Raw genomic sequence first — 60,948 nt, 5'->3', positions numbered from 1 at the left:
CAAAAAATCAACTGATTTCAGCGCCAACTCAGGCCTTTTGTTGAAATTCTCTCACACAGTTTCCAAAATTTCTGGTAATTTCAGGCTTGAGACCTTACAAGCCTAATGCACTAGCATCAGTACAACTGGAGGAGACAGGGTGGGAGAGCAAAGTGGTCATTATATCTTGTATGTTGATTCTTTTAAGGCTCTGCAGTAAATTGTCTTCATTGAGATAGGGTAAAATTTTTCTCCAAAAGAGGTTAGATTAGTTGAGTTCCTGGAAGTTCAACATTAACATTCTTTAATTTTTACTTCTGTAGCCCAAAGGCAAATTAAGGAGAAGAGGTAATAAGTAATACAGTTGGCATTTGGCACTTGACTTATGAATTTTGATTGAAGGTGTAGATGATCAATCCTCCTACTTTGTTTCTCCCCTTATTTCCTATCTGTTATCCCTTAAGGTTTATATAGCAGACAGATACTTGATAGTTTAATGGTTGGAAAGAAAACAACCGTTACATAAACTTTGTCAAAAGAGAATGAAATCAACTTAATAAGAATAACATTTAAAGGCATGAAAGGACACAGCAACCCTTGAAAGACCCAAAGAAAATTCTCTGATGGCAAGGAAAATAAAGTAAATGATAAGAAATGAGATTTCTTGGACAAAAAGCCAAGGTGAAGTTATTACACAAATGTCAGTTATTTTTATCCCTCCAGTGTTGGGTATAATGAGAAGAAAATGAGTAAGTAGTCTATAAAGTAATGAATTTAAAGTCAGAAAACATTGCTTCTAAGCCTGGCCCTAACACTCAACAATTGATTAATATTGGTGAAATGACTTCACCTCATTAGTCCTCAGTTTGCTTATCTGTGAAATGATGGTAACACCTACCTGACCACCTCCCACGATAGTTGTGTTTGTAAAGAACAACAAAAACACAAACAAAAAGTAATGAGTGTCCTTGGAACACTGTAAAATGCTATGCAGCTGTTAGCTGTTTACTATAATTATTCTCTAAACTGCCTGCAAGAATTTATTAACCTCAATAACCAGTGGGATTTCCAATGGTATTAGGAAGAGCTGTCAAGCAAAACGTTTTTGACTCTTGTGTGAAACAAAACAGTGATGCCATTTTTATAAACCAGGTTATAAAAATAACTATGCTGAAATGTAAATAAACTTCTACAAATAAACACTAACGGAAATGGACTCAGACTCCAGAGGAGGTTATCATCAAGTGGAAAGATTTATCTGTCTTCTACCGTTGGAAGAGCAAGGTGATCAGTGTAGAAAGAAAGAATTTGGGAACAAAATAAATTAGGGGTTAGTGCTAGCTCCTTAACTAATTGTATGATTCTGGGAAACTTAGTAACTCCTCTGACCTTTCAGTGTTCTCACCTGTAAAATGGGTAAAATAATGAGTATTATATTACCTAACTTGTAGGTTCAGATTAAATTAAATTAGATAATATAAAGTGCCTAGTACAGAGCCTGGCACATGGCAGGCACTCAGTGAATGTGAGTTATCATCATTATCTCACTTTTCCTAGTTCCTTTAACAGTCTACACCCTTATTTACCTGTAATTCCCCAAGTCTATTTCTTTCTTGGATACTCTATGTTGTAGCCTTCCCGTATTTACCAGAGCAACCTGCACATAGAACTCTTTTAAAATGTTTATTTATACTGTCTTTCCTCCATTATGACTATCTGATAATAAAATCACTCATTCTTTATCTTGTGTTAAAATCATTTTATTTATCCTATAAAGGTATTCCATAAAATGTATTATGTTAAGTACTTAGGATGACTAACACAACTTCTGACCCTAAAAGTAATCATATTATGGAGGAACACTGAACCAAGGGGAAATTAAAAAAAAAGAAAGAAAATAGAAAGTTAAAGGGAACTTTAGAAATTAACCATCATAAGACAATGATATACAGTATAATATTTAAAATTTTTGTATATAAATAATTTTCAGGATAGAAATTCATTTCTCATAACTAAATAAATGTTATCATTCATAATCTATTGAGGAAATCAGAGAGTTTTTCTAATTTTCTTACTCCATTTCTTTAGAGTACTACCAAAACAAAATATTCAATAAAAACATTACTTTTTATTTTCCTGGATGGAAAAGGATTAACCCTAAACAATTGTGTCTGAAGGTTATCTGAAATTTATCAGTATGTTGTGTGTATATATGTGTTATGGTATGAATGTTACTCAACTTCTCCTTCTTTAGTAATCCCAGCCTTTATTCCCCCTTCTTCTTAAAAGGATGGTTGCCTTTCTTGGCCTAATGAAATCCTATTTATCCAGTTAAACGTAACTTCTTCTGGGAATTCTCACATTACCCATGAACCCTCCCTATCCACCCTAATACAAGTTGAAATCGTTTATCTTTCTCCTGCACAACATAACATTTTGTCTATATCATTATGTGTACCTTAGCAATTCTTTTTCCTAAGACATAGCAATGTCTGCAGTATAGTTGGCACTTGGTGTATAAATTTTGATGAAGGTGTAGATGATTAATTCTCTCTTTCCTTATTTCCTACTGATCCTTTCTTAAGTTTGCAATGTGTTACAATGTGGTACTACTTTAAGAATTGGGGAAGTTGGTGAGATTTGGGGAAGGTGTTGGAGGAAAGACAACCATTTTGCTTCCCCTTTCCATATTCCATAATTTGCATTATATGTTTTTAATTATATTACATCCAATCTCAAGGACAATATTCTGTCAGCGTTATGTTAGAAAAAAATGAATTTGAAACAATTCTTAAACAATACACAGAACACTGTGCAACATCCTGTGGCAACTACCTCCAGCAAAATCTTGAGGCATTTCTTTAGCATTGTCTTTATCTTCCCATGGTGACTCATGAGGCATGCTTAAGAAAATTTTATATGAAAGGTCAGAGACTCCAAAAGATCCAGCCAAAATTTTGGGAAGTTTATAGTGTGATTAATTCCTGGAGTCTTTCATTTTCCAGCCCTTTAATTTGTGCAATCACATTGAGTGTTCAAAGTATACACTGCTTTTCAAAATCTTTCAAATACTCTGGGCACAGCCACAACTAGGAATTCATAAAAGGAACTGATTAACATTCCCCACCGAAAGGATCCTTGAAGGAAACTAAAAACAAAAAACATATTCTTGCTGAATCCAATTTGCTTACATTTCAACACACATAACTCCACTTAACTGGCCATCACAGCAAAAGCCACAACACACACCCACAGCAGCAGCAGCATGGAGCTGACCACACAACTCAACAGACAATGCAGACAAACTTGAGTATAAACCAAGATTTTTCTACCTCTTTTCATAACTGGTTAGTGCTGGCCCTCAGTGTTGGTGTACAGTTTTTATGGCATGGGAAAATAGGGATGTTTCTGCCCTATAAAAATAAATGTGTTGAAGGCTTTAGTTTAAGCTTACACAATGTTAGAAAGTTCCAAAGGCACTGGCACAATATCAAAAAAAGAAAAAAAAAAAGAATCCCACAAACAAATATATCACTTATGCACATGGAAAGATGCTAAGAAAACACTGGTAAGGAAACTACTGGTTTCCTGGATGATTTATGCAATCGTTTTCAATAACTTCCTGCAAAATAAAGAATAAGAAAAGCATGCTAGTGGGTCTTTGGTGGGGCATATATTGTCGCCGACACCCATTCATACTGAGTCTGGCTTTAAACTATTCAATAAGTCATTTTCTCCCTGCAAAAGTAGAAAGAACAAAACCCTCATTGTTCTTAATCTTTTAAGCCTTAGGAAGAGCTAAGGGAAAGAGTATAGAAATGCATGCACTATCTTTAATAAAGAAAGAGATACTAGAATAAAAATTAAAATATAAAGAACAGTTTCTTCATTTTATGTATCATAATTCACATTTCTTTCCAAGCCTTAGTTTGATACATATAGATTTTTCACGTGTGATACCTATCTACTCCAGAAAGTGCTGGGACAGAAAGATAAGTAGGAAGCAGGAAATTCTGAGTTTGAATAAAGGCAATAAATACCTTTGCTGTTACATCAAAGGATGCAAGGTGGAAGATGGGGCTTGAAACTGGGAATATTTCCCAGTTGGACTTATTGATTTGTAATTCCTTAAAAATTAAAATTTACCACATTCTGTGCAAAGTTTTCAAAAGATGTTCTGCGATCCATTGAGTATTCCGACTTACATGTGTGGGGTTGGGTGGGGCAAAGGAACAAAGAGAGAGAAGAAAGAAAGACGAAAGAAAGGAAGGAAGGAAGGAAGAGAGAGAGAAAGAAGGAAAGGAAGGAAGGAAGAAAAAGAAAGAATGAAAGAAATAAAGAGAGGAAGGAAGGAAGAAAGAAAGAAAAAAGAAAGAAAGAAAGGAAAAGTCAGAAAGAAAAACAGCAGAAAAAGACAGGATGGTGAAATGATGCAACACCAAATTCATGTTCTAAATCATAGGGATCAGGAAGACAGGAGAATTGCCACAGAAGGCCTCTTGTCACAGGACATGGGCTCTGTTTGCATTAGTGCTTTTACTTTTAACACCAAAACTTCTTGTGCAAACAAAGTAGTGTGATTTCAAGCAAAATCAAATGACACTAAAATGAAGTAGATATGTTAAGATTTTATGCCAACATTTTCAAAGCCTAAATGTTTGAAAATCTATTGGCTTAACTTCAGAATTTCCTCATAATTTTCTACTGGTACTAAATTTCTGTTGATAACATCAATTCTGTAGAGCATTGCTATCCAGTAGAACTTTCTGAAAGCATGGAAATTTCATTCTATACTAAATGATATTTCAGAAGTCTTTAGCTGTGGCCATTGAGTACTAGAAATTTGAGTAGAATTTTATGTAACCTTAACTAATTTAAATTTAAACAACTCCATGTGGCTAGTGGTTGCTGTACTGGACAGTGCAACTACAGAGTATCTATTTCCCATTGCAAAGTCAATGGACTTTGAAAAATACCTTTAGCTTAAATGATGATCATGAATTACACAAAATTATAATTTCATCTCAGGATTTCAAGAAGCTATGGACTATTTTAACATTACAAAATAATGAATGATGTTGATGTTTACATCCAGATTTTCCATTCCCTGTTATACGGGTTATATAAGGTGTTATTTACAGTGAGACTTTGATTATAAACATTTATTGAACAATGTAGCCTATTGCAGCTCTTTGAAAATGTGCTTGGCTATCATCTTAGGTATGAAACCTCATCGTAGGGATGCTAAGTGACTCAGAATAAATGCCAAATGAAAATATGTGGAAGCAAACATTACTGCTATCATTACAACTATCATTGAAAACAATGAGTTATGGAGTGTATGGCCTAAAACATACATTCTAGCTTACTGGACAAGGAAAACGCTCTTTAAGTTTTTGATCTGATGACATTGTTCTTTTCCTCTCTTTATTGTAATTTTTTATTTCCTTAAACTGGCATACAGAAGACTAACATGAAACATGAAAACGGTGTCTAAACAACTTTGTAAAGCATGAACATCTGCAGAAACAAACAAACAAAGAAGAAAATAAGCATTCAACAAACAGAAACCTATACAACTTAAGTGGCCCTTATAAAATGCAAAGGTTTGGAGGCGGGTCTTGGAGTATATTCACTTACCATTTGTCCAATACTGTGGGCCCAGCAGAGGTAACTACTCCAAATAACTGCAACTGAGAAGTAGGTCAAAAAAATTCGCAAAGAACCAATACATTTTTCTTTGCCTGTAGAAGCTCTTGATAGGCACTGGATCTTATAAAACGTGGGTATGAATCACTTTTCATCAGTTTGTAAATGTGCTCCTAAAAAGAAATAATGGTTGAGGTGTTTCCTTATTATTTTCAGGAAAAATCAAGTACTGTGATAAGAATACATTTGGTTCAAAAACAAATCTGGAAGCAGCTAAAAATAATAATGATAATGCTGATGAGAATACCTTAAATGCTTCTAGAACATTTAGACTTTCAAATTTATTATTTTATTCAAGGATCAATGTTTAAACTGGTTTGGGAGCTAAGGAGGAGGTAAACCACAACCAGTCCTTTAAAAAAAAGTGGAATTTAGTTAGCAGATTGTCATGAAGTAATTTCAAATCAAGTTGTTGATTTACATAGATCATTTAAGAATATAAATAAATCTGCTGTCTCTTGAGATTACTCCAGGCCAAAAGACAATGATGTGAAGTCAAGATTCAATAATCATTCTAGAAGCCTTTGGCATTTATATGTAGTTGGAGGGTGCAGACTTCCCAAATGAATCATTTGTTTGGTGAAAACTGTCATCTACATCCACTTTAGGCCAGAGCACAAGTCCAAAAATAAATTTTGTGATATTTAATTGTTAAAACTCCCAATTTGTGTGCATGTTTTGACTTATTCATAGATAGATTAGGTAAATATTTGATAATCCTAATCAGTCTGCAATGTCTGTTTTGATGATTAATATTGGTAAACAAAGAAGAAAAAATGTATCCATCCAATTCAGTGTTGGCCCAATTTAGTGGCTTATTGCACTCTAGGGGAGCATAAATGCTCCTTGTTCATTCCAGTCTGTTAGACATGGAGTTTTGAACCACTTTAGAGTATACGGAATGTCCCATTCTCTTGTTGTTTGGAGAAAATATATATTTTCAGAAATGACTCAGTTTCCCTGGTCTTAAACACACCAGTGATAATTTGTAGTTACTACGAACCTACTTAAAGACGTTCTGGATTAAGTCTCAATATCTAGTCTAAGGTTCATCTCCAAAAATATGGTACATTTGGAACTGCAACAGAATTTGTTGTTGGAAAAGTGAGGCAATGTCTTATTTAGAAGTCAATCATTTTGGGATTCAGATGTTATGTTGCTCGAGAGCTACCACTTACAAAATGTAAATTTTGACCACTTTATTCATTTCTCTGAGTCTAAATTTTCTAATCTATAAAATAAAGTTATTGTCAAGATTAAAGGAATGACATATGTTTAGCAAAGTATAAGGGTATGCATAGTAAGTGCTCAAATATGCTTGAGTATATGCCAGGTAGTCTAAGTGCTTGCTTATATTAGTTAATTATATCCTCACAAAACCTCAACAAGGTTGGTAACCATTTTTATATCTATTTTAAATATGAAGAAACTGAAGCATGAAGAAGTGAAGTACTTGCAATAGGTCACAGAGCAAAGCTCAGACTTAAAACCCAGGCAATTTGGCTCCAGAATCTGCTTTCTTATTACATTACATCTCTTCTTAAACAGCAACAGAAAATTCTATTATATTTTTGAATATATGGTTTAAAAGCTTACAAAAAGCTGGAATTAAATGTCTGAGGTTGATTGAAAAAAGAAGTCTACAGTCAGGTAGTAGTGTTTTCTATAGAAAATCATGCCTTTTCCTTTTATAGAAGACCCAATAAGCAAGAATATTCTTCAATGACAAAGATAACAAAGAAATGTTCTTTTTAATATTAAGATTCGGGGAGAGTAATTTCAAATATTTTACATGCTGTTGACTCCAGAAAAATGCTTGAAAGTTTATCTTGAACTGCAAGAAAGAAAAACCAGCAGAGAAATAAGCAACAGAGCCAGAATTTTCATCCTGCTCTCTCTCTCATGTGTCTCCATATAACGTAATTATTTCCACATAGCAGATCCAGGGCGAATGAATGGGTTTTTTGTTGGCTGTTTCAACTTGTGTTAGTTTTCTGCACAGTGTTTCACTTCTTTTTAAACCAAAGCAAAGGGTAGATATATTTTCTACCGAGAGTAAAAATAAGAAAGGAAATTTGTGTACCTTATTCTTCAACTTCTATATTTTGTTTTAGTAATGTAGCTATTTAAAAAACAAGATACTTTCTAGAGCTAACATTCTTCTCTAAAAGAGGTTTTAAGAAATTTTGAAGCATGCATGTTCTGCTTTAAAAGCCAATTTCAACACTTCATTAGGAAATAATATCCTCTCATTTCATGTTTATTTTTCCTATTGAGCGCAACATTTTTTTACAAAAAGTAGAAATTCAAATTGCTGCTAAGGAGGCAATTACACCCAGTTTGAGAAAAAAAGAAAAAACATAAAAATTTATCTTAGGATGTTAATATCAATTTCCTTTTCTCTTCTTTTTGCTGACTAAAAAATTAACTAGGAAAAATAACAAATGCCTAAATTTACTATTTCATTTTATCATCAGAGACAAAAGTGGTTTGAGTTTTACTTAACTTCAAGCTAATTTAGTTTAGTTCTGACTATAATAATAAATTATTTAGGAATGTCAGAATCTTAGAATCTCCTCATTGGACGACAAGTTAAAGAGTTCAAATACATGTTACTGAGGTGAAAACGTAGAAAATAAAGTAAAAGGTTTTCAAATATTTAACATAATTCCCTTCAAGAAATTTTCATGTAAAAACATTCAAATTTACAAAAATTCCCAGGCTTTAAAAACTTATTTTAAAGCATCTCTGTTCTCTTATATATCAATTAGTTATTTTACATAGTTACCTAAATTGAAAATACTAGATATAGCTCCCAATTACAATGAAAAAAAACAAAAGTATTCCAATTTTCAACTCAGGAGAACATTTGTGACGCAATGTGAGGCCCATCCATGTACCAACCTGAGCATCTTCGAATGTGTATCGCCCAGGCTCCTTAACATTCTGTGTGGTTTTGTCATAGCTCTTAGAATCCAAGTTAATAGCACTGGGGGCTCCTGGAGCCAGAAATTCTTGCCCTATTTCCTGAACTCGAGAGGGGACTTCGCTAATAGGTCTTTTCTTCAAGTCCTCCACTGCTAGCCAGAATCTATGCAAAATGTGACACCAAGCATTTACTCATAATCCGAAAATTCTTAAATTATTGACCTATCATTCAATTCACAATGAAGTATAATAATGTATTCATTTTCTCTGAGGGCTTCCAGAAACATGCCTTTACCGATTTTTAAAATTAGTTGCATTCAAAGATATAACATTTGGGGAAAGGAAATCTTGAAAACTATCTCTTTTAGATGTTCTCTGTTAAAAACAGATCTGCCAGGGTCCTGATTCTGTACAACCTTAAGTTTTACTGAAACAAAGGAACACTGCTAAAGAACCATTTATTAGAAAGGAAGAGGAGTTTGAAGAGCATTAAGGTGAGTGACGTGGATCATCTGATTGGGGGGGATAAAGTATGCCACATAGTCATCTTTTGGATCTTTTGTCCATTTGAGCAATGAGGGTTAGTATGGAGAGGATTTTCTGCTTTACCAGGTAAAGGAATTACAGTGAAGCTTTACTGGAATTAAAAGAGGCCTGGACACAGATTAGAAAATGCCCTAAGTGGAGAAATCAGGGCAAGTAACTAATTTTAGGCGATTTAATTCAGAGAGTTATGAAATGACAGAAGCAGCAAGCTTTAATTGTTCAAAAGGCTTAAATTTGCAGAGGCATTATAATTCAGAAGGTTTGGAAAAAATAATACTGACTCACTGCTAAATATAAAAATATATTTGATATGCTTCTGTATAGAATATAGTATATTCTGAAAGGAAAGAACACCAGAACATGTTTTGCTTGATAAAAGCAAATAGCAAAGTCTAATAAGAAGTCACATTCTATTAATGGGTTTCATTTTTTTAAATTTTGCTCTATATTATGTCTTTTTGGTTAAACCTAGAAATAATGACAAAATGAATATGTATATAACATATCATATAGTGTTTTAAAATTTAAAAAGATACTTGAAAAAGGAAGTACTAGGTCTATGTTATCCTCAACAGAGGCCAGATGTGATCATGAAATGGAAAAGATGACGACAGAGGTGAAGGTCACTACAGGCTAGAGTCTTAAGGTAGAAGGGGATAAGCAGTACCTTCATAACTATTACGTTTTAACTTGCGGATTAATGAAAGTTCAAAAATAAGTAATAAAGTATTTGAGCTACAATTAGAATATCAAATATTAGTCAACCTAGTAAGTTTCCAGTTTCTAGATACCATTTTCCTGTAGATAGATGACAGTAGATAATCCAACATGAATAATGCTTTAAACATAAAACTACCATGGGTTGCTTTCAGAAGGGAAAGGTCAAGACCATTTCCTTTTAAACTACAGATTCTGACACTGTGCAATCTAATAGGAATGCTAGGTGCAAACTGAGGGAACATGTGTTATAATTCATGCTCATTCAGGTTCATTTCAGCACTCTTTGAACACATAGATAAAAATAATGTCTTTGTCCTTGAACTAGCAAAGATACACAATTCAAATGGCCATAATACAAGGAAGCACATGAGAGATTCTCAAGGAATAGCACAAACCGGATAGTCTGGGAATGCAGAGCAGGAAGGAGCCCCTCTGCTGGGGCAAGTACTGGGTTGGAAAAGGGAGTTCTAGGAAGGCTGTACAGATGCAGTGACATCTTAAATAGACTTGAAATTACGGGTGAAATATCAAAGGGTTGATGAGGTAATACTAACAGCATCTACACTGACAAGTAAGTGCAGGCACTATTCTAAGTGATTTAGCTATATTAATTCATGCAATCCCTACAACTTCATAGAGTATGTGTTAATATTTCCCCCACTTTAGAGAAAACTGAAGATATGAAGGATAAATCACTTATTTAAGTTACCCTCTGTGAGTGCCACAGCTATGGTTTGCCCCCAGATCTACAGCAGATGGCATGCTCAAAACCACTCTCTTGAATGCCTCTTTAAAAGTATCACTGCCTTTCTTATCCTCAGCATAGTCATTGTAATAATTTAGTAGAATGTAAAGGGCACTGGCTATTTATTATAGCCCTTTATTATATGGTAGCTGGAGTATGAGGAATTAGCTTAATGTCTTTGAGCCTTGATTTTGTCATCAGTAAAATGGAATGCTAATGCCTATCTCACTGGGTTTCCATTAGATTAAATGAGATAAATTATGTAAAGGGCACTTTTGAAGTGCTTGACATATTTTTAGGCACTCATATAACATTCATATTATTACATTTACATAGTACTTACTCTGCTTTACCTGAAAAAGGAATGAGCAAAAATACACCAAGGGAGAGCAGAAGTTATATTTGAGGAATAAGTACTTATCAATAAGCAGTTTTTCTTGACTATTGTTTCTGTCTCAATACTAGAAGAAAATGCTCATATAAGTGTCACACTTCCCTAAATAGCAGATGCTAAATAAGATGCATTGAGACTTAGCCCTGCTGGCTAACTTGACTGTTTTGTCTCCCTCGGTCTGTGACAACAGATACCTAGGCAGAAGCAGGGGGTTTAGGTTGGGGGAGCAGTGGACAGTAGCTTGGTATTGGATTATAGAAAGCCTAGGATGCCAATTATTAGTAACCTGAACCTGAAAGATGCTTAACTTCTTCCAGTCATATTTTGCTTGCCTGTAAAATGGGGCAAGAATATTTACATTTCATTTCTGAAGTTATGATTAGATGAATGATAATCAGAAATAATAAATACAAAATACAGCATGGCATACTTATAAAAGTAGTAAATATGAAACATATTATAGCATATAGAAGGTATTCAAGAATTATATCTATATTTATCAATCAGTATGGAAACATATAACACTTATGGTATATACTCAAGAAATATATATGTAACTATATATGAAATATATAATATTTTAATTTTACTTTGTTTTTATTTCAACATAACATGCAGTAAAAAAAATTAACAGGATTTATTAGCATTTTCAATGCTTACAAAGAAAAAGGACTCTAAAAGCAATTTAGTTCAGATTTAAGAAATTGCTCTAATTAAACACTTATAATAAGTCTTTCCAAATGATCAGTTTAGCCCAAAATTTACGATAGCATTTGGTAGATATTTATGTCTGCTATGTGCAATATTTTTATATAACCTCTGATTCTTGGGATATCCAGCCCCTGTTTTCCTAACACAGCAGGAAAAATATACATGTGGCCCTTTAAATTAAAGGAAGAAATGGAGTAAGGGAGATCCTAGACTGCAAAAATATATGCAAGCATTTACCTTTTCCAGAACTAAATGCTTCTTCCATAAAAATATTAAATATCTAAGCCCTGTAGAACTAGGGCCGGGACTACTTCAAATTATTATGTATTTTTTAAATTTAGGACAGAAAGCCTTTTGGATGATATTTATACATTTTTCTCATAATGAAATATGTACTATTTCTTATATGTAATTACTTAATCAGGCAATCTAGTGTGGCATAGAATTACTGAGATAAGAAATAGTTAAGGCACGGATTAAGAAAACAGCAGTGATTCAATTTCATTCATGAAACAAAGTTTGCACATGCTATTCCTTTTGCCCCAAACTTCTTCCTTCTTCCTTTTTAGCCTGGTTATCTCCCTGACATCCAAGCCTAGAAGCTGTTTCCCTTAGGATGCCTTTACTGCTCTCCACCTCTGGGTTTGCCATTCCTCTGTATTTCTCTGATCTAATACCCATGATTTTGTGTTGTGATGTTTTCTTCTCTGTATTCACCACTAGGCTGTACTTAAGAGCAGGAAGATGTTTATTCGATGAAGTGATACTGGTGGGGCACTGCTTATTTATTTCTTCATCATGAAACCCATGATGTCAGCATTTTTTCAAATACTTAGAGAATTAGAGGAAACTCCACCTCCCCATCCACTAAAAGCCTAAAAATAGACTTTATCCCTGCTTTATTTTTATTCGTTCTTGTACTCAATAATTGATAAGTGACCTCAGGATAGAAAATATTATTTAGTAGGTCCAATAAAAATCCTTAGCAACTGCAGACCTTGTGAAAGTCTTGTCAAACAAGTGTTCTCATAAACTTGAAAGAGAATAGGAAGCTGCATCCCAACAATCCATGACAGGCATGCACATATAATTAAATTCCTCCAGACTCTGTCTGTGGACAACTTGCTTAATCCATGGGACATCTGTCAAAATTTTATGTATTTCTGAATGGTTTGGTGTTGGTCTGTTAACGCTCCTGAAAAGAATGTGACTTTATGCAGCTGCTTATTTCCAGTGAAAACAAACGAATGCTGATGCCTTTCTGTAAATGAATTTCATAGGACTGCATAAGTAATGGGAAAATAAATTAGGGTGTTAAGTTGCAAAAGAATAATGAATGAAAGAGCTTGTAGAAAAACCATTTTATGTAGTGGAAAGTTATCACTCATTTCAGTGATCTTAGAGACATTTAAATCTATTCCAATGTCTCACATTTAAAAATTCAGTTTCCAGGGGCCTCAAGTCAGAAAAGTTTCAAAAATATGTAAGGATGCTGTTTACAACAGATGGGAAGGAGGTGCACCCCTCCAGCAGGGCTCAGTGAGGTGCTGCTCTCAACTGCACTGAGGCTGTATTTAAGTGTACAAAGTAAATGTACTCCATAGTCTTGTTTCAAGTTTTAAGAAGCACTCAATCTCTTTTTCTACATCTTACTTGAGATGCAATATACAAAGAAGACCAATATTGATAAATAGGTGATATTTTAATTAAACTGCATAAATATTATCAATGATTCCACACTTTGCCAAATACTAGTCTGTTACACTTCTTTATGCAGGCCATTTCAAATGCATCAGATTTACATAGTTAAAAGATCAGGAGACAGTGTAAAATAAACCTTTATGAAGGAAGTGATAATGTTGGACAAAGTGCTTTGCTTTCATTACCTTCTCTTCTTCCAACAGGAGGCAGAAATTCAATGGACCCGTATCATCATGATGTTGGTGGGATAGTAACTGGTCTATCAAGTGCGAAAATAACCAGACTCATCACAGGTAGGTCTCTCTTTCATATAGTATAAGATTCAAACAACATGGTTTACCTTAAGTTTTCTGAGCTGAATTCTGACTCTAGAAATTTAAGGAACTGTTCTTTCCCAACTGGATCTTTCAATGCTTCATCCATGCCAAAACCCTCTGCTGGCTTGGTTCTTTGCTATAGAAGATAAAACAAAGCCAAATATATTCCTTTCATTACAAATTCTATCTTCTGCTATTATATTTCCCCTCACAATCATATATGATTTTAATTTCCCATCTTTAGCATATTTTTCAGAAAAAAAATCTGATTGATGGATCTGCATGAAATCATGAGATGAAAGTTAGGCATTAATAATAAAAATTTGTTTAATAAGCATTAGATATATCTCTCTTTTAGATTTTTTCAGCAACTTTATGAGACAGATCCTATTATAATTCTTATTTTAGAAATGAAGAAATCGAGGCAGAAAGAGGGTTATAACTTGCCAATGTTGAACAGCTAATATTCCAGACATTCCTACCCCAGAGCTCAATTTCTTAACCACTACACAATGAAGTCTCATGGTGGCAGGTTGTATTGGAGAAAAATGCATTGAGACTCAAAAGACTTAAATCCTGGTTTATGACTCTGCTGTTGATTAAATGTGTGACCTAGTCCTGGTTGAGTCACAACATTTTGGAGTTCCAACTTTCCATCTTTATGGAAAGAGTTTTATTTTATAGAAAGAGTTCCATCTTTCTATAAAATCTAGAATTTAACGGATGAAGAGATTTGTACTTGTCAAGCATTTAAGAACCACTGGATGGAAGAGAAGGTCCATAAATGCATTCTAGAGGAGTGCTGCAGAATACTAAATCCTCACTCTGTAAAGGGGTATGCAATGATCGTTTTATGACTCCATCAAGATTGATGATATAATTCTTCCCTTATATAGCTGATGAAAGAAACCAGGGAGTCTTAAACTGTGCTTTGGTTTTCTTAAGAAGTCAGTTTCTCTTAGAGTGTTTATGGTAAAATCATTTTGTTTTAAAATTGAATTTATAAAGGCATACTTGTATTGGGCGTAAGTAACTATGGATGTAGCATTCATTTTACTTGAGTAGATGGGCTTTTGTGGCTATGCAGATTTTCAAGGAAGCTAAAAACAATGAGCTAAATTTTAAGAACCAAAAACCCAATTCTGACTAGTCTTCCTTGAAACGCTTGCACCTATAATTTTTTGTGCCATTCTTTCTGGAAATGCAAATCTAACGTTCAAAAACCATTACTTTGAACAAGATCTTTATATCATGGCTAATGTAGACACAGTAAAATTACTTTTACAATTAGCCATAAGACTCTTCCTATTTCAATCAAACTCTGAAATAAATGAAATATTTGGAAGGAAGAGAAAATGTCATTTACCTTGCTTCAAGTTCCCAGAAGCAGACAACCATGGTTAGAAGGGTCAGGTGGCACAAGAAAAGGGTCATATTCTACATACTGTTCCGTGTAACTTAGCAGACTCGAGAGAAACATTTTCATTTTCCTTAGTTTTCTGTCTGAGGTTTTATCTGATCTTTGTAAGGGACACTATAAAAACATCTGGCCGGGCTTCCCTGGTGGCGCAGTGGTTGAGAGTCCGCCTGCCGATGCGGGGGACGCGGGTTCGTACCCCAGTCCGGGAAGATCCCACGAGTCATGGCCTCTGAGCCTGCGCGTGTTCGGAGCCCGTGCTCTACAGTGGGGGAGGCCACAACAGTGAGAGGCCCGCATACCACAAACAAACAAACAAAACATCTGGCCAAGGAATCCTTGCTTGCTTATAGAATGAAATCCAATAGCAGTTTTCATGTTTCAATAACTTTAATGCATCAACTTATTGTGCTTCTTGGAAGACAAATATGGCTAAGGATTCTCTCTCTCCCCATGCCTAAGCAATATGAATTAATATCCCTCCATTAAAATGAGGCAAAATGGAAAAGGTCACTGTGTAAAAGGAAGTGCTAAAGGTCAGTTCCAATCCTTGGTCAACTAGCCCACCCACAGCACAACAGAGAAGTTTAGCTCAACTTGAAGAAGGGGTTAAATGGAAATTTTTTGTCAAAAGTATTTACAGGAATTAGATAAAGGGGAATCAGTGACAAGTATTTGGGAAAAAAAATCTAAAAAAACCTAAAGGGAAAAAGGAGAGGAAAAAAGTTGGAGAGGTAGGATCTGGCAATGCCCCAAAGTGAAGAACATGAATGCATTAAAAACAGAGTTAAATGAAAAATAGGAAAATATATAAAATCTGAGTTTAATTCAAATTCTGAAGTCATAAAATAACTGAGTAGTGTGAATGTTAAGATGAATTTACAAAGAGCTTCTAAGTTGCCAAAAGGTAACTTAATAAATTGAAAGTTTCATTTCTCCTAGCAGGAGTGAAAAGATTCAACTCCTTGGAATTATCTTCTGTATTTGATTCTGGTTGCACAAAGATTGGACCTCTAGAGACCTAAGATAATAATGATTATTCTGTCATTCGAAGTACAACAAAAGAGCTCTTTGAAAGTTTTCCATGTTCAAAAAGGAAAAGGAAAATAATATTTCTTACAGGGCTCCAATTATTTATAACAATTTTCCTCCCACTAGTTCTCTTACCATATTGAGCACATTTAATTGTCATATGAAAAATTTTTAATTTATATGGGTGTCTTGCAATACTTACCTATCAGCAACTTTTGACATTTTTAACTGGTGTCTATCTAACTGTATTTGCCAATACTTTATCTGAAAAAAGAGATAAGTAGTTACATTCTCATAATTTTCAACTCTAAATTCTGATAGACTGAGCAATTCTAAACAAGAATATGTTCTCAACCAGTAAAATTTCAAAGCCTGTAGAAAAAAAATCAGACATGGGGGCTTTAAAAGAGTTAACAAAAAATTAAACTGTTTGAATGTAAACATATCCCGTATTGCAGAACAGCAGTGAATTTGAACATTCTGCCTGCTTTAACAAAATGTAACTTTATTTTAAAAGTGCTGTAGAAATTTTAGCATTTATCCAAATCAGAATCAGTTCTCCCTCAAACATTAAATTCGGAAAATAAATGTTCGTTATTCGTTACTATAATTTCAAAATAAACCCTACTTCCTAATACTAACCCAACAAAAGCATCAGTGATATTTGTTTTAAGAATAATTGTATCAACATTTCAGGACAAATTCTCGGACATAATAACACGTGGAAAATTTAAAACTCTCTGAATTACTTTTCCTTCATGGTGGCTATAAATATAGTAGAAAAAATATGTATTACACAATTGATAAACCATGTTACAATAAAATATTAGGGGAAAATAAGCAAAAGGAGAAAAATCCCATGACTTAACTAACCAAGAGATTTAACTATGATTTGATATAAGACCCTTGGTGTTCGCTTTGAAATATTACTTGAAGCCAACGCTATTGATCAATGTATGAAACAAGAAACAATACATACCATGACTGTTCTTCAGTGCTAATGAGGGAAAACTTCAAGAGGCTTATAGATATCAGTACTGCAGAAACAAGATTAAGCACTCTTTTGTGAAGATCATGCCACATGACTGGAGGTGGAAAACACATGACCTAATGTCACCAACCTCTTGTCTTCTCATTCTTTAAGACAGAGTTCTGGAGTATAAAGTAACCCTTAATAATGGAGGCACCAATAAATCAGTGTGTGTAATTTTAAAAAATTGGTTAGAGGAAAAAGGATTTGGGGAATTAAAGAGTGAAGAATTTTGAAAGCTATCTCCATATACTGATACATTTTCAAGTGACTACATATCTTAAAATCACCTTTTCACTACAAATCTATATGAAACAGTCAATCCTAAAAATCAGTTTTTAAAATACCTACTATTAACATCAACATCTGGTCTTCATACCTACTACTCTGTATTTAACCCATGTACCCTGTAAACCGTTATTATAGGTTGACTCACCTGTTGTTGTAACTCATCTTTGGAGGTTTAGTTTCTGGTGTGGGTGTGTGGGTAGGACTGTGACTTCTAATATCATTTTGAAGACCATAGACAGACTATATCAAAATAAAAACAAAATATGTTAGGACAAAATACCATTTATAGTCACAGACTTTCTAAAAGGTAGTTTCGTGTTATATATCCAGTAAGGTAACTCAAAGCTTTGCTGCATACTGGATCAAAGTTCAAAAGGCACTGTTATCGTAAATGCTATCACAAATATGGATGTAAAATAGAAGCACAGCTTTTTGGAAAAAATACGTGGTTAGATTAACTGACAGAATAATTGATTATATGAAAAAAAAACTAGCTTAGTGTGATAAAGTGTGGGGGTGGGCTGAGAGTACTAAGTTGGGGAATGACAACACAACACAACATCTAATACATATTGATTTCAGAATAAAATAGAGGTGGATATAGAATAGAATAGAAATGTAATAAGCCAGCCTAAAAATAATCTGAGTTGTTTTACATAGGAAAGGAATGGAGTACTAAGCAGAGAAACTAAGTTAAGAATTCCATTGCTGATTTGGTCTCTGATGGTATGATAAAGACACTCCAGGGTGCTCCTACTTTCCCATCTCAAAATTGGGTTATTTACCTTACAATACTGGCCTTGTCATTTGGTTCCATTGGGTGCCACTTGCAAACATCAGTGACCCCTAAGGTTTGCACATCTTTGAAATTCTTAATGTTCCAGTGCTTCTTTACTATTTTGTCAAAAGGTCAAACCCGCTATTTAGGAACGCTCTATTTTGAGAAAGACCCATAGTATATTTAAATAAAGATCTGGGGACTTAAAGGGACAAAAATTCATTCCCAACTGAAGGTGAGACATCTCATATGTCAACTCAAGGAAGCGGCCAAATTAATTTTTGTTTAAATTCAAAGTATTATTACTTTAAAATAAAGAACTTAGTGTAGCTACTGAGCACTTTTTCTTTGGACATGAGAATGAAGGATGAGGACATGATAAAGTTTCATGAGCCCTGCAGAATTAAAGTTACCAAATAGTGGAAAGAAACTATTAAAATCAGCAGAGGATAGATGCTTAACCAAGCCAATTTTCAGGCCCATCACCAACCTTACCAGTAACTCTAAATTCAAATGTGTTGTTAACTGACCTGTTTTCACTTGGACTCCACCTCTTCTTAATGTTAAGCTTTTGGTTCTATACCTGGGCCCTTTTTCCTTATGACTCCCTGTTATTTTGATCTTAGCCCATCTTTAACATATTTGACTTGGTTTTCAGACTATCTTTGGTAGGTCCTTCAATCTTCCCTCCTTTGCCATAGCCCCAGTATCTTAAAACTCAATTCTTGTTACTGGGCATACATTGCAACCCAAGGAGTAGCACATATGCTGTGAATTAATTAGTAACAGGACTGAACTAAATAGATTGGACTGTTTCTTTTTCTTTCCTTTTGGCATTTATTCAACTTTTATTGAACACCTGCTATATGCTGGATATAATGCTAAGCATTAGGGATATAGAAATAAACAAAAATAGGTATGCTTCTTCTTTCATTGGAACTCACAACCTAAAGGTTACACAAGAATCACACAAATAAACATGATTAAAACTGTGATAAGTATCATGAAAGAAAAGAATGACAAAAGCATAGTGCCTAGAACAAAAGGAGACTTAATTTCCACTGAAGAAACAGAAAAGCCCTACATGAACTACTACTACTTGCTTTTGAGGCCGATTAAATACCATAACCATCTGAACTCTGAAATAACAGCTGAGGTGGCTATTTAAAAATTAGGCAAGTGGGGCTTCCCTGGTGGCGCAGTGGTTGAGAGTCTGCCTGTCAAGGCAGGGGACACGGGTTTGTGTCCCGGTCCGGAGGATCCCACATGCCGTAGAGCGGCTGGGCCTGTGAGCCATGGCCGCTGAGCCTGCGCGTCCGGAGCCTGCGCTCCGCAACAGGAGAGGTCAAGCTTTATAGAAAAATTCTAGAAAATTTCTAGAAAAAAACACAATTTATGGTGTCATAGAAGTAAAATGGTCCATAAATTATCTTCTAGCTCTACATTTCTATTATTATTTCAATATGCATGCATTTCATATCGTCTTCATGAAGTTCTATATAAGACCCAAGCCGTTGGGCAGTGTTGTTTCAAGTAGTCTTCCAGCAGCCTGGCCACTGGCTCTGAGGTTACTGAGAAGTTTCCTTTTTAACGTTACATGTAAGTAAACATCATGAATTCTCCATTTCATGATTCAGGGACCAGTGATAGCTGGACCCAGATAGCTTCATTTTCTGGGGACCAGTGATAGCTTTTAACTTTGATTCTTGGCTAGAGTGAAAATAGCCACGAATAATGTAATTTTATTTTCAGGGCTTAATTTACGTGTAAAGGAGGTAAGAAAATTGATCCTATTTTAACTGACAAGTTATGAGGATCATTTGCAATGTAAAAGGATTTGCATATTTTAGAAAAATTAAATGTATTAGAAATCTTGACACAGGGTGGGTAAGGCTAGAGAGAAAGATAAAATTTTCTCAGTGTCTTAATATTTGCAGATAGAGGAAAATCAAATTAACTAATTGGGATCCATTTTGCATTTTAATAGCAAAGATAATTACTAAACCAAGATACTTTTACTTGATTAACACAGCTTTTATTCCCCAGGGTGCTTGGATGAGCACTTTTCATATGTAGTATCGTCTAAATGAATATTGAATAGGTTATTCATTAAATGAAACAGATTTGACTTTCTACTTAAATCTGTTCATATGTGATTTCACTTTACACTTCAGAAGAGATCTAAGAAAATTCTCTCCTACTTTTTTTTTTTTTTGGTCAAGGGGAGGGGACTTTAAAATAAGAACTAAAGAGTGCAGGAAGCTTTTATGACTTTTTAAAATTTTTTTAAATTTTTTTTTTAATTTTTTAAAATTTTTAAATTTCCACATTTTGCATATGGAAATAAAGAAATACCAATGTTTTCATGTATAAACAGCGATAAACACTGCAAACTAATTCTTCCCAAATTTTCAAAAAAATGATGCAATATGATGCACTGGTAAGACATCTTCACTAAGTGCTAAAGGGAGAGTGTAAACAATTACTTTATTATTCTTTAAGTTCTATCTCATCAATCCATATACTTTTCCTTATGAATCAGAGCATAGCTCACTTGGTGTCTGTTGGGGGAAACGACACAAAGTAATGTATTCTGAATTCAAAAGTCAGAAAGTGGAGAGAAGTGGCTTAATGTACTTTGGGAGAACTGATAGATTTTTGAATTTCGTTTCACAAAGCTCGTCCCGGTACACTCAGGCCATGCTGTGAGCAGAGGGTGAGAGGAACGGAGTAGGGCTGATCATAAGAGAGAGGGGCTAATAGGCTTGCTTTGGTCTGGCTTTGCCTCTTTTTCTCAGTGATATGCTAGGGGCAAAAGCTTTTGAGCACCTCATCTGAATGGATTTTATGGCACTTTTCCTGTAGCTTCTTTATCCTAACATCAAGATAAACTGTCTTACAAGAAAGAAAAAGTACTTGGACTGTTTTGGGGCCTTTGAACATAATGCTATGTTTCTAGGGATGGAAGAAGAAGACAAGAAATAAGACTACAAAAAAATGTTTAGTACTTGCTGGGGCACATATCCTGGAAAATGCTGCATAAGAAAAAAGCTACGGAAGCGAAGGTCTTGAAGTTTGTGGGATGCTTTGATCTAGTGGCACTGACCTTCGGCTGTGTCCTCAGAGTGATTGCTATAGGCCAGACATTCTTACGTGCATCAACCATTTTTTATAGAATAAATAAAAATGTCTTCTACATGTATGTGTTACTTTAAAAAATGTAGATACTTCTGATATGTGTTTTCAAGCAATTATATTAAATGTCATTGAATTCAGAAGAGCACTTTGTTTTTGTTACATACTTCCTCACATAAGAGCTCTTGAACCTATAACCACTATTCTATAGTTGTGTTACTATAAATTAAATTCTGATGTTAAGACATGGTCCTCATACGATATCTATAATTAAACATCTTTATGATGGTGTCTTTTTTTTCTTCATAGTTTTCTCTAACAAGGCTCTTCTCTCATGAGTACCACTTTTTCTCAGATAATCTCTACCTACTTTTCCTCATTTCCTGGGCACTGAAAGAGATACATTTTTCTGTTAATGGCTCTTCTCTCAGCATCCTTTTCCTTTCACAGCCATCCCCCCCCACACACACACACTCACACTTTGGGACCTTGTCACACTTGAGAATCAGGATGGGGGCTATTTCCTGGGGACAGAGGAACTGACAGAAGTCCAGGGCTTGAACTTCCAGATTTTCTTCCAGCCAAGCAACAAGGAAGAGCAGGGAAGATACTACAAGGTACTCATGAAATGGAATAAAAGGTTTTTTTGTGTGTTTGACATCCTCTAAACAGTCCAACACATTACCAAGATCAGCCTAACAAACGTCAATTTTACCTTTCGTGTTTTGTGTGGATTTCTCATTCTGGATGACTTCTTAATGTCCACTTCAGTGGTATTTACGCATCCAGGCTAGAAATGGAAAACAGAAAGACAAAGGAACCTTTGGGTGTAAAGTTTTTGATCAGTGCACTCACTCTCCAGAACCTGAGCAAATGCTTTGATGACACAAGTCCCTGGCCGTCCTTTTCAAATGGCCACAGATACTTCTCTCAGCAGTAGCCAGTGATGAAATGCTTTGCACTCTTTTACTCCTCAACTTTAAAAGCCTTCAGATACCATTCTAGACTAACTCCCAGAGAAACAGGAAAAAGAAATACAAGAGATTTGCATGTGAAAGTGGGTGTTAGTATTATTAGTAGCTGCTAACCCAACAGATTTAGAGCAAGGGTGTCCAGAGACTAAATGGGGTGATACCCCCAGCTGATACCTGCATTCCACTTCACTCAGAGTGTACCCTCTCTGATGACAAAGACACTGATAGTTGCTTTCTTCTCCTAAGTTAGAAATCCAATGACATTCAGTTGAACCATCTCATATCCCAGAGTAATTTTTCTACAATGATTCATGAAATCCAGTGACTTGGAATATTTGTTTTCTATAGACAGAATGTGCAATGGAGTAATGGTTAAAATGAGGCAGATGAAGAAAGCAACTGGGAATGAATATACCATGCTTCTTCTCAGGAATTCCTGACTTTCTTTTTTGTTTCCCACAGGCAGGTGAACCCCTTTAAAACAGGGTGGATTGGAGGAAAAGGGTGGACAGCCTGCTCCTTGTTTTTTGACAACAACAGAAGTGTCATTTTGCCAGATTTATCATTCTGTTGCAAAGAAACAAAGAGCTGTAAAGCTTCTTTTTTATTTGGAGAAGAAGAGAGGAAGAGGGAGAGAGGAAGAAAAGAGAGAGAGAAAAAGGAAGAGGGAGGAGAAGAAAGGGAAGAGGAATATAAAGAGAGAGGAGGTAGGGGAGAGAAAATATGAATCAGGAAACAGAAGAAAGGAGACTTAAAAATACTTGGGATCTTAAATCTAGAAAGGTCCTCAGACATCACTTATCCTTTAGAAGTGATTGAAAGTTGTCAGTTACATGGTTGTGTTTCCTTTACTTTCAAGTTTTGATACAGGATGTAGGGATCTCCGTTACTAGTAAAACATTACATTGCACATCTCTGCTCAATTTCTCTATTTCCCCCCCACAGATTGAAAGATCATTAGAACATCAGTTATCCTTGAAAGTGACTCCAGAGAAAATATGAACGTGGAAACAATCCTTTTGAGGAGTTGGGATAGGGTGGCGGGAAAGGCAAAAGGCAGCACTGATGTGATTAGGGAAAGAAGTTCTCCACAAGCGCTGGTAAGCAATAGGGATTAGCTTTTTGTATAATGAGGACATAGGACATTTTCCTTAAAGAACCCTCCCCTGATAGTACAACTATTGTGACAAAACTCCACCATAATGTTGTAAATGATAAAGAAGTAAATCATTTTTTTCTTTGTAGGTTTTATGTGAAATATACATATACTGTAATACACTGTCCTATAAACATTAAGTAAACTATAAATTTGGTTTGCATATCTAAGACTAGAAATACCTGGTTTAGCACCGTGGTCTGCTTGGAAGTGTAGGAGGAAGGAAGAGCATCCTCCTGGGTGAGACTTATTACTGACACTGAGCAATTCACTTAAACTTTATCAGCATGAGGCTGATCAATATATGATATTCTGATTTAATTTTCTGTGGCTGGTCTAAGCATAAGTATGTTTTAGCCTCCCCACCAACTGCTCCCCACCTGGTGATTTCACCAGGAGTCATAACCATTGATCTAGAAGTAACAATGATAATGTTTTAAAACATGAACAATGTGTGCTCATTTCCTATTCAATTTCCATTTCCTTGCAGCCTTCCACCCCTAAGCTCATTAGGGAAGTGTAGGCAGTGAAATTCTTTAAGCTCTCATCGATATAGCAAGAGCCAAGCATGGCAAGATAGATCATAGGAGATTTTCTTCTATACGTTAAGGAGTGGGATAAATGAGGATCTGATATATAGGAAAAGGAAGGCATGTCCCTCTGTGACCAGGGGAAAAAGTAAAATAAAGGTAAGAGGCAGCATTCAACAGATGTCCTCGTTTTCCTCCTCTAAAGAAGAAACCCAGGGGGAAAGAAAATGTGATAGAAATGGTCAGACAATTATGAGGGAGTCTGAAATGTATGGGTGGTTTAGCTAGTCCCATTTATATACCTAGAAGAATCGCCACATGCCATCACAGCCAACATGAATCTTTACAATTGGAGTTGGCAAGAGAGATGAACCTGAAATAGTGTTTCCCGAGGCTTGTATACAGCAAGCAAGAGACCCAGTTTGTTGCATGCCTTAGTAGTAAAGGAGGCAGAAGTTCTGACAAGATTAACAGATGGCTGGGAGCCTAAGGTTGAGACCAAGGCCGAGGTGTGCAGGGGTTTTACACTGGGAGCAAATGTCTGGAACACAAACTCCCAACAGTGAGTGCCCAGACATGAGATGGTACCCTCATGATAGTAGTCCTAGGAATAGACTCCACTGGCCTAGCTAAAGCAGAAATCAGAAAGAAGCCAGAAGATCATATAAAAATAAAACATTTGTACCCCGAACTGCTATCAAAAACAACCTTGCATAGCAGCAGGGAGAGGTGGAAAATAAATTGAAAGTGTGATCACTTATCCAAAAGATTCCTAGCAGATGATTTAAATGATTGTGTCATGCAGCGCATGACGTTGAAAACTATCTTTCAAATGGGTTTCTGAGAAAAATTGGGCAATTATAAAAAAAAAAGAAAATATATTTTCTTTATGCACATGAGAAGTCTGAACTAATAGAACTTGAAAACTTCTGTTATAAGCTAGAATTCTAAATCAATCATACTTCATACCAAGTCATACCACGTGGGTATTGACAAATGGCCCCAGAAATTGTGTCAACCACTGAAGGCATGAAGAGGAAAGATTTTTTTCCCCTGCATAAGACTGTATCTGACTGCAGTCTCAAAAAGAATTAGAATTTTCATTTTCAGAGTTAAAAGAGTATGGCTTTTCAAATTTAGTTAATGAGCCATTAGAAGACATCTAAAATTCTATTTGAACCAATTCTTAACACCATTAATCAGCAAATTAATAAGAAGGCATTGATCCTAGAAGTATTAGAAGACTGAACCCTGAGGTAATGTCCCATAACTCTGCTCCCATTCCAGGCTAATGAAATATGCCAGTTCAAAATTTTTTGCTAATGGCAAAATGGTTAAAATAATTAACTGGACCTGGGGTGCATGTCTCAGTGACCTTCCAGCTTCCTTTCATTTCTAAAGAGCCTCTTAGGACAGCTAATGCTTAGATCTCTGGTACCTAAGTTAAATAGGGGATTCTTGAATATTAAAAAAGCTTAGATGCCCAAAGTCATCTGGTATATTTCTGAATAATTAAGGTCATGACCTAGTGTTGATACTTGCAAAATAACTGGTTTCAGACATCAGGCACTGTGGCGAATGAAATACAACAATATATTTTGAGGGGGAATTTTAAAATAATTTTAAGAAAATTTATTTCTGTATCTAATTGTCAGATCTAGTGATAAATGGTAAGATATAAAAATGAAGGTATGAGGCTTCCCTGGTGGCGCAGTGGTTGGGAGTCCGCCTGCCGATGCAGGGGACCCGGGTTCGTGCCCCGGTCTGGGAAGATCCCACATGCCATGGAGCGGCTGGGCCCGTGAGCCATGGCCACTGAGCCTGCGCGTACGGAACCTGTGCTCCACAATGCGAGAGGCCACAACAGTAAGAGGCCCGCGTACAGCAAAAAAAAAATTAAAAATTAAAAAAAAGGAAGGTATGACCATACCTCAATATTCTGTTAATATAATAAGGATACCAGACAGATGAATCATTGCAATGTAGGAGCATAAGGACTGGACAGAAGTTGTCAGAGGGCATTACACAACAACAGAACATTTCAGACATCCATTCTTATGTACATTCTGTTTGACCTCACCAATATGGCAAATAAATATTTTTTAAAATTTTGCTTATAAGCAATTTTAATCCCAGTAAGACCTTGTTGGCCTTGGTATTTTAAAAAGGCAGTTATCTTTTTGAAGCATATATAATATATACCACTAGCTGCCAGCAGATCTGCTTGAAATGTAATGCACAGTTTTTCTGAACTACAAAACATATCTTCCCAATAAGATATAAATAACGTTACCATTATCAAGTAGGCACTCAGTAAAAATGTTCAAATAGATACTATTTTACATATATAATATTAAGTACACAGTATTATTGGATTTAAGGAATAATAAAGTTGTATTTACGTTGGCCTAGAAAAGAAGCATACATTATTTCTAGTAATTCAAGGATGAATTTATTTTAAACAGACGTAAGCTGTGCTGTAACATTACTATAATACTATTTATTAAAAGTAGAGTTTAATGTCTTGGAATCCATTCCTGAAGGGGCAAAATGATCGTAATATTGAGAAATATTACTGCCATAGCATTCATTTAAGTGTCTTAATGAGTTGCAAAACAGAAGCTGGGATTCTTGCTTTCATTATTTATTATTTATTTTTTACATCTTTATTGGAGTATAATTGCTTTACAATGGTGTGTTAGTTTCTGCTTCATAACAAAGTGAATCAGTTATACATATACTTATGTCCCCATATCTCTTCCCTCTTGCATCTCCCTCCCTCCCACCCTCCCTTGCTTTCATTATTGATATTTTATTTAAAAGCATCTAAAAATCATTTATTTCCTCTCATGACATAATGCATTTTTATTAGTTGTAGTGGAAAGCACACTTGTTTTCAGGATAACTTAGGATATCTTAAGGATCCTTGGTGAGGAGCAGCACTATTAATGGTAATGGAAAACAACTCTTTAAATTCAATCAACTGTAGCTGATGTGTAACTCGGCAAAACAATGTCTTAAATGACAAATAAGTGGAGATTTAAGAATGAGGTGGCATATAGAGCTTACAGTAAGGAATACACATATTCCTGGAAATTTAAAAATCAGACATGACTCTGGGAAAATTAAAATTTTGAATATATTTATTGGTTCAAACACATTTAAATTATTGAAAATGATTTGTCCTTCTGTAACACTGTACCAGTTTTAAAAACTCAATTTGCAGTATATTGTACCTCAATTAAAATGATCCCTTTCTCTTATACAAACTAATTCTAGATTTTTGAAGTGTTCAACCTCAGGATATTTTTTTTTAAGAGCCAATTCAAGCTTTTCTTTCTGTTTTGGGCACTTGCCAATTGATTTAGCTTCTGATTCTTTCAGCCTTGCTGACCCACCCATTTATTAAACGCTAAACACAGACTGAAAGAAGTTGTTTGTGGCAATTACCCTGGAATTCCTTCCATTCACATTCCTCTATAATACTCATTTGATTCCTGCTCAATCTTATTTGTTGGCTATAGATTCTTAATTAAGTAATCCTACTTCAATGTATTTTATGAATGAATTCCACATGTCAAGAGGCACGAGGAAGTCTGCTGTAGCAGAGGGGAGGGAAATGTACCATGACACTTTGGAGTTGTGGAAAGTGGTTAAGTTAGGTAGAAATTATAGACCATGGTAAAATCTTTGGTTCAGTTCTAAACACAAGTGGAAGTCATTGGAGGGTTTTAAACATGAAAGTGACTTGGTATGCTTTAAATTTTTGAAAGCTCACTCAAGCTTTTTGTCTGTCACAAAAATGGATGTAAATGTAAAATGCTAAACTATAAAACTCCTAGAAGATAACATAGAAGAAAATGTAGGTGACGTTGGATTTGGTGATGACTTTATAAATACAACAGCAAAGGCACAATCCATGAAAGAAATAATTGATCAATTGAACTTCAATAAAACTAAAATTTTCTGGGTGTGCAGTTAAGATGGCAGAGTAGGAGTATGAGGAGTTTGCATCTCCTCACCACTAGGGCACATACCAGGCACTGGTTGGGGACCTCAGACACCTAAGAGAACACGAGGAACCCCCAAGTGACCAGGTAGGACATGGGGGAGAGCAAGGGGGAAGGAGAAGTGGAGGAGGAATGGGACCACTACCCTGAGGGGTGGCTGGGGAAGGGGAGGGGTTTTTACACTCGGAGGGGCCCATTCACCATGAGGGAATCAACAAGGATGGGGAGAAAACCTTGGGGGGGTCAGAGGATTGGAAGGGAATGTGGCCACTGTTTCCCCTGCCCAATTGGGCCCTATGGAGCCTGCTTGGGTACTGGTCCTGATCCTCGCACTCTGAGGCCCCTCTGGCAAGCAGAGCCTAAAATCTACCACCCAACACCCCCAGGGCATTTTTGGGGTCCTGAGCCTAGGCCTGCCGCCCCCCCAGACTAAGCCCCTCCCTGCCCCAGTGCCACCCCCAGGGCATTTTCCAACTGTGAGTGTCCTGAGTCTAGGCCCCTCCCCTGCCTAAGCCCCACCCCCACAGCCAAGACGTTTTCTGGCTTCTTTTTTTCTATTGTGGTTCTGTTTTACCTTGCTGTTGTTTCATTTATATATATTTTTCTAATATATTTTTTACTTATTATTTTTTATTCTTTGTTATGTTATGCTTCTTTTTTTTTTTTGCCTGTGCCATATGGCTTGTGAGATAGTGGTTCAGAAACTGGGGGGGTCAAGCCTGAGATCCTGTGGTGGGAGCACCAAGTCCAAACCACTGGACTAACAAAGAACCTCAGACCCCAGGGAATATTAATCAAGTGAGGTCTCTTGGAAGTCACCATCTCAGCACCAAGACCTGGTTCTACCCAACTGCCGGTAAACTCCAGTGCTGGAAGCCTCAGGCCAAACAACCAGTAAGACAGGAACACAGCCCCACCCATCAAAGAAAATGAGATGACAAAAACATATGTTACAGATGAAGGAGCAAGGTAAAAACCGAAAAGACCAAATAAATGAAGAGGAAATAGACAAGCTAACTGAAAAAGAATTCAGAGTAATGATAGTAAAGATGATCCAAAATCTTGGAAATAGAATGCAGGCACGGATTGACAAAATATAAGAAATGTTGACAAAGATCTAGAGGAACTAAATAACAAAAAAACAGAGATGAACAACACAATCACTGAAATGAAAAGTACACTAGAAGGAATCAATAGTAGAAAAACAGAGGCAGAACGAATAAGTGAGCCAGAAGATACATTGGCGAAATAACTGCTGAAGAACAGAATAAAGAGAAAAGAATGAAAAGAATTGAGGACAGCCTCAGAGACATGTGGGACAACATAAAACATCAACATTCAAATTATAGGGGTCCCAGAAGAAGAGAAAGAGAAAGGGCATGAAAAAATATTTGAAGAAGTCATAGTTGAAAAATTCCCTAACCTGGGAAAGGAAATAGCCACCCAAGTCCAAGAAGAGCAGAGAGTCCCATACAGGATAAACCCAAGGAGAACCACACCAAGACATATAGTAATCAAACTAACAAAAATTAAATTCAAAGAAAAAATATTAAAAGCAGCAAGGGAAAAGCAAAAAAATAACAAACAAGGGATATCCCCATAAGGTTATCAGCTGATCTTTCAGCAGAAACTCTGAAAGCCAGAAGGAGTGGCAGGGTATATTTAAAGTGTTGAAAGGGAAAAACCTACAACAAAGATTACCCCAGCAAGGGTCTCATTCATATACAACAGAAAGATCAAAAGCTTCACAGAGAAGCAAAAGCTAAGAGACTTCAGCACCAACAAACCAGCTTTACAAAAAATGCTAAAGGAACTTCTCTAAGTGGGAAACACAGCAGAAGGAAAAGACCTACAAAAACAAACCCAAAACAAGAAAATGGTAATAGGAACATACATATTGATAATTACCCTGAATGTAAATAGATTAAATGCTCCAACCAAAAGACACAGACTAGCTGAATGGATACAAGAACAAGGCCCATATATATGCTGTCTACAAGAGACCCACTTCAGACCTAGGGACACATAAGACTGAAAGTAAAGGGATGTAAAAAGATATTTCATGAAAATGGAAATCAAAAGAAAGCTGGAGTAACAATACTCATATCAGATAAAGTACACTTTAAAATAAAATCTGTTACAAGAAATAAGGAAGGACACTATGTAATGATCAAGGCATCAGTCTCAGAAGAAGATATAACAGTTATAAATGTATATGCACCGAAAATAGGAACACCTCAATACATAAGGCAAATGCTAACAACCATAAAAGGGGAAATCAACACTAACGCAATAATAGTGGGGGACTTTAACACCCCAGTTACACCAATGGACATATCATCTAGATGGTAAATAAATAAGGAAACACAAGCTTTAAATGACACAATAGAGACTTCCTTCGTGGCACAGTGGTTAAGAATCCACAGGTTTGAGCCCTGGTCTGGGAAGATCCCATGTGCCACGGAGCAACTAAGCTTGTGCGCCACAACTACTGAGCCTCCACTCTAGAGCCCACGAGACACAACTACTGAGACTATGTGCCACAACTACTGAAGTATGTGTGCCTAGAGCCTGTGCACTGCAACAAGAGAAGTCACCTAGAGCCTATGTACCGCAATGAAGAGTAGCCCCAACTTGCCACAACTAGAGAAAGCCCACACGCAGCAATGCAGCCAAAAAATAAATAAATAAATAAATTTATTAAAACAAATAAATGATGAAATAAACCAGACAGATTTAATTGATAGTCATAGGACATAGCACCGGGAAGCGGAAGAATACACTTTCCTCTCAAATGCATACAGAACATTCTCCAGGGCAGATCACATCTTGGGTCACAAATCAAGCCTCAGAAAATATAAGAAATTTGAAATCATATCAAGCATCTTTGCAGACCACATGCTATGGAATTAGAAATCAATTACAGGGAAAAAAAACTATAAAAAACACAAACAAATGGAGGTTAAACAGTGCACTGCTAAATAACCAAGAGATCACTGAAGAAATCAAAGAGGAAATTTAAAAATACATAGAAACAAATAATAATAAAAATATTGTGACCCAAAACCTATGGGATGCAGCAAGAGCCGTTCTAAGAGGGAAGCAATACAGCAATACAATAGCACCTCAAGAAAAATCTCAAAAACCATACACCATGTCTAACAATACACATAAAGCAACTAGAGAAAGAAGAAAGAAAACACAAATTTAGTAAAGGGAAAGAAACAATAAAGATCAGAGCAGAAATAAATGAGATAGAAGCGAAGAAAACAATAGCAAAGATCAATAAAACTGAAAGTTGGTTCTTTGAGAAGAAAAACAAAATTGATAAACCTTTAGCCAGACTCATCAAGAAAGAAAACGGAGAGGACTCAAATCGATAAAATTAGAAATGAAAAAGGAGAAATTACAACTGACTTCACAGAAATACAAAGGATCAAAAGAAACTACTACAAGCAACTATATGCCAATAAAATGCACAACCTGGTAGAAATGGACAAATTCTTGGAAAGGTACAACATTCCAAGACTGAACAAAGAAGATTTAGAAATATAAACAGACCAATCATAAGTAATGAAATTGAAACTGTAATTAAAAATCTTCCAACAAACAAAAGTCCAGGACCAGAAGGTTTCACAGGTGAATTCTAGCAAACATTTAGAGAAGAGCTAATACCTATCCTTCTCAAATTCTTCCAAAAACTTGCAGATGGAGGAATACTCCCAAACTCGTTCTACAAGGCCACCATCACCCTGTTACGAAAAGCAAATATATCACACACAAAAATTACAGACCAAAATCCCTGATGAACATAGAAGCAAATATCCTCAACAAAATACTAGCAAACTGAATCCAACAACACATTAAAAGGATCATACAACATCATCAAGTGGGATTTGTCCCAGGAATGCAAGGATTCTTCAACATATGCAAATCAATCAGTGTGATACACCATATTAACAAATTAAAGAATAAGAACCATATGATCATCTAAATAGATGCAGAAAAAGCTATTGACAAAATTCAACACCCATTTATGATAATAACTCTCCAGAAAGTGGGCATAGAGGGAACCTACATCTACATAATAAAGTCTGTAAATGACAAACCCACAGCAAACATCATTCTCAATGGTGAAAAACTGAAAGCATTTCCTCTAAGATCAGGAACAAGACAAGGATGTCCACTCTCACCACTGTTATGCAACACAGTTTTGGACGTCCTAGTCATGGCAATCAGAGAAGAAACAGAAATAAAAGGAATCCAAATTGGAAAAGAAGTAAAACTGTCACTATTTGCAAATGACATGATACTATACATAGAAAATCCTAAAGATGCCACCAGAAAAATACTAGAGCTAATCAATGAATTTGGAAAGTTGCAGGATACAAAATTAATGCAGCGAAATCTCTTGCATTCCATTCACTAACAACAAAAGATCAGAAACAGAAATTAAGGAAACAGTCCCATTTCCTATTGCAACAGTAATAACAAAAAGACGTAGGAATAAACCTACCTAATGGAGAAAAGACAGCTTCTTCAATAAGTGGTGCTGGAAGATCTTGACAGCTACATGTAAAAGAATGAAATTAGAACACTTCCTAACACCATACACAAGAATAAACTCAAAATGGATTAAAGACCTAAATGTAAGACCAGACTTTATAAAAATCTTAGGGGAAAACAGGCAGAATGATCTTTGCCGTAAACTACAGCATAAGATCTTTCTTGACCCACTTCATAGAGTAATGAGAATAAAACCAAAAATATACAAATGGGACCTAATTAAACTTAAAAGCTTTTGCACAGCAAAGGAAACCATAAACAAGATGAAAAGACAGCCCTCCGAATGGGAGAAAATATATGCAAATGAATCAACGAAGAAAGGATTAATCTCCAAAATATACAAACAGCTCATGCAGCTCATATCAAAAAAAAAAAAAAACCAACCCAATCAAAAAAGTGGACAGAAGACTTAAATGGACATTTCTCCAAAGAAGACATACAGATGGCCCAAAAGCACATGAAAAGCTGCTCAACATCACTAATTATTAGAGAAATACAAATCAAAACTACAGTGAGGTATCACCTTAGGTCAGAATGGCCATCATCACAAAATCTACAAATAATAAATGCTGGAGGGGGTGTGGAGAAAAGGGAACCCTCTTGCACTGTTGGTGGGAATTTAGATTAATACAGCCACTATGGAGAACAGTATGGAGGTTCCTTAAAAAACTAAAAGTAGAACTACCATATGACCCAACAATCCCACTACCTAGAGAAAACCATAATTCAAAAATACACATGCACCCCAGTGTTCATTGCAGCAATATTTATAATAGCCAGAACACGGAAACAACCTAAATGTCCATCAACAGAGCAATGGATAAAGAAGATGTGGTAAATATGTACAATGGAATATTAGTCAGCCCTAAAAGAGAATGAAATTGGGTAATTTATAGAGACGTGGATGGACCTAGAGACTGTCATACAGAATGAAGTAAGTCAGAAAGAGAAAAACAATATCGTATATTAACGTATATATGTGGAATCTGAAAAAAATTGGTATAGACGATCTTAGTTACAAAGCACAAATAGAGACAGACGTAGAGAACAAATATTTGGATACCAAGGAGGGGGGTGGCATGAATTTGGAGATTGGGAGTGATATATATACACTATTGATACTATGTATAAACTAGATAACTAATGAGAACCTACTCTATAGCACAGGGAACTCTACTCAGTACTCTGTGGTGACCTAAGTGGGAAGGAAATCCAAAAAAAGAGGGGATATATGTATATGTATATCTGATTCACTTTGCTGTATAGTAGAAACTAACACAATATTCTAAAGCAACTATATTCCAATAAAAATTTTAAAAGCAGGATGTCCTTCAGTAGCTGAATGTGGTACAGGTACGCAATGGAATATTTTTTAGCACTTAAAAGAAATGAGCTGTTGAACATAAAAAGCCATGAAGAAACTGATATGCATCTTAGTGAATGAAGCCAATCTGAAAAGTCTACATATTGTACGATTTCAACTATATGACATTCTGGAAAAAGCATAACTAAGGAGAGAGTAAAAAAAATCAGTGGTTGCCAGGGGTTGGGGAGAGGGAGTAAAGAATTGGTGGAGCACAGAGGATTTGGGAGAGCAGTGAAACTACTCTGTATCATACTATAATGGTGGATACATGTTATTATACATTTATTCAAACACATAAAATGTACAATACCAAGAGTGAACCCTAGTGTGATCTATGGATTCTGGGTGACAATGATATTTCAATGTAAGTTCATCAATTATAACAAATGTACCACTCTGGTGATGTTGATAATGGGGGTGGTTGTGTGTGGGGGGAGCAGGGGGGATATGGGAACTATCTATACTTTCTGCTCAGTTTTGTTGTGGACCTAGAACTGCTCTAAGAAATAAAGCTTATTTTAAAAAAAAAACTCAGGAGTTGTGATTACTTTGGGGATGGTTTATTGGGATGAGGTCAGGGCAAAAGTGGAAGCAAGGACAACAGTTACAGGGTTATTGCAATAATATAGGCAAGAGCTCATGGTGATGGCATCTGCACATCTGTGTTAAAACTTGCTGATGGGTTGGGTCAGGAATCTAAGGGGAAGAGAAGAGTCAGTGATGACTCCTAGGTTTTGGCAACTGGGAAGAGAAAGCCTGGGAGAGGTGAAGAATCCTGGGAGAGAAATAAATGTAAGTGAAAACAGGAATCAAGGATGACTCCGGGATTGTATTTACAGACAATTTTAATATTTACTGAATTCTCCAATTGGAATGCAGCTCTTTGTGCAGTCCCAATCAAGATTCATGACTTAGATCATTTTCAGCATAAATGTACAATAATCTGTCTTTGGCCCACCCTTTTGGGTCTTTGCCTTTCTGCATCATCATTGGCAATATGAGCACATCATTGACTGTGCAAGATTATTATCTACTGGTCAATTACCAAGAGGGTGGTAGAGCAGCCTCTTATTACTCAGAGCCTCTGCTGTACTTCCCTAAATTATTCTTCACATTCTCCTAATCTGCTTTGGTTGAAATCAGACCACTTTCATTTAACATCTGTGACCTTTCTGTTCATCCTTCAGTGATATTCCTTTTTTTATAAACTACTTGTTGTGGTGTAGGCACAGACGACTGTCACAGTTCTCAGTAAGTTACCAATAGGAGTCTAACAAGTAAGTTTGCTTTTGTGATCACTGGCATGACTCATGTTTCAGGTTCAGCTTTAAAATACTGAAAATATTCCCAGCAAGAATCATTTAGGAATAAAAAAAATATTACTGAGTAGAGGCTGATTTGTTTTACTTACCTTGAATAAAATATGAGCTCCTTGAAGAGACAAAGGCCTGAGGCAGACGTGCATGGATCCTTCTGTTCTGTTGCACTTAGCCTGCCATGTACACAAGTGACAGATACCCAGCACTTTCTATGATTTTTTTTCCTTACAAAACTCTACTTGCAATTTGGGGATATGCAAAGATTTTCAAATGGGAGACGAAAAAGCCCCTCTTGGATTTAACACACAAGCTCCAACTTGCCATAAACTGAGGAGTTCTGGATTGACTTCTAGGGCACTTCTGTAACCATCAGTGAAGTGGCATTTTGTTTCACATTGTGTTTCTCTGGGATCTCATTCAAGGAGCAACACAAAATTTTGGAATCCCTGGTCCTCAGGCCATATCATCATTATCATTAAATGAGTTAAAAAGTTTGACTTTAATTCTTAAGGTGCTTATTCAATGTAAGAATGAAGGAATGAAACATAAGCCAGCTTTCTGATGACAACAACAAATTTCTACACCATAAAAATGAAGAGCCCCAAAGGAGGGATATGAATCAGTTACTGAATTGGTGAAAACAATTTTTAATTTTGTAAATATTACTATTGCTAGTACTGGTGATTTAATGGTGTAATGTAAGGGGTGAAGAAGAACCAAATAAAATTTTGCCAGTATAAATAACACACAGTAGTTCAAAGACTTACAATAATTGTTACAATAGATAACAATGAGACAACTAGAAAATGACAAGCTCATAGAAATCATCATATACTGGAATATATGACGAATTACATATATTGAATGTAATAGTGCCTTGAATTACAAAAGTGACCTTGAATTCAATAGCCTTGAATTCCAAAGGATATGAGAGGCTCCTAAGTCATATGTTCCACATGGAGAGGTGTACCTCCCTTTACAGGCCAGGCACACAGAGAAAGGCTGCATGTAACAGAAATCTCAGTTAGCAAGACCTCTGTAGAAAGGAAGATAGATTTCAGAAACACATTTTATTGCATTAATCTTGATTTCCAAAAGTAGAAAAAGATAAGTACTTTATTCGGTTTTGTCAGAAAAGATGGTTTCAAATAAAGTTATTTTCCAGATTACATACTTATAACTAAATACCAAAACTTTATTTTATTTTCACCTTTAGGAAAAAGTGCTTTTTGTTTTTTTTTGCGGTATGCGGGCCTTTCACTGTTGTGGCCTCTCCAGTTGCAGAGCACAGTCATCCAGACGCGCAGGCTCAGCAGCCATGGCTCACGGGCCCAGCCGCTCCGCGGCATGTGGGATCTTCCCGGACCGGGGCACGAACCCGCGTCCCCTGTGTCGGCAGGCGGACTCCCAACCACTGCGCCACCAGGGAAGCCCAGGAAAAAGTTTTTTAAAAATAATTCCCATACAGTCCCTGAATTCTTTCATAATTGCATCCAAAGCAATGCAAAATTTCTTGTTGATTCAAGATCATTAGTGGGAACAAGACTTATTTTGCTGTCTTTAAGAAAACAATGCCTATGAGGTGAGGGGGCACTAATTCTCAATGTCTTTTGAGATTTTATGTCATTTTATGCCATTTCAGAGTGCCTCTACCTTCTCCCTGTCAGTCATCACTTTTGCTGCTCTCAGTATCCTTGCCTTCAGCAACACCCCATCACTTAATTTGTTACTTGGGGTCTGACAGTGGTCAGGAAATCCAACAAATACTACTTTAACATAGTGCCTCACATTTTAGCAAATGAACCTATGGGGGGGTACTTTAATTTAGCAAAAGCACATGAGTTAAACGGTGAGAGTTTTAACAAGTCTTTTAAAAAGACTTTAACAAGTTTTAACAAAGTTTTAACGAAGTTTAACAAAGTTTTAACAAGTCTTTAACAAGTATTTTTAAAAGTTAAGACTTTTAGAGTTTATTTTTTGGGCTGTGTTTTGGATAGAGTTTGATTTTTGGATATGTGAGGTAGCAAGCAACTGTGGCAAATGAAATCATGAATTCTCAATGTCTTTTGGAAAACTTAGGACATAAATATAATACACACTGATTAAGTGGATTAGAGTAGACGACATCAAACATTTACTTGGAGTTCTAAGACAGGGGATGACAGGAAGAACAGGAGCTGGAAATTCATTCTGTGCTCTGAGAGATGGGAAGAAAAGCAAACTGAAGTGGGTGACTGGCCAGCATTTTAAGGAAGCAGCTCCCCCAAATCCTGAAAGTAGATAATAAGGCACTCTGTTCTACCCCCAGCCTTTTGTGGGAAAAGCTTTCCAGACACAGTACTAAACTTAGTTAAGTTTCCTCAAAAGGGAAAGCAATGTCCAAACCAGAACTCTTAATTTCTCTGACCTCCAGGCTACTCCTTTTCAGTTCTCCTTTTAGTAGATGCCACCACCATTAATGCATCAGGATATTCAAGCCATGACCTAGGAGTCATCACTGACTCCTCTCTTTTCCTTACTTTCCACAGTTGATTTATCAAATTGTGAACTTTACCTTCAAACACATTTTGAATCTATCTGCTTCTCTCCATCTTCACTGTTCTCACCCTGGTCCAAGATGGCATTATCTCCCATCTGGACTATTGCAGCAGCCTTCTGATTTGTCTTCATCATTCCCTTCCAACTTTCTTCACTCTGTCCTCCAGCTATTCTCTGTACAGCAGCCAGAGTGACCTTTTGAAACTAATGCCATATCATCATTCTCCTGTTCTGAGCTCTTATCATCATACTTAGGATCCATGGTAAATTCTGTGCCATGTTCCTTGAGGTGCTATATAAACAGCCTCATTTTACCTTTCCAACCCCACTTGGTACCTCTTTGCCTTTGCTAACGTCTCTCCAATCTCACTGCCCTTCTTTCTGTTCTTCATATTTACCAGGTTCTTTCCTCTGTACTAGATGCTCCCTCCCCTTGCCATTTGGGTCTCAGAGAGGCCTTACTCGACTATTTGAATTAAAGTACCCCCCCTCCAATCCCTTCCAATCGTATCACCTTTTAAAATTTTTATCATAATACCTCCACCTGGAACACTCTTGTATATTACATTTGTTTATTAACTCTGTCTTTCTCTATGGAAAAGTAAGTTCCTCAAATATAGGGACTTTGCCTGTCTTAATATCTGTCATTAGAGACTGAAATTTCCTAATAACTGGTAGGTGTTTGATGACTGTTTAGTGAATGAGTAAATGAATGAAAGAAATAATAGATTTTATATAATAGTGCCTTCTGAACACTACTCATGTTAAAAGTACAAAATGGGTTTTATTTAATGTTTTTTGGTGTGTGTGAATGAGTGTGTGTGTGCACTTAAGAACACTGGTAGCTAGACTTTAGATCAATATGGCTAGTAGGAGGATACGGAACTCACCTCCCACCACAAACACATCAAAATTATGTCTACATGTGGAACAATTCTTACTGAAAACGAATGCGAAACTGGCAGAAAGATTACTATACAACCAAGGCTGTAAGGAAGATCCACATGCAATTGGGTAGGAAAGGAAAGAGAAATTATCAAGTAGGAACCTGTGCCCCAGGACGGGACTCAGAGGATAAGGAAGAATACAAGGGTGGAGATCCACCCTGGGGAGGGAGCATTTTGAGTCACATATTGGGCATCCAAGTCCTGGGGTCTGACATAAGGAAGATGAGCCCTCTTGGCTGGTTGGAGGGCCACTGGGACTAACGAGAGGGTTGCGGGAAGCCTGGACTCTGCTCGTGAGTAGCACTTGCTTGCTTGCTTACAAGGGTAGATTAAGGACTGCTCCAGCGGCTGCCCAGTTTCCCACCACTACACTGGCCTGTTTTCCAGCCTGAACTGAGCGAACATTCAGCCCAGCTTAATTCACCAAGCAGCTCCATTCTGGAATGAGAGCAACCATGCCCAGGGACAGAGCTAAATCTTGGGATCCCGAGACTGCTCGGTCCTGGAGTGGTGCCTGAGTGTGGTAGGGGTGGCCATTCATGGTGCTTACTTAGGCAGCTCATCAGGAACAGCCCCAGTCTCTGATGGCAGCAAGACTGCCACAGCCTGCACCCTGAAACACGTACCCACAAAGGTCCCACTTAGGCTGTAGTGCAGCACCACAGTAGGGCAGGGATGGCAGAGGCTGGGGTAGTGGTCAGATGTGGAAGAAAAAGGAGATTTAGACATAGCAAAGGCTGCCATCACTGCCAGTTGCACAGGTGGCATATTAAACCTTTCTGTGAGCAGCCTACTGAAACCCGTGCCTCATCCTGAGTTGAAAGCCCATATGGGCCCCTTGTGATCCAGAACTGCTCTCCTCTGGGGCAAGGGTGCAGGTGCTGGGAGAAGAGAGAGCACACACTTAAAGGGAACAGAGCGAGCTTGGACCTGACACCCAGGACTTCTGCTCCATCAGCTTGGGAACTGACCCTGACCCTGATAGGGCAGTGATGGCCGCTGAGAAAAGGAGAAGCTCTGCCTCACACCTAGCTCAGGCCCTACCACCTTCGTCTCCAGGCCCACCTCCTACCAAGGTGATAGCTGCCAGCATGTAGCAGAGAAGAACAAACCTGACCCCATATTAGATCTATTCCTTTAGCTCTAGCCTTTGTGCTCTGTTGCTTGCACTTATTCATGCTGCCTCTTCACCTTTCTCTTGTCAATCGGTAAAAGGATGTTGCATATAGCCTGAAATATACACAAAAGCTCTGCTTCCCAGCCTTGACCATTAAAGCCAGAACACCTTTCATTCATATAGAGATTAAAACGTTGCAAACCAAAAAATAACGTTTGTCTTATTGTAGGTTTACAGGGACATTATGACCAGACCTACATGGACAGCTGCAAGAACAAAAGATTATCTCATCCTCTTTGGAGTCTGGTTGTCACCAAGAAGTCTGCAACAAGCAGCAAAACTCCCTCGCCTTTTAGTATAAAAGCAACCGAATTCTAACTCCAGTAAGATGGTTCTTTGGGAGACTAGTCTGCCATCTTTTCAGTCTGCTGGCTTACCAAAGAAAGTCACTATTCCTTGCCCCAACAACTCGCCTCTCAATTTATTGGCCTGTCACGGAATGAGCGGTATGAGCTTGGACTTGGTAACAAGTACTCCCTGAGAAAGAGGTGACTTCTGTTTATGTCAAATCCAGCTCTTGCACCAAAGGCACTAGGCACATGCAGACTGTATAGGGATGCTCCCACATAAGGACACCACTTCAAGACCATAATAGGTAATGGTTTCTCCTAAATTCATAGAGACAGAGAAGTTAAACAAAATGAAAAGACAGAGGAACTGATCTCAATTGAAAGAGCAAGGGAAAAGCCCTGACAAAAATAATGAAACAGAAACAATTTGCCAGATAAAGAATTCAAAGTATTAGTCATAAGAATGCTAACTGAATTAGGGAAAAGAATAGATGGACACAGTGAGGATTTTTAATAAGGAACTATAAAATATAAAAAAAAAACCTAATCAGAAATGAAGAGTTCAATAACTGAAATGAAAACACACTAGAAGGGATTAATAGCAGACTGGGTGATACAGAAGAATACGCAAGTGATCTGGAAGACAGAATAATGGAAATCACACAATCAGAACAGCAAAATGAAAAACAAATAAAAAACAATGAGGACAGTTTAAGAAAACTCTGCGGTAACATCAATAGTACCAACATTTGCATTATAGGGGTCACAGAAGGAGAAAAGAGAGAAAAGGGTCAAAATGTATTTGATGACATTATGGCTGAAAACTTCCCAAACCTGAAGAAGGAAACAGATATTCAATAACAGGAAGCAAAGAGGGTCCCAAGCAAAATGAACACAAATAGACCCACACCAAGATATATAATTAAAATGGTAAAAGTTAAACAGAGAATTCTAAGAGAAGCAAGAGAAAAACAAAGAGTCATTTAAAAAGGAACTGAGCTGAAATCCCAGTTCTGAAAGCTGAAAGCCATAGGGCTATCAGCTGATTTTTCAGAAGGAATTTTGTGGGCTAGAAGGGAGTGACATGATATTCAAAGTGCTGAAAGGGAAAAACCTGTGACCTAGGATACTCTACCCAGCAAGGTTTAGAATCAAAGGAGAGATAAATAACTTCTCAGACAAGTAAAAACTGAAAAAGTTCATCAATACTAAACCTACCTTAAAATAACTTTTAAAAGATCTTCCTTAGGTGAAAAAGAAAAGGCTATACTAAGGACTCAGAAGTTACTATTGTATAAAAAACAGTATTAATATTCTGTCATGTTTATTATGATAGCCTTTGTTTGCATCATATCTTGTATGCTATTCTGTTGCACTTTGTTCTCAACATTGTTTCTGACCCTATTAATATAGTTACGATTTGCTTACTCTTTATTAAAAAAAAAGAAAAGGCTCTAATAGGGAAGTATCTATAGGAAAGGAAAAACCCTACTAGGAATAAATAGTAAGTGTTGAGGTTCAACCAGTTAAATAAGCCAGTATGAAGATAAAAAGACAAAAAATTGGTCAAATATAACTGCAATAAAAAGGGAAGGGATAAACATGAAAATGTAAAATATGCTATCAAAAACACAAAGTATGGGGTAAAAAGGTAGATATTTTAGAATAAGTTTGAACTTAAATGACTACCAGTTTAAAACAAGCATCGATAAATATAGTTATAGGTCAACAAATATGAAACCTGTGTTAACCACAAATCAAGTCTACACAAAAACTAGAAAGAAAGGAACATAACCATACTACTAAGGGGAAAAGGCAGGGCAGGATAAATTGGAAGATTGGGATTGACACATACACATTACTATATATAAAATAGATAACTAATAAGAACCTACTGAATAGCACAGGGAACTCTACTCAATACTCTGTAATGACCTATATGGGAAAATATATATTCCCTCTCCTGGACATGTATCTGGAGAAAACCATAATTTGAAAGTGTGCATGCATAATTTGAAAGCGTACCTGCATTGCAGCATTATTTACAATAGCCAGGACATGGAAGTAAGCTAAATGTCCATCAAAAGAAGAATGAATAAAGAATATGGACAGGGATGTTCATGACCTAGTTTTTTTTCCTCCCAGTTTTGTTTTCTCCATTGCCCAAATTCTTCTGTGATACTCACCCTCCAAAATGGTTCCTAATGACCTCCTCATCGTATCTACACCCTGTATAGCCCCCATGTTGTACCAGAGTTAGTCTGTGTGAACAAATAGACCATTGTGCAAGTGACGGTATGATACTTCTGAGATTAGTTCAGATGAAGTTTCTGACTTTGGGCTCTTTCTATCTTGGGTTGTCATGGGGAAGCCATGTCTTGAGTATCCTTATGTAAAGATCTATGTTGTAAGGAACTGAAGCACCTCCTCCCACCCAGCATTTGAGTGAAGCAGATTCTCCAGTCCCTTCAGATGACTGCAGCCCAGGCCAACAACTTGACTGCAATCTCATGAGAACATAAAACAGAAGCAATATAGTAACAAATTCAATAAAGACTTGAAAATTGTTCCACATCATAAAAAAAAATCTTAAAAAAATAAAGCTATTATAAATAATTATCCAGTGAATTTTTATAGCATATACTCCTGGAATTGGTATCAGGGGTTTGAGGGACAGGCACATTTTGAATTTTATAAGACACGGCCAAATTTCTACTCATTGTACTTTTTCAGCAATATGCTAATATCTTCTCCTAAATGCCAGACTTGAATTTTTGCCATTCTGGCTTGAAAGAGTTATGTTAAGGACACTTTCATCATGTTTCTCTATGTGTTTTCTTATACTTCCAACAGTTTTCATATCATAGATTTTAATATAAAAATTTTTATGGATTGTTTTCTTCACTGATTTGTCTCCATTTAATACTGTGTACCTTGAACTATTTTTCATCTGGTGTATATGCAACCGCTAATTTCATTTCCACTGTTATTTTCACGATTTATGCTAACTGAAAGAGTCAGTTTGTTTCACTTGTCTTCCTTGTAGAAAGATATGTTGGATTTTATTCATGACCTAACATAAAGATACTTGTTCTTTTTTTTTTTTTTAATTTATTTGTTTACTTATTTTGCGGTAGGCCGGCTGTTATGGCCTCTCCTGTTGCGGAGCACAGGCTCTGGACGTGCAGGCTCAGCGGCCATGGCTCACGGGCCCAGCCGCTCCGCGGCATGTGGGATCTTCCCGGACCAGGGCACGAACCCATGTCCCCTGCATCCGCAGGCAGACTCTCAACCACTGTGCCACCAGGGAAGCCCCTACTTGTTCTTTTAATAGACAAATATATTCATTTGTGTAAGTTAATGTTTGTTATTCCTTTTCTTATGTCATCATCTCCCTCTCTCTCTCTCTGATTGAAATTCTCTGCCTTTTGTTACATAGAGTGTTCTCTAACTCCTACTTTAATAATTTAGAAGTAATAAAACTTGTTACTGTTCCTTTAGTGACACTCATATATTTAAACAAATGCTTAAATACATATTTCTTGAAAGTTAACCTCAGAAATTAAACACTGTCTGATTCTTACCTTCATAAATGATGAATAAATTAATGTATCTTCACTTCCTCCTATCTTTCTAATTCTTTTAGTGACAGAATTTATCTTACGCTCTGTTATAGTTTTTAAAAATTACTTACAGTATTCACATTCCATTTGTAAACTATTTTTAATCACAGTTATTGAATCCTGGAGGCCAGGAAGAGAAAGCTATTGTCTTGGATAATTAAAGAAAGGAAGTTTTGTTTTTGCACAACTTTAAAAAAAATCTAGATTTGATGGGATGTATGTTTACCCAGGAAAGGCGATATATCACCCATTATGGTGACCCTTCTTATTTCTGGTTTCTTTTGGGTATTTGCTCACTCATTTTGGAGTGAGGCCACTACACTGATGAAGGTGAGCTGGAAAAGATGTTGATAATCCTGGGTTCCTGTGGTAGCTGTTGGCCAGCAGCAGCTACCCTTCAAGGTACTTCATTGCTCTTCTCTCAGTCTCTCCCATCTACTCTTAAGCTTACTTCCCAAATGTCTGAGAGAACCTGAGATGCTTTATGAAATCTAGGTCAGGGACAAAACATCAGGCAATGCTGTCTTTTCCAATGCTGTGTTTATGCCTAAGAAACCTTGATCCAAGATGGAGCAAGTCTTTCTCTGCCATCCAAGACTTACATCTCTAGCTCTCATGTATAGGTATTGGAAATCATTAATGGGTTGGTCAGAATTTCACCCAATTTCATTCTGTAAAGCAGCCCTAATTTCTTGAGAAAAGAAATGATATCAGCATCTTCCTGTCTTGACTAAATTCCATTGATTCCAGAAAAGAGATACATCTTTCAAGTGAGTGATGTGTGGCATCACTCTCTAATTTTCACTGTTCTAATGATACATTCTAGTCTAGATTTGCTATCTTTGTTTTTCATTCCATTCAGGGGGACGGGGAGCAATATGGGAAAATTTCTGGGAAGTATGCTGTGTCAGTCAGTTCTTCTTACATCTACCCAAAGATGCAACTATATTTTGTAATTATATTTATGCTGAATGGACATATATTTAAAACCTCAATAATTTTTGGACCTTTTAAAAACAAACTGAAATTATCTTAATTTCACTCTGAAAAAAGAGATAATCTTTTTTAAAAACATAATTTCCAAAATAATTCCTTGGAAGTACTTTAAATTTTATATTAATACAGTACTATAAAATCTAAGAATCATTTAACTCTTTAGTCATTAGGAATGCACTTAGAGGAATGAAAAGGTAAGAAATAACAGGAATTAAGGTAATTTTATTTTTTTAAATTTATGACTCTACAGCAACTCAAACATTAAAAGCAAGATAAATTAAATCTCAAAAGAAAACTAACTAGGAGAATATATTATACAAATTATTTTTAAATTTTAATTTTCTGACTATGTTAATAATGAAGACTATGTTATAAAATAAGAGTATGAATTCGTTACTGTATGGGATCAAATGCCTTTATTAGAGAAGATTTATCAAGATAAAAACCCAGAAGAAATCTAAGCGGAGTGAAGATATGCAGTCTACTCGAGAAAGGGCTCAGAATAATGATCTTAAAGATGATCCAAAAACTCAGGAAAATAATGGATGCACAAAACTCAGGAAAATAATGGATGCACAGAATGAGAAGTTACAAGTTTTTAACGAAGAGAAAATTTAAAGAACAACCAAACAGAGATGAAGAATACACTAGAAAGAATCAATAGTAGACTAAATGATTCAGAAGAAGGGATCAGTGAGCTGGAAGACAGGGTAGTGGAAATCACAGCTGCTACAGAAAAAAGAAAAAAGGATTAAAAGAAATGAGGACCGTTTAAGAGACCTCTGGAACAACATCAGTTGCACTAATACTCACATTATAGGGGTCCCAGAAGGAGATGAGAGAGAGAAAGGGACCTAGAAAATATTTGAAGAATAATAGCTGAAAACCTCCCTAACTTGGGAAACGAGACAGTCACCCAAGTCCAGGAAGCCCAGAGAGTCCTATACAGGATTGACCCAAAGAGGAGCACACCAAAACACATTGTAATCAAAATGACAAAATTTAAAGATAGAGAATATTAAAAGCAGCAAGGGGAAAGCAGCAAATAACATAAAAAGGAACTCCCATAAGGCTGTCAGGTGATTTTCAGCAGAAACACTGCAGGCCAGAAGGGAGTGTCATGATAAAGTGATGAAAGGAAAAATTTACAACCAAAATACTCTACTCAACATAGTTCTCATTCAGATTTGATGGAAAAATCAAAAGCTTTACAAACAAGCAGAGGCTAAATAATTCAGCACCACAAAACCAGCTTTACAGCCATCTCAAAGGAACTTCTCTAGACAAAAAAGAAAAGGCCAGAACTAGAAACAAACAAACAAAAAATATGGCGTGAAAAAGCTCACATGAAAAAGCAAACATAGATTAAAGGTATGAAATCAAACAAAGCTAGTAGGGAGGTTAAAAGACAAAAGTAATGAAATCATCCACCTCAGCAATAAGCAGTTAAAGGGTACACAAAACAATTAGATATAAAATATGCTATTAAAAACTAATTGTGAGGGGCTTCCCTGGTGGCGCAGTGGTTGAGACTCTGCCTGCTGATGCAGGGGACACGGGTTCGTGACCCGGTCCAGGAAGATCCCACATGCAGGGGAGCGGCTGGGCCCGTGAGCCATGGCCGCTGAGCCTGCGCGTCCGGAGCCTGTGCTCCGCAGCGGGAGAGGCCACAACAGTGAGAGGCCTGCGTACCGCAAAAAACAAAACAAAACAAAAACCTAATTGTGGGGGAGAAGCAATCAAGATGGTGGAGGAGTAGGCTCACTTGGTGGAGGAGTGAAGCTCACTTCCTCCCACAAATACATCAAAAATACATCCACAGGTGGAACGATTCTCACAGAGTATCTGAACTCTGTCAGAAGAACTCAGACTTCTGAAAGGGCAAGAAAATCTCCATGTAACTGGGTAGGACAAAAGAAAAAAGAAAAAAAAAGAAAATGAGAAAGGAAATTGGACAGGACCTGTGCCCCTGGGAGGAAGCAACCTGGGAATTCCCCTCACTGGCAGGGAAATCAGGACAGAAGGGGGAGCTTCATAGCCTTGGAGGAGATTGCAGTAACCGGTTTGCAGCAGGTAGAACATCGAGAGACCTACACAGATGGTCAGTGCCACTGCTCTGCACTCCACAGACTGAGATGAGTGTCTGCTGCTGTGGGCATGGGCTGGGTGCTGAATCTGGGCTTTGGCGCTCAAACCCAGGGAGAAGACTGGTATGGGATTAATGGAAACAGACTGAAGGGGCTGGAGTCTGGTGCAACTGCCACTGAGGGTGTATGCAGGGGAAGCCCAGCCCACAAGAGTGAACTCTCATGTAAACTATGAACTTTAGTTAATAATGTTTCAATATTGAATCATCAATTGTAGCAAATTTACTACACTAATGTGACATATTAATAACAGGAAAGAGTGTGGGTGGTATTGAGGTGGTTTAGGGGAATTCTCCTACTTTCTGTTCAATTTTTTGTATACTTAAAACTGTACCAAAAATAGAAATTTTAAAAATTCTTCTCTAAAACATGGTTTTAGGAACTACTAACACGTACTTCAAAAATAGACATAGCAGGGACAGAGTCATCAGAAGCGAACGGCAAAGGTTTTAGGTGTTCTACGTAGGACTATTACATAGAACTGTAGAGGCTCTATTAAAGGTCTTATGAAACAAACAACTTAAAACTTAAGTGCCAAAGAGAATGAAGTAGGAACCGCACTACACCTCACAATTTTATTAACGGGATGAATATTTTGGAAAGCATTTCAGTGTCTTACAAACAATTTTTAGCAAAGTGAAGTTCTATTTTCCACCGAATCTTGAATTCTAAGTTTTTCAATATTATATATCATGGAATTATTAATATACAAAGATTTAAGGCATTGGTATTTTGTCAACTAAGATTTAAGACACAGACATGAAGTTATATATGCTATTAATTTGATTTTCCTCATGCATTTATTTGAAAGTTCACTGATTTATTGTGTATGCAATCTCTCAAATTAATCATAAATTCCTTGTCATCCAACCCCAAAATGCAGTATTTGGTTATGGCAATCTTTATACCAATGTTAACTAACCAACTTAAAATCTGTTCCTGAAGGAAAAAATTACTATTTATCTCAAAGCTGCTGTGATTATTTTATGTCAGCACACAATTGCTATGATTGGCCAACCAGAACTCTAACATTATTTTAGCACGGTTTTCACAGCAGGAACATAGTGATGTCTAGTTCTTAGGGTCAGTAAGTGGAGTCTCTCTCCCTAGGCCTGAAAGACCTCACAACATCGTGGAGAAAATACAGGCCTTTGGTTGAATGTTTTCTGAGGCACAACCATCATCCTACAAGATAATGGAAGTTCCGGACAATTTTCATTGTTAAAAGGTCCTTATGTTGAGAACACCTCTGCCTTTCTGCAATTGTCATATGTTGGTCTCAGTTGGCCCTAGGATGAGATGAGTGTGGCACTTGCCTAGGCGGAGAAAGTAAAGGGTGTGCCAAAAAACACTAATCAAGACAAATAATACTTTAATGTAATATATGAAAAAATAAAACTGCAAAAAAATCTACAATTAACAAAATATAAAGTATAAAGATATGCTCCAACAGGGCTAGGATTTGGGTGAAGTGAGTGACGTGAGTCATACAAGCATAGGGTCAGCTCCTGTCTTTATTGGAAATTTTGATTTCTTGGGGTTCAAGTCCTATATGAACATTGGAGATTTAACCCTCAAAAGGAGCCAGACGAAAGATATTGGTCAATGTGTGATCATCTGTAGGAAATTCAATATGCAATGTGTGTGCGTAGAGATACCAGTGAACTTCCTGTCTCTCGCTTCTGTTTTAGTTTGCTACCACCACTACTGTCTCTACTTCTTATCACAGTCCTTTTAAACTTTCTCGTGTCTTGGCCTCCAGCCCTCATTGCAATCCTTTTATACTAGATGATTCTTATGCAAACACACCTGGGAAGTCCATTCCGGACTCCATTTTAATTGGCTTGGAGTGGAATATTTCCTTGTACTTGGGTGAAAAAATACCAGAAATCTCACACAACTTGATTTTCAAACTACTGTGTTTTTTTGTAGCTCTTTAGTCCATATTGCCTTGTCTTAGTCATTAAACATGATCAACATATTCTATTTTTCTACAAAACCAAGGTAACCATGGAAAAGTGTTTCTCCACATAAACTGACTTAAGAAGTTTATGTTCTGCAGAAGCTTCCTAGTAAGTTTGAATTGGTGATGGAAATAGACATTAGATACTAATAGAATATAAGAAACCATTCTTTAAACCTGCTTTAAGCAATAAACTCCTGTCTGCCCCAAGCTGTCTCAGAATAAACAGCCTAAGTAATCACTATTATTTCTATTGGGCCTCACACCCACCTATATCACAGTATCAACACTTTATAAGCAAGTGTTCATACTTTATAAATGGTCTTTAAATAAATGGTGGTAGAAAATACGAAGTTGGATAATTTGAATTGCTTCTATACTTGTACCTAAAAAGAAAAATCATAGAAGACAAAGCATCATTGCCTGTAGGAGTGGAACAGTGTCTGAGATCATTATCATTTCACTTCCTCTCATTTTTTCTATAACTTTTTATTGAATAATTATTTTATTCTTCACTTGTATATAATCCAAGCAAATGAGACATAAACAGGTATATGTTTATTCGGGGGGGGAACAAACAGAATAATAAAGACTATGCTTATTTTTAGTTAAAAATTGCAGGCTCTCCAGGTTTCGGGAGAAAGTTTAGAAGACGATTCCCTTTGAAATGGACACAAATAAGAGCTAATGTTAAACTGAATGACATTAAATTTTGAGATGACTGACTTTGAGGGATGTTCTGTAAATGATTTTCTGTGTAAGCCATGCCAGTTCCTTGGCCTTACCACAGAAACATTAATCTACTGTGAAGTGCTGAAACATGAACTGCCATTGGGAACACTAACATATTTATGAAAAACACAAAATATAGACTGAGAAAACATTAAGAATAAGAATTTGCTGTTCTGTAAGGAACAGAGGCAGTTTATCTGTCAGGCAATAATGATGATGACAAAACAATTTTGATTTATTATGACAGGAGCAATACCAGTTTTTTTAGGCATATTAATTTGGGTTCTTTCAACAACTTTAGAAAGTCAATATTATTATTTGTGCTTGAAAAGTGAGCAGACTGAGGCTAGAGATGTTACATGCTTGCCCAAGTCACACAGTTAGTATGTGGTATATCGTTGTGGCAGTATCTGTGGTCAGGTCTGTCTGCCTCCAACACCTGAGTTTTTCTCCATGAGCTCCTTCTCAAGTGTGCAGGTATTTTCTCCACTAGAACTTCATAGTCTTTGGTGAAATAATTCCCAGGTATCATCCCAGGTTGGACAAAATACATCACAAAGTTCTCCAACTCAGATCCACAAATCGGCAGTTTTTTTTGTTGTTTTGTTTTTGTTTTTTAATTAACTTCTTTCTCCAAGTGCGTCAGTTTTGAATAATGTGTACCCTGGATGAAAAAAAAAAAATCAACATTTCCACTACTGGAAAGGAATCATCTATTCTCTCTATTAATGGTTCAGTATTCTGGTTTTCAGATTGCCTTCCATAAATTATGTTAGTTTGAATCTTTGGTTGGCACCTGACCACCCTTGGATGAACTATGACATTCAACTTTCTGAAATGACAAAAATGAGGGATGACTCCATGGGCTTTCCTATGGTTTTCTTACAAAACATCTCTCCAGGAGCCAACAAAAGCCAGATTGCAAAAAAAAAAAAAAAAAAGCCAGATTGCTGTGACGTTTCTGTCTTTGAACAGGCTGGCACTCTGCCTCAAATGCCTTCTCTGCCTTGTTTCCTGAAAAATCTCCCCTCCTTTAAAATCCAACCCAGATGCCCTCAGTTCTTTTGTGAAATCACTCTGGAAACCCTCAAAGTCACTCTCTTATTCTTTTAAACTTTCATGTATTTTACACATACCACTATTATAGTCCCTCAGCACTTCAGCAATTCCTTCTGTATAATTCCCTTTTCTCGTCTAGCCTATGAGTTACTCAACAGTGTAGATAAAGTCAGAGTCTCCTTGTTATCCTAGCACCTACTATAACACTTTGCATTGGAACAAATCCTCAATGAATACTTGTAGAAATGACATTTAAAAACCATACATACAATATTATTTTTGAAAACTGTAGCTTCAGGAAGATGTAAGAAAATGAGCACTTATTAGGAGTCTATTTCCTTGAAGAGCTTAACTAAAATCATGGTTGTTGAACTGAGTTCATTCTAAGTTGACTGAAGTTGATTCACTCTTATTAAATTTCCTATTGTATCTTTTCTTTTGCTTGCATTTGGCCTTTCATGTTTAACAAAACCTTCTGCTTATAGACTCATAGGATGCCTCAAATAATAGTGAGAAAAATGGAGTCTGGGAAAGGCAAGGGATTTAACACAAATCATAGCTAAATAGGAGAGGTGAACTAAAAATCTGGCTCTCTGAGCCCTTTTGTTACTCTTTCTAGTAGACCAAGGTGGTATAGAAAAAAAAAAACCCTTTAAGCTCTTTTATAGCTCTTTCATCTAGTCAGAAGAAAGTGTTTTTTTAATAGTCACAGGGGGCACTATAATATGGAATAAGCTGCCACCAGGTTTGGTGACTTTCCAAAGAAGGTCATTCATAAATTCAATGTTAGAAATATTAGTCCCATACTGAACATTGTGGTTTTCTTTTCTCAGTGACAAATAATAAAATGCAAGCATGGGTTCATCCATACACACTAGTTGTCAATAATAAAATGAGGAGATATTGCACTGACCATAGTCTGTGTTTTCTGGCTCCCAACAATTTGATGGCCAAAAATAGGGTGTCTGTGGAATGAAAAGAAGTGGCACTTTAGTTAGGCACATAAAGAATTAGTGGTGTTCCTGGTTTATGAGCTGTGTTTATCTTCAGCAATTACCTAGAATTTTGCTAACAATGTATGTTTTATTACCCAGAAAAAGTACTCAGAGAGGCATTGTAAGGTTTTTCTTTTACATTTACTTTGCTAAGCAATTGTTCAGCTTCCAAATAGGTGCAGCACCAGCAGATATTTAAGACAGTGTACATTTGTTACAATTGTATGTCATCTGACAAAAAGGTAAAAGGACTGATTGCATTATTCAAATAAAAAGTGTTAATACAAAGACTGAAAGCAAAGTATTATATGCAGGAAGACTCATGATGAGCTATGTTTAAATTTAGCAAATTGTTTTTTATGATTTATGTATTTCATCATTGCCCTCAGTAGATCCAAAAGTTTAACCGTCAGAATCTGTCCTTAAGATCTGGCAATCATTTGCTTGTTTCTATTAATTATATAATGCAGCTCTCAACGTTATACAGCTAGATTAAAACAACTTTTCCCCCTCGCTTTAAAAAATATTTCTGGATTGAGACACTTATTACTCTAAATTTTTAAACTGCACAAGTCAGAGATGATTTTTTTTTAAACTAATATCTTAGTTGATTGCTTAACAGACAGATACATGATTCTGTGAAAATCTGGAAACTGATTGATGAAACTACAAAGAAAAACCCAATTATCATCAGCATATTTTCTGATAGGGCTTTTCTAGCCATGATGGCTGGACATGCTTGGCTCCAGACCCCAAGGATACTCCATCACCACCAGTCTACTCTTTCAAAATGTTTCCTTGGATTATGATGGCTCTGGGATTCAATGGAACAGTGACTACAGACGTCAGCCTTGTGCGCTTAATTATATTTGTCAATTACATTAACAATCTGTGTGTAACAAGCATATTTAGGGTAATCTCTGATTAACTGTTTGATAATTCTGCCTTCTAGAAGAGGGACACTCAAGGGAGGAAAAGGGTAATTGGGAGAACTGTTTGAATCTCTGGGAGAGAGTCCTTCCAAACTGTTTAGAACTCCCAGGGATTTGATTTACCCTCTATGCTTTCTTGGGAATTGCTCCAGTATCATCAAGAAGGCTACTAATACTAATTTTGTATATATATGAACAAAGTGACAGAATACATTTAGAGGGTAAAAAAGTTGAAGCAGTAGGTAAAGGGGGATATCAAGGCTTTATACAGCACCCACTCCTTGGCAAATGAATCCACTTAACCTAGTCTGAGAGTAAAACTGGGTCACTACTCTAGGAGAACCATAGAGAAACAAAGTAGTTAAAAATCTTCCTTTCATGTGGGCTGCTAGTTTTTGAGATACTTCTCATAGAATGCATTACTCCCTTTGGGTTGTTTATTTTGGGAGGTGTGTGTGTGTGTGTGTGTGTGTGTGTGTGTGTGTGTGTGTGTGTGTGTGTGTGTGTGTGTGTACGTGCACACATGCGTATGCATGTCTATTTATCTAACTCCAAAAATATATACTCTAGTCAGACTGGTCAGACACATACTTTTTTTCTCAAAACCACAAGGAGTGTTTTCAATAACATTCTTATAATTTTTCTTTATTTTTCTATCATTTACTTAAGTGAAAATTTCCTGACTGTAAAAATAAATGAATGAAGCTATTTTATATCCTGTGATATTATGTGGAAAAGGCTCAAAACCAACACTCTTCACTAATATTGCAAGATTTTTTTTCTAGGAAAAATATTTTGATTTATAGTAAAAGAAAATTTAAATAAACTCGTAGTTTGTTGGAATTTTAAAATTTACTTTCACAGTCAAACTAGACTTTAGGACATTTTAATGTACGAGTTTCTCCGCTTTTCAGAGTTTGCTCCTTAGTCGTGATAAAACATATCCAAAACTGTCTAACCGTTGCTCAGTAATCTTTGGCACCTATCCTAATGGGATGAAAGTCATGAAAGTGACCTGGATCATCATGTCAGAACTCAATTTCAGTTAGCAAAGGAGGATAAATTAGACAACTGCAAGTTTACAGTAAATAGAAAAATCATGATTGAAAAATTGAGACACATTTACTGTGGCATACCAGTGAAATTAAAGTAAGAGTTCTGTTTGCCTCAAACTCATGCCCCAAAGCTTCTTCATATTCCTAATGATGGTTAGAATCTCAATCATTCACTGGAGCAATTGTAAACACAATATTGCAAGTTTCCTATTTTAACCCATGATTTTTAAAATCCTTCCATGGAGTTGAATTTCAATTCAACGTAATAAAGAACTTACTGCTGCTTGGAACCAACACAGAAATGGAAGTAAACACTTTGAACAATAATGTATTTTCTGTTATTAGAGGTGTTCAAATATAAACTAATTAATGCCTTGGTAGACACTGTAGCAGGAATTAAATTATCCCTGACTTTTCTGGTGTTTCTTTTGTTTGTTTTTAAAAACCTTGGTTTTTAGATTGTATGGTTATTAGATTTACAAATATGCCATGTTTCTATCCTATTTTGAATGTGGATGTGTCATTAAAATATTTAACATTTAATATTAATTCATGTAATTTAAAAGATTATCTATCATCTATCATCTATTTAGGCATATTGAACTTGATAATCTTCTGCCTATACCTAGTAGTGATGTAATTAGTTTATCATTTGCACTCATTCCCTTGCTTTGTTGTAAAGTTCTTTAAAAACAGTCTCTCCTTTTCTGCAGAATGCAGGGTGATCCATTCCCAGCTTTGCTCATCTTTGACCCATGAGCATGACAATAAAACCTTGTCTGCCTACTAACTTCAGTCTGGGAATGAAAGAGCAGAGTTAAAGCTTGTAAATTATACTAATTCAAGACATCACCACTAATTTTAGGTCATGTCTCAGCTAGTTTGTTGTCTTGAGGGAAATTTTTGAATTAGATAATTGTCAACAGTTAAGACTATATTCAATGTTTCCCTTATAAATATATTATTTTATACACAGATGATTTTACTTGTAATATAGTGAAGATGGATAAAAGTTGATATTTTTGTTAAAAAATACATTTCATTTAGAATTTCTAAGAATTTTTTAGGCCTAACTTTTACTTAGAGTCTGCATATGAAAAACTTGTATAAGAAAATAAAATTTTATGGAAAACGTAATCCTGTAATAGCAAAGTTCCTCCTTTTAAAAAATCAAAAAGTGTTAGTAACACACATAATTTGTTGCTAATCACTAATAATTTCTATTTACTAAAATGCTAACTTTAGGACCACAAGTTACTCTAACTTAATAATAAGCTGCTTTAAGCTACCATTACTTTAAATTTAACTCTATAAAGGATAAAGCTTCCTTATTTTAAAGCCTTTTAAAATTAAGTAATTCAACTAATTTAAATTGCTTTAATACTTAGGTCAGTATGACAGTTTCAGGAGATTGCTTTATTTACTAGCTATTCAGTGCAGAACGTTCTTCGATAAACATGCCCTAAGGAAGTGGCAGTGAGAGTTTTCTCGGAAGACAATGATCTTTGAGAACAATTTTTTAAAACATATTCCCTCTGTTTTCAACTGCAAAGTCCAAGCAATGCCTTAGGCATCCAAGTCACTTTATTTAGATATAGAACATCTTATTCAGAGCTAGTGAGAAGAATGCTCCAATGTCTAGAAGTTGGACAATGGGGAGAATCCTCTGAAAATACCTAGAGATAGAGTTTGAACTCTGGCATTTTATATGCCTTAATTTTTTAGGCTAGAATCTTCCAGTCAGTTACTAATGAACCATAATGTCTAATGAAATGTAGAATACACTTCAGGTAAACCACTATAAACTCAAGTGTCAACTGAATGCTCAATAACTGAAATTAGAGTCCACAATCATTTCCTGAAAGATTATTCTTTATAGGTATCTCATTTGAATATGACCTAGAATGACTCTTGTCAGTTTATGTTATCTAAGGTGGCTTCCTGTCTCAGATGAGTATATGCACGCAAAGCGTCATGCGTGTCAGTCTTCATAGCCTTGTAGGTCTCAGATTAGCTAAATTCTATCCTGGAGCTTCAAGCATTCCCATGACTATTTATTTGCTTGGACTGTAGATGGCTCTGGATCACCCAGGGTCCAGAGTGTAACAAATTTAGTTAATCTCTCAACTTCCTTCCTAGCAAATAAATGTTACTTACAGATGAACGCTCTCATCTTCGTGAATTCCACTGTCACTCTCTGAATTTTTCTCATTTTATATAAAATATAATTTAAATCATCACACAATTTAGCTTTCACAAATCATTAGATTCTAACTAGCTTAAGTCAAAGTAAAATAAGTCATAATTTTCAAAATTTTTGTAAAAACAATGAAAATGTAGACTTGTTTTTACTGTTAAAGAATATTTTTATTAAGCTTACTTGGAACTGGTAAAAGGTGCCATCATCTTTGAGTGTGAGGACATGATCTGAGATTGGAAAGAAGTAGCCATGGGCAGCCATCAGTGTTCCCAAATTGAGTGCCTTAACTATTTCATGAAAATAAACAAACCAAAGAACACATATGAAAGCTTTCTTTAAAACTGTTGACTTATAGCCATGTAGAATTTTATCTTGTTCCATTAGAACACATTCTTGCATTGGAATTCTCAGCATCCTGAAAAGACTGTCTTTGTACTTCTTTCAGCTCTTTTACATAAGGTACTAAGATGGCTCTGCTTCCTGGTAGTGACTGGCGACCAGTCCCTGAGAACATAAAGTTATGGAACATTGAAACTGAAGGTTTTTCTGAAATCACAGAATCTGGTTCCTTCATTTTATAGATGGGACATATTTTGGTATATGTTAATAATCTTCCACAAACAATTCTATTTGACATTTATATAGCACTTTAAACTTTAAAAAGTGTTCTTGCTTGTATCACCCCCTGCCCTGTAATATGAATATCCAATACTATCAGCGTTTTCTAATGATATAGATCATTACTAGAGGCAATGTTAACAGGCAATGTTAAGGTATCTAGAAAATTTTATGCTGCACTAAGTGAGCCTGCAGTCTGGTTGGCCAGACTGTTCTAGATTTTACTTCTTGTATACAGTATTATACATATAGTCTATGTAGAGGTTTATATGACAATGAAAACTATATTTTCCCAGTAGTCTACATAATACTGTAATTTATGCAGTAAATTACTCTCCTCACTTCCATGCCTATATTGGCTAATAATAAGAAAATTGTTAAATTTTACCTGTAATGGGGTACTACAGTGCCCCGTTAATTATTATCTAGCATCTTGCAAATATTTTAATTGGTAACTTCTTCTACCTCCGGCCTCCACTCCACTGATCTTGTCAATAATAAAGAACAATTACCAATCATCCTGTCCTCTGTCCAGAGACTATTAAGTGTCCCAGTCATCTTGTTCACACCCCCAATCAAGTCTCTCCCTGAATAGAATGTTCTTTTTCTACAAAGGAGGATTTTTTTTCATCACTTACACATCCTTTTAGTTCAAAGTCAAGATCTTCTCAAAGTCTAAGCTGCTTATAAGTATATATTGTGATTCTTATTAAAGCTCAGGAGGTAGTGTGATATTGTGGGAAGAACAAAACCTTGGGAGATACTCACTAGCTTTCGTTACTTAAATTCTCTGTAACTCTCCTATCCATTAATAGAGGTAATAAACCTACCTTGCAGAGCTGGTATGAAAATCAAATAAGAATATTTATAAAGAAGAAGATGGAAACTATTCCATCTTCTTCTTTATATATATTCTTATTTGATTTTCCTGTGCATAGTAGATACTCAACTTGTGGTAGCTATTGTGCTTCATCATTTACACACTGAATGATTTTTACTTTTCTTTAAAGTACTTTCAGGAAATCCACTTTCATAAATTTGCCTTCAACTAGGCTGAGTGGGGGAGCTGGCAGTCCTAAATAGCATCAGCCCGTTATGTCTTCTTTTTGTGGATTATTTATAAAATTAAAATGGCAAGAGGATCTGTGAAGAATGCTGGCCTATAATAATGAGCAGGTGCTTACAGCCTTGGTCATGTTCAGAATCCCTGGGTGTTCCTGTCTGGTAGCCCTGAGCAGAGCAATATCTGTTTGGGGATTTCAAAGTCAGGTGGTCCACCTATCTTGTTACAACCATCTTTATTCGTTTTATTCCAGCAGTCTGTGGCCTAGGAAAATATTATTAGCACTACTTTCCAGAAAGGTAAATTGAATTATGGCACATGGGGAAATTTTCAGAGTATAGACAAAGAAAGGAGAACAGAGGCCCAGAAAGACTAATAGTAAAGAGTTTCTAAACTCTAAGCACAGGGAAGAGTGTGACTAAAATAAACAAAGAAACATCAGAAAAACAGGTGCTAATGTGTTGATGAGGATTAGAAAAACATAGCGTAAGTAAATATAGGGAAGCGGCAGAAAAGAAAATCAGAAGCAATGAACATAAGCAAGATCTTACCTTTCTGTATTCAATACATACTAATTATATGATAAATCATACATTTCTAGAGGGCAAGATGAATGTCTGCAGGTTTTCTTCACATAACACTACCATAATTAGGCCTGCATAAATATTTGCTGAAGAGAATAATAGTGAATTAGCAAGTAATCTCAACCTCTTTTTTTCGGGGTACAATACTCCGTTTTTGTTTGGTTTAATGATATATATTCTCATTTTGCAACCCTCCAACAGATTCTCAAGCTCCACAATTTTATTAATAAGGAAAATTGGTTTTGATAGGTTTTTTAAGTGCCTTGAATTCAATAGATGTACATTTGTGGCGGTATCAATAAAATCAAAATTTAGTTTCTGCATGGCCCACTCATAGTTCTATGTAGAGGTCTAATCAAACTATTTAACTTAATATATAAGAGGACTGAACATCTAACAAACCTAATAAAATGATTTCAAGGTCATTGGTCAAACAGTAACCTAGAGACATTGAGATTAGACAAGTTACATGCTCTATCACAGGACCTCCAGAGAACATGACCAAGACAGGATGAATGGTTAGATGAAAATCAGGGCAACGGGGTGAATTTTCTGTCTCATTTAAGGCTATAAGCTTGACATGTAGCATAGCAATAGCGAAAGTAGCTATTGAATCAGTATTTACTGAATGAGTGAATAAGTAAATTTATGAATAAATGACACATGGAATATGAAAAACATATACTGCACAAAAACTACTAGTTATCTTGTGTCATGATGATGAACAGCTTAAGCTCTGCCAAGATAATTTAGATGTTCATAATATCTTTCCAAAATATTTTTAAAGCTTTTGAGGTGGGACTGTTACGTGTTTTATATGGGAAAAGATAATAGTGATATAAATGGCATAAACGCCACTAAGAGATCTTAGGGTGGGCTTGGGATAGTTTTCTCAAGGTTGAATTGTTTATTGTCAGTAATAAGCATGGAGCTACATTTCCCCATGATCCAGCTGCCCCTGAATCTCAGCACAGCCTTAATCTAATAAGAAGCTGGAGGACCACTGGCAGTCTTGGAACTAATTGTTGAAAGAATCTAATGGGTAGTCTATAAGATCTTCTCTAAGAAGACAGGGAAGTGGTCATTAGAGAAATATTTCAAAATATTATACCTTTTTTAGAATAGGCATTTGCAAGGTAAGATTAATCATATAGAAAAATCACATACACAGATTTTTTTTCTCCAACTAGGCCAAATAAAAGTGAACTATTACTACAGTTAGGGATTTCTGAGGTAGGTCTATCTTCTCAATAGTAAGAGTTAGTGAAAGAAGTAAGTATTGAGGCTTTTCTCCTTTTTTTAAAAAAAATCATTTCCACATAGAAAAATGAATTGCCACTTGCCTTTTAGCAATCAAAAAACCAGGTTTTAAAAAAAAATCAGAATTTAGAAGTGTACAATATGGTAAAATAGATTAAATAAGATAAAATAGATTCTATTTGGGAGAAGTGAAAACAGAAGCATAATTTATACCAACTTTGAAGCTTACACTAGGTAATTAATGCAAGCGAATAATATTTCCAAACAAAGGAGCACAGTGTTGGGTGAAGCAGCTAGGATGTACAAGCCAGCCACTTGGGTTCAAACTCTGACTCCCTCATGTGCTAGCTGTATGACTGGGGCAGAAGGCGCACATTCTTCTGGGCCTGTGTCCTCATCTGTAGTACAAAGATAATAAAATGCTAATATTCAAAGTCTGTTGTGAGGAACAATTGAGATAAATGTGCAATGCACTTAAAATAAGGCCAGCCACATAGAAGTGCTCCAAAGATGTGAGTTATTATCAGTTAGTTGATATTATGAAAGGACACATTCAGTAGCACTTAGTCTAGTACAAAAGGCAGTGGGGAAATTAGTAGCTGGTATTGATCCAGGCTTCCAGATCATGCTAAACACTTCCAACTGAACAGTATTTAAAGTCTTCCAGGTGATCAAACTGGGATCTTTAGTGTACAGATGATGAATCTGCTCTGGAATACACTTACACTTACACTTTCAGCAGCAAAAAACGCTACCGAAATCCCAAAGATTTGGTACCATAGTTATAGGAAAAGATTTCCAAAGGTAACATATTCTGCACACTAGGTTTACAATCTGAAACATGAAAATGCAGCAGATCAGTGAGAACTCCCACAGTTCAGGAGCTGCGGGAGGAGAGGAATGTTATGAGGACACACCAAGAATGGCAATGCTGAAAAACAACAGTGACAGAGGAAGCACAGGAACAGCAGTCAAAAATGGAGAGGATTTCTTAAGGAAGCATAATACTTTCCCAGGACTCAAAAAATTCACTAATTAAAAAGTTGGTACTGAAAGTAACAGGATCAACCATCAATCGCCCTTATCACACACAAAGGGTAGAAAAGTCTAGTTGCCTAGTATCAGTAAGTATGACACCTTAAGAGATTATTTCAATATGAAGAATAATGCTGAAATTTTTTAAAAAGAGAAAGACCTATGTGATATTGGTGTGGAGAATTGGTTTAAGATCTATGTTATCTGGTAACCATAGGATATCAGCATGTTCATTTCACTGATATAGTATATCCTTCTGTATAAATTGTAGTTCCTTATTATGTAAAATGAGCTGCACTTCAACAAGATCTTATTTTATTTATATGTGTGATTAGGTGCTAGAATAGTATTCAGATGAGAGAAAACTCACACTGAGTTTA

At 36.2% G+C, this 60,948-nt stretch overlaps 1 pseudogene; it reads right to left on the bottom strand.

Annotated features, from left to right (window-relative positions):
* Positions 1 to 3,317: 3,317 nt before the first annotated feature.
* On the bottom strand, positions 3,318 to 35,500 carry LOC132525922 (regulator of G-protein signaling 7-like; annotated as a pseudogene).
* Between the last annotated feature and the right edge of the window lie 25,448 nt (positions 35,501 to 60,948).

This window comes from Lagenorhynchus albirostris, chromosome 9, assembly GCF_949774975.1.
Source record: "Lagenorhynchus albirostris chromosome 9, mLagAlb1.1, whole genome shotgun sequence".
Taxonomy (NCBI): Eukaryota; Metazoa; Chordata; class Mammalia; order Artiodactyla; family Delphinidae; genus Lagenorhynchus; species Lagenorhynchus albirostris.
Note: the sequence above shows the minus strand (reverse complement) of the source record. Positions and strands in the feature narration are given on the sequence as shown.